The following is a 72,089-nucleotide window of genomic DNA, read 5'->3' as shown; positions in this document are numbered from 1 at the left end:
TATTTTATGTTTAGTTACTGCATGCTTAAAGTAAATGTGAGCATATGAACGAGGTTATTCTATTTTTCATTTTTACCATGGATATTATTACCTGTTAGAATCGTTGTTTTTTTGTTTAATCTCGGATGGCTTCACTAGTAGGAAATCGTAGTTGTTTTAAGTTTGCCCTTAAATAGTAAAAATGAGACGAGCCTCGCAAAAAAAAAATGCACAAGCCGCGGGGCCCTCCAAATGTATATAGTAGATACTTAGATTCCGGGACGGGCCGTTTAGCAAATTCCACGGCCCTACCCCAAAAATAATAATGCGCTAGTTGCTTTAGGCGCGCCTTTAATAATGTTATCTCCCTAAACTCGGGTGCACATTTATGTGACCCAAATCCAAATCTCAACAAAAATCGAAATGTGTCTCTAATCACGGGTACATTGACTGTGACGTGGTCTGAGATGCATTTCCATGACGTTGCAAATTCATTTTTAAAATAATAAATGGGACGAGCCTCGACAAACAAAAAATGCAAATTGCGGGGCCCTCAGTAATTACTTGTTTTAAATTACTTAGAATTCAGGAGGGCCGTTTAGCGAATTTCACGGCCTTCCCTAAATAATAACACGATAGTCTCTTTAGGCGCGTGTTTAATAATCTATTTTCTTAAACTTGGGTGTGCATTTCATGTGACCCAAATCCAAATCTCAAAACATCAAATAAAATGCGTTCCGGATTGTGGGTGCATTTCATGTGACGCAATCCAAAGACGTGTTTTAAGCGATGTTCACATTCTTTTGAAATAACAATAATAAAGCGGTAAAAAGTTAAAATTGGCACATTGGTTCATAATTGTATTTAAAATCAGATAAATAAGCCGAATATAACAGTTGAGCGACCGTGCTAGAACCACGGAACTCGGGAATGCCTAACACCTTCTCCCGGGTTAACAGAATTCCTTATCCGGATTTCTGGTATGCAGACTGTAATATAGAGTCATTCTTTTCCTCGATTCGGGATTAAAATTGGTGACTTGGGACACCCTAAATCTCCCAAGTGGCGACTCTGAAATAAATAAACCAATCCCGTTTCGATTGTCCTTTAATTGGAAAAACTCCCCTTGCGCCCCCTCGGGTGCGGAAAAAGGAGGTGTGACAGCCATTGTTCACGCGTTGAAGATTTGGAGGCATTATTTATATAGTGTGTCTTGTGAGGTGTTTACTGATCATCATTGCTTTCAGCACTTGCTCAAGTAGATGGATCTCAATTTGAGGCAGCGGAGATGGTTGGAGCTGCTAAAGAATTATGATATTACTATCTTGTACCATCAGAGGAAGGCCAATGTGGTGACCGATGCTTTGAGTAGGATGGCGGTAAGTATGGGGAGTTTGGCATATTCTTATTGGGGAGAGACCTCTTGCAGTTGATGTTCAGGCCTTGGCCAATCAGTTCGTGAGGTTGGATATTTCGGAGCCTAGTCGGGTATTGGCTTGTGTGATTTCTCGGTCTTCCTTATTTGATCGCATCAGAGAGCGCCAGTATAATAATCCTCATCTTCTTGTCCTTAAGGACAGAGTTCAGCATGACGATGCTAGAGATGTGACTATTGGTGAAGATGGGGTATTGAGGATGCAGGGCCGGATATGTGTGCCCAATATATATAGGCTTTGGGAGTTGATTCTAGAGGAGGCTCATAGCTCGCGGTATTCCATTCATCCGGGTGTCGCAAAGATGTATCAGGATTTGAGACAACACTATTGGTGGAGGAGAATGAAGAAGGATATTGTGGGATTTGTAGCTCGGTGTTTAAACTGTTAGCAGGTGAAATATGAGCATCAGAGACCGGGTGGCTTGCTTCAGTAGATAGCTATTCCAGAGTGGAAGTGGGATCGGATCACCATGGACTTCGTAGTTGGGCTCCCACGGACTTTGAAGAAGTTCGATGCTATTTGGGTGATTGTGGATCGGTTGACCAAGTCCGCATACTTCATTCTTGTATGTACTACCTATTCTTTAGAGCGGTTAGCAGAGATTTATATCCGAGAGATTGTTCGCTTGCATGGTGTCCCAGTTTCCATTATTTCAGATAGAGGTACTTAGTTTACTTCAAAGTTTTGGAGGGTCGTGCAGCGAGAGTTGGGTACTCAGGTTGAGTTGAGCATAGCTTTTCACCCTCAGACGGACGGGCAGTTCGAGCGCACTATTAGATATTGGAAGACATATTGCGCGCTTGTGTCATTGATTTTGGAGGGTCATGGGATCAGTTTCTACCGCTTGTGGAGTTTGCTTACAACAACAATTATCAGTAGAGTATTCAAATGGCTCCATATGAGGCTTTATATGGGAGAAGGTGTAGATCTCTAGTTGGTTGGTTTGAGCCGGGTGAGGCTAGGCTCTTGGGTACAAACTTGGTGCATGATGCTTTAGACAAGGTGAAGGTAATTCAGGAGCGGCTTCGTACAGCGCAGTCCAGACAAAAGAGTTATGCTGACAGGAAGGTCCGTGATGTATCTTACATGGTTGGGGAGAAGGTTCTACTAAAGGTTTCACCCATGAAGGGTGTTATGAGATTTGGGAAGAAGGGTAAATTGAGTCCTCGGTTCATTGGGCCTTTTGAGGTGCTTCAGAGGATTGGGGAGGTGGCTTATGAGCTTGTTTTGCCACCCAGCTTGTCGAGTGTGTATCCGGTATTTCATGTTTCTATGCTCCGGAAGTATATTGACGATTCGTCTCATGTTTTGGACTTTAGCACAGTTCAGTTAGATGGCAACTTGACCTATGATGTGGAGCCAGTAGCTATTTTGGAGTGGCAGGTTCGAAAGTTGAGATCAAAGGATATAGCTTTAGTGAAAGTGTAGTGGAGAGGTCGGCCCGTGGAGGAGGCTACCTGGGAGACCGAGCAGGAGATGCGGAGCAGATATCCTCACCTATTTGAGGCTTCAGTTATGTTTCTTGACTCGTTCGAGGATGAACGTTTGTTTAAGAGGTGGAGGATATAACGATCCGGCCGGTCATTTCATGAGTTACCACTCTGCTTCCCCCATTTCTGCTTCTTTATGTGTTGTTCAGCTTCATTACATCGTATCGTATCGGTTGGTTCGGGTTTGGAGTTGTTTTGGAGTGTTATGAGACACTTAATCTCTTAAGTTGGCCATTAGGTTGGAAAAGTCAACCAAAAGTTGACTTGTGAGTAAACGATCTCGGAACTTGGTTTTTATGGTACGGATAGCTCCGTGAGGTGATTTGGGACTTAGGAGCGTGATCAGAATGTAATTTGGAGGTCCGTGGTAGATTTAGACTTGAATTGGCGAAATTGGAATTTTGGAATTTTCCGGTTGGTAGTGAAAATTTTGATATCGGGGTCGGAATGGAATTTCGAAAATTGGAGTAGATCCGTTTTATCATGTGTGACGTGTGTGCAAAATTTCAGGTCATTCGCATGAGGTTTGATAGACTTTTTGATCATTTGCGGGATGCGGAAGTTTTGGGAACCTTAGGCTTGAATCTGATGGTGTTTTGATGATTCGATGTTGTTTTAAGTGTTCCGAAGATTGCTATAAGTTTGAATAGTGGTATATGACTTATTCGTACTTTTGGTTGAGGTCCGGGAGCCTCAGGGTGATTTCGGATGGTTATCGGGAAGTTGGAAGTTAGAGTTTGCAGCTGAAGCTGCTGGGTTCCTATCATAACCACACCTGCGGATTGGGGACCGTAGGTACGAGATCGCAGAAGTGGGAGATCAGCCGCAGATGCGGTCATATGAGAGAAAGCCAAAAGTCGCAGGTTGCGGGAGGTGTAATGCACATGCGAGACCGTAGGTGTGGGTGGATGAGCGCAGGTGCGGTCCGAGGACTTTAAGTGGAAACCGCATATGCGGTTGGATAGACCGCAGAAGTGGGAAAATGACCGCATGTGCGGAATCCCTGGGTCAGAAAGTATATAAGTTCCCTTTCGCGAAATTTGGGTTGTTTTCCACCATTTTTATCCAGAGTTAAAGCTTTTTGGAGGGTTTTGAAGAGGGAATCAAAGGGTTTCCATTGATGTGAGTTTCTTGAATCTAAAACTCGATTCTATGTTGATTTTCAGTTGTTTAAGTATGAAATTTATGAGATTAAGGGTGAAAATTTTGGGAAGTTAGGGCTTGAAATTGGAGAGGTAAAATTGAGGATTTGAGGGACCAATTGAGGTCTGATTTTGATGTTCTTGGTATGTATGGACTCATGGAAAGATAAGGATTCTATTGATGTAATTTTTATCGAATTCCGAGACGTGGGCCCGGGGGTCGGGTTTGACCAATTTCGGTATTTTTGATGTAATTTGACTATTTTCGCATTAGCTTCGTTCCCTTAGCATATATTGATGTTATGATACTGATTTTGGATAGATTTGACGCAAGTTAAGGCCGAGTCGAGAGGCAAGGGCGTCGCGGTGTAGTATTTCACCCGGTTTGAGGTAAGTAACGATTGTAAATCTAGACCTGAGGGTATGAAACCCCAGAATTTCGTACTGTTTTGATAAATGAGGTGGCGCACATGCTAGGTGACGGGTGTGTGGGCGTGCACCCATAGGGATTGTGACTTGGTCCGTCCCGTGGCGACTGTATAGTTGCATATTTTGATATATTGTATATGATATCCATGTGTTTTAGAAATTGGTTGTTAACTAGGGCTGAATGCCATGTTTGGAGCCTTTATGTCGAACTGTTTAGACCCTTAGGGGTATTTTACTACTTTCCTCACACTGTTTTGATTTGAAAGCATATCCTCAGTCATATTTTACCTGTTACTGTTTAATCCGATTTCATTACCCTACTTCTTAATACATGAAAACTGTTTGGGCTGAGATTCCCTGATTTTTACTGATATGCCCGAGTGACCATGAGGTTAATGACTGAGAGAGGTTGAGGACCCAATGGTGAGGATTATTTATATGTTATGGATTGGGCTGCACGCCACAACGATATTTATATATATATGGATCGGGCTGCACGCCGCAACGATATACATATGGATCGGGCTGCATGCCGCGGCAATATGTGTTGGATCGGGCTGCACGCCGCAACGATATACATATGGATCGGGCTGCATGCCGCGGCAATATGTGTTGGATCGGGCTGCGCACCGTAGCGATATGACATTTGGGCTGTAGGAGCCCCTACGGAGTCTGTACACTCCTAGTGAGCATAGTCAACTATATATTATGGATCGGGATGCATGCTACAACGGTTATTATTATTATTTTGATATATCTATTGAGCCGGAGTGCTGAGTGTGAGTACGAATTGACGAGAGCTGAGTCACGAGTGACTGAGAGGCTTGCCCGAGAGGCTATATTTATGAGTGATACTTTGCCCGAGGGGTTTATTTGTGAGATTTCCTGTTTTCACTCTTCTTTTATACTGAGCCTCTATTGAAAAATGTTGAATAAATGCTTTAAAGGATTTTAATTGAAACTGAAGTTTTTACGAGATAGTTGACTATTGAAATGCAGATTTTGACTTGATATTTCTGTTGAGATTTTCTTGATAAGTATGCATATGATTTTAAATGCTCGTCACTGCACTCAGACTTTATTTACTTTAGTTACTTACTGAGTTGGCGTACTCACGTTACTCCCTGCGCCTTGTGTGCAGATCCAGGTGCCCGAGCATCAGAGTGAGAGCTTCTAGCACTCCCAGAGTCTTATCCGGAGATCGCAAGGTAGCTGCACGACGTTCACAGCCCTGCCTTTCTCCTTCCTATTCTAGTACTTCGTATTTGCAGACTTATTATGTATTAATTAGATAGTGTTGAGTGTATTTAGTGGCTCATGACTAGCGACACCAGATTTGGGTTGTGTTGATGTATTTTCGTCCTTATTAGCGTATTTCTTTAATATTTTATAAATGAAAGCTTTGAGACTTAATCTGTTTAGAAAAGTGAACTTATAAATGATCTCCGTATTGTTCGTGCTGTTTTTGGCTGGCCTAGCACTGTGATAGGCGCCATCACGACCGGAGTATTTGGATCGTGACAATTTTCACCATCCGTTCTTCTCCATGCAAATATAATTTTTAATATATTTTGTAAAGAATGTTCGTGTATTTCAATCATTTTAGCTGTTTTCTATTAAAATATATCAATTACTTATTATCAATTTTAACATTTTTATCCAAGCATATAATTTTTTAGTTATAAATTTGGTTTCAATACTTAATGATAAGCTACTTTTAATTAGTTAAGTGGAATAGGCTATAGTATTCCTGTACTTGTCAAAAGCCTAGGCCAAAATAGGCCCTAGTAATGAAGTAAGAAGTGAAAAATAGTAGAATAACGTCTAACCATTTATTTCTAATAAATTGAGAAAAAGGACAAAAATAGCTACATTTCCCACAGAAAGTGAAAATATGTAAATCTAATGCCACGTTTAAAAGAACAAATCCTTGTTAGGTTGACATTTAGTCGTCTTATGGTTCAGCAGTCCGCAGACAGCCATTTAATTTGCAAGCCAAAAATTAATTGTGGTCCAATAATGCAACTGTCATTAGACCTTAAATTGCACGCGTCAAAGATTTATATTTTCTATACTTAAAAAGATTTATATTTTCTCTAATCCCTTTTAAATATCATTTAATATTTTGGTACAGTTACAAAGAAAATTATTTATTAGTATTAACCAAATAGATTGTTTAATTGAATTACCCGTTATTTCTCCTCAAAATGAATAATAACTATTGATAAACTAACAAATAATATATACTCATGTATTGGAGTTGGGACAACAATAACAATATACACGACATATTTCATAAGTGGAGTCCGCGAAGGGTGAGGTGTATGCAGACCTTACCTCTACCTTATGTGGGGTAGAGAGGCTGATTTGATAGACCCTCGACTTAAGAAAAGCGTTCCCAAAATAAGTTTAAAAAATACAAGAATAAAAAAATTAAGATGAGAAGAAAATAAAAGTATTGACGGCAAAAATAGTAAAGATAACTAAAGTAAATGAAACAACAGTAATAATAATAATAATAATAATAATAATAATAATAATAATAATAATAATAATAGTAAGATCGAGCAAATAAGGTGCTCTAAACTAGAACTATGTTTTTCACATGAAGGATAAAAAATGCTTGACTATCTACTGACCGTTTATTCTAATCCTTCACTTTATGCTTTCCTATCTTGGATCATGTTCGAAGAAATGTTTCTAATGACACTTAGTTTAAACCAAGTTCGTTGGGACTTTGGCATTTAAGCAAGACCAGAGGGAGCATTTTAGATCAATTAATTCATTTTCTATTTTGTTTACAATGGTTTGTGCCATCTCTCTTTTGAACCAAATGTCCAGTCTTTTATTAATCTTTTTCTTAATAAAAAAAGGAGAATTGCTGTACCGCACCTACCAAGGACACTTGTTATTTGTTAATCAATATTCAATACTATGTTTTTTGGTTCATTGCACTAGAATCAAAAGCTTTTTAAAAGAATTGACTTTAGTGCTTCAGGTAAAAACACAAGGAAAAATGTTTATTAAATAATATCAATATGTTGCGTAGCCAAATGAATTAATATATGTTCATTTCAGAGGAATAAAGATGCATAATAAATGCAATTCGGTAATTGTCAGCGATCTTACAAAAATTAGAACTTAATATTAACCTTAGCTTTTTGCCATACGCGTGGCAATGTACTGACCTTTTACTTTTTTTTTTTTTTTATATACACATCATTACAACTAATTTATCGTGTGCTCATAACAATTTTAACTTATTTATTTATTTATTGGTAGGTACATGTTACTATACGAGGATATATATTGAATAACTTCATTTATAGATGATTTGATTAGAAAAAAATGCACAAATATTATTGTTGTTATACAATAAACAAAGAAGTAATGTTAATTATTAAGTGTGTTATTTAAAAAAAGCTTATTTTACCACATTTTTTTATGATTGTAACATATATAACAAATATATTACTCGTTCCATTTTATTTTAAGTCTTAATTGATTGAGTATGAAGTTAAGAATGTAATCTTTTTAGTCCGTGGTATTAAACTGAACGTATGTACAACATCTCAAAAATATTCTTGGAATTTTGTGATCTTATATATGTCATGTCATTCCTATTTGAATATCATTAAGGCTAAAATAAAAATGTTAAATTTAAATTTACTAAATATATAACATAATATTTTAATAGACTAAAAAAAGGAAAATGTAAAAAGTAAAAGAAGGGAGTATTTGTTATTACATAATATTATATTTTACATAAAATAATGAATAAATTCTAATATAATTTATATGTGTACAATCACATTTATGTGGCATACTTTGCTTTTTGTTTGTTCCAAAAAAATTAAATTTTTTATATTTAAAAATAATTTAATTTTAAACATGTCATTTTATATTTAATGATATAACCTTAAGTTTTAAAAAAAACTCTCTTCTTTTTTTTAAATTTCGTGTTTGATTAAACAGCGCCACATGAATTGGAGAGAGAGTATTATAAGTTTTTTAAAAGGATGTTTATTATACTCTAATTTAATAATTTTTGTTGAGATTATTTTAATTAATACAGCCAATCAATGGAACGTTAGTGTTGCCTTTGTCGGTCTTTAGTTCACAAAATTTACCCAACTGTTCCACACTAAAAATCACCTCGTGGGAAGGTGCGTACAGTCGTACAAATTTGAACACATTTATACAGTCAAATAATTGACGAAAGATGCAATAAGCCCTGACACTTCACGTTCTGTAGGGTTTCCTGAGCTAAAAAAAAAGTACAATTCAATTTCAGGATATGGCCGAATCTCAGCCGATCGGAGCTCCGATAGCTGTCGCCGGAGATACGATGCTCGCTACTGTTAATAATACTCCGATTCCGGTGACTATGGAGGTAAGCACTTCAGCGACGATCGGCTCGGAGAAGCGGAAGCGAGGACGGCCGCCACGTGGACAAGCAGGGAAGCCTCCGCCGCCGAAGATTCAGCGAGTGGAGGAGGATGAAGAAGAAGATGTTTGCTTTATATGTTTCGATGGTGGTTCACTCGTGTTATGCGATCGCAAGTGAGTTAATCGTGTTGTTTTTTCCTTCTTTTTTGTGCACAAATTAGGTTTTCATTTTGCCTTCATTTCCAAATTGAGCAAAGTTGATATAGAGGATTTACCTAGCTGATCTCAATTAGTTTCTTATTGAGGCGCAGTTGATTGATTTCCAATGACTTTAAGTTATTTTTTTGTAATATCAGTGAATTTTAGGTTACTTTTCAGGTTACCTACCATTTTTATCAGATTATCAATTAATGCTGATTGACAGATTTACTTGTAATTATCTAATAAGTGATGACCTAATTGTGTAAATAGTTTTTTGCACTGTGAACTTAAACTCTTTTCCAATGAATTTAGGTTATATACATGGGCACCGGGAAGGGTAAAGAATCAGTGAACTTTAACCTGCGATAGCAGGTTACTTTGCAGATTATTTACCGTTTTATCAGATTATCAATTAATGTTGATCAAGAGATTTACCTGTAATTACCTAATAAGTAACCTGATTGTGCAAAAAATTTACACCGTCAGTGTATAGAACTTAAACTCGTTTCCAACTTCTAGCTTTTCGTACATACTGGATGCTAGTGTACTGTAATTTCTGATAAAAGTGATACTCCCTCCGCTATTAGTACTTCATAAATGGTAATTTATATATCCTTATCTTTTCCAAAATGTATTCTTAATGGTTAGGGGTTGTCCGAAGGCATACCATCCAGCTTGTATTAAGCGGGACGAGGAATTTTTCAGCTCCAACGCTAAATGGTTCTGTGGTACGTTTCCCCTTCTTCATGAACTCAAAAGAACCTACTATTTACTTTATGCTGCTGGTTATTAGCTTTTTTTCTATTTTGGCTTTTAGTTTATTCACGGGAGTTTTCGTCAATAGAGCGGAATGAATACAGAGAATTCATTTAGCTGTCCCTACTAGTTTGGGATTGAATTCTAGCTGTTTCTGTTGCGGGATTTTCGCTTCAATAGAGCAGAACAGATTTGGAGACTTCATACAATCAACTCCAACTAGTTTAGGATTGAGATGCAGTTGTTGTTGTTTATACGATTTTCTCCCAACGTTATCTTACACCGCATTTCTGAATTGTAACTTAGATTTGCATTTATTAGGTTAGTCCATGCTAATCTGCCTTCTCATTCAAGGTCAGGAATTTGCAGACCCAAGATATAACATGAAAAGAAAAATTAGAAAGTGGACACCAATTTGGAGTGGCATATGATTGGTAGATATTGAACTAGTAATAAACAGAGGGAATAGTAAATAGTTGACTAGATTGCATGAAGACTTATGATCTTGCATGACAGTAATTCATGTTGTTACGTTTATGCCCATAAAAAAAATCTGGAATAGGCCTTGTATAGATGTTGCAGCCAGTCTTAACTATTAGGTAACCCACTTCATCACCTGGTGCTTCAGCTTGATTCTTGTGCACAATAATTTGTTACTCCAGCTTTTTTAAATAGGAAAAAGTATGTTAATTTAAACATCAAAATATTCGTTCATTTTTCTATATGATGCATGAGATCAACTCTTTGTTCCTGTTCAACATTGTCCTACCAAAATCATGGACTATAAGCTTTTTGATTTAAAAAAGAGAGGATTCATGAGCTGGAAGTCTTCAAGATTTTGTAGTTGCTTGAAGTTATCTATGTCATTATTTCTATTCTGTTACTGATCACATTACCAGTTCTAGAAGGTTTGTGTGTTATAACATCACGAAAATTTCTGTCTTCAGGTTGGCATATTTGTAGTGTGTGTCAAAAGGCTTCCCACTATTTGTGCTATACTTGTACATATTCATTGTGCAAGGGATGTATAAAAAATGCTGATTACTTCTGCGTTCGACGAAACAAAGGCTTTTGCTCAATGTGCATGCGAACTATCATGCTGATTGAGAATAACGACCAAGGAAACAACGGAACGGTAAATCATATGCCCCATAATATTGACAGATTTTTTATTTTGCATGTAATAATTTCATTGCGATTCCACATATTTTGAGTAAGTTACTTCCAAGCATGGTTAGTCCGTCGGTTTATGAAAAGGAAAGAACAGTTGTAATCTTTGGGAACTGGATCTGGTTATCAGTTTAAATTACTAATTTTGCTCTCTTTTATTTTTCTTGTCATGTCTTGCATAAAGAAAGAAATCATTTAATTTGATTCTTTATGTAAAGTTTTGTTACTATCTAGTTTCATTTTCTTTATTTCAGCAAACAAAAAAAATGTTTGGCTTGGTTTTGACATTGGATGTGATTTAAATTTCTATAATACCAAAAACCTGTTCAGGTTCAAGTAGATTTTGATGACAAAGGCAGCTGGGAGTATCTATTCAAGTTGTATTGGGTATACTTGAAAGAAAAGCTCTCACTAACACTAAGTGAACTTGCTCAAGCTAAAAATCCCTGGAAGGAATCAGATAGGATACATGGGGAACTGCAATATAGTCATCATGTTACAAATGGTAAGATATTAATTGTACTAGCAACTTTATTAAAAGTTTACTCACCATGACCTAATTAGAACCTTTGTTGTGCTTATCCAGTTAAAGAACAGGGATCTACCATGGCTCAGTGCCAAATGAAGGAGAAACAAGAGGCACATGGAACTAATAGATTGGAGAAGCTAGGAAATCGAGCTACGGTTGATCAGGCATTTAAAGAACAAGGATCTATAATGGCTCAGTGCGAAATGAGTGAGAAAACAGACACTCATGGGACTAATATATTGGAGAAACTAGGAGATCGAGCTACTGTTGATCAGGCTGTGGATGGGTCTGGATCTGAAACTTCAATTGCAAGTCTCTCAACAGCAAACTCAGCATCCACTAACATCAGTGAAACGGATGAAGTGTGGCATTACCGTGACCCTACTGGTAAAACGCAAGGATCATTTTCAATGATACAGTTGAGGAAATGGAGTAAATTGGGGCTTTTCCCACTTGATATGAGGATATGGACAAATGATGAGTATGATGACTCAGTACTATTGACTGATGCACTAAATGGGCTGCTCCATAAAGCCCCTCCGGTTCATGGAAAGACATCAAGCCGGTCTCAGGAGCTTGGAGCTGCCTCTGCTGACAGAAATGTTTCTGAACGGTGTGGACGTTCTACTGGAACAGGGAGAGAATGTAGAGAAATGGAGGTACCTTGCCACCGTGCAAGTAAAGACTTAAATGGCAATGCTGAGAATGCGAGGATAGATGGGTTGTCTGCTCCATTTCCAAAATTTTTGGACTTGATGAATGGAAGTAATCCTTATTCAGACAAACTCCAACTGTGTAGCCCAGTCCCTTCGTCCCGTCATGGGGAGGTGCATGTAGCTCTTCCAAGTAAGGAAAGAGGTCATGAAAATGTGGAGCTTCACTCTGCCAGAGGTCAAGTAATTCAGGATTCCTGTGGAAGCACAATGTGCCAGATTACTGAGAGTTACAACCGTAAAGCCCAATCTAACAACCAGAGTTATGTAGGACAGTCTTCTGGACAGAATTGGGGCTCATCAACCAGTTGTAGAAGTTCAATTAACTTGGACACTGGCTTTGCTTCAGGTACCAATTCAAAAGAGTCATTTGAACAGAAAGGTAACGTGAATCTTTCAGATCGACCAAGTCCTACTGCAAATACAAGCTATGACGATATTGAAGCTCAGGCTGCTGAAAAGCTGCTTTCTTTGAGTTCAGGTGTTCCTCTTCGTGCTTCAGATATACATGATTGGTCTACTTCTACTCCTAAGTCCTATGGTGAAGCTAAAGCTGGACGGGCAGCTGAAAACAAAGCATCTGCTCCTTCTAAGCTGTCTGTGCAGGATTCAGGCCCTAGCTGGAGCAGTGGTTCTAGTCTAGCTGATGAATGTGATGGAAATACTCCAACTGCAGAACCATCTGCTGAAGAATGGGATTCCGGTCTTGTTTCCGTTTCTTCGCTAAAGCCAGCTGAAGCAGTGAGTGATCATGTTGCCACGCCCACTCCTGTCGCAGATCAACTTAATTATACCTCCCCATCTCTCCAGGTGTCAAACTTATCCAATTGGCAGGCAGCTGTTAATGAGCCTATTGAGTTCAGCACTTTGGCTGAAGAGTCGGTATCAGATCTATTGGCTGAAGTTGATGCAATGGAATCTCAAACTCAAAGCGGTATGGGTTCGCCTACTTCAGCAATGAGGTTTAGTGAGCAGATGATACCAGGTTACAAAAACTTTATTCTAGCTCTGTTTGAGGACCTGAGTCCTACGCCTGATCCTGCAAAAAGTGATGGCTTGAGCTCAAATGGAGATATAAAGTTGCCTTGTCAATCACCTGTGACAGATGAGCTAGTTGGGGCATCTCAAGCTGATGCCTTTGACCCTTTAAAGAGGTCTGATGGGAATTCATCTAATGAGCAGCGAAACAGAAACTAAGTAAGCTAATGTCTCAAGCCGATGCTTTTGACCCTTTAAAAGAGGTCAGTCAGCAAGCTGTGAGGGAGAAACTAAGTCAGCTGATGTTTACTTTACCCAAGAGGAAGCTGGGTCCAATAGGCTGCACCTTGTATGAGTCAAAAACACTAAATTTCTCAGCATTCTTAGGAGTATAGAATTGGAAGCTATGAGCACAGACTGTGTCCGTTCAGGGATACAAATTTGGGGCTGATCAGTTCGGGGATTTTCAAATGTTGGTTGGGGTACCAGCATGGAAGCTGCACAAGAAGTTCATAATTTTTGTTGTACTTTACCGGGAATCAAGTGTGGGACGTATATGGGGGAGAGTTCTGGTGCCTCGAGAAATTGGGCTCTTCAAAGAGGGGACATGGGATTTGGTAGGATTGGTTATTGTGGAGCAGGCACCCGCTGACTGGTAGTGGAGATACTCTTAGCCTACTCTGCGAAGGACAGTGATTTTGTAAATTTTATTAGTTGCAAGGAGGACGCTTCATTGTAACAGGATAAATTGTATTTAACTGAAAAATTATCAGCTAAAAAAATGGCAAAATGCGATTTTTCCCCTTAGAATCGTTATTTTAACTTTCGTTGAAATGAGGTGCTGAAAAATCTATATACATTGTAATAGGTTAATTCTGAACCAGAAGAGGTATCTGTAGATGCGAAACTGCAGTAATGATTTTGTACTCCTGCATTTATATGTACATATCGCTTATATGAGTTTGCTTGTCCCAAGACTGAATAAAGGAGGAGAGTGGAGGTTGTTTTAGGTCGACAACGGGCGTAAAACTAATCAATTTATGATGAATTTTCACTCTACAAAACTAATCAATTTATGATGAATTTTCACTCTACAAGTTTGCTTGTCCCAAGACTGAATAAAGGAGGAGAGTGGAGGTTGTTGTAGGTCGACAACGGGCGTAAAACTAATCAATTTATGATGAATTTTCACTCTACAAAACTAATCAATTTATGATAAATTTTCACTCTACAAAACTAGAATTCGAATGTGTTCACCTAGGCACTTGTTACGTTGGACATAGTGATGAAAAATGGCTAAGGGGTTTCATTGGGAATGAGAGCAAGCACAGTTGATGTTGTTACCACATTTAGAAGTACTAACATATTATGAGATAATTATCAATCAAATTAAAAATTTAAGCACTCTTTCAATATGTTTTCTTTGTCATTAATTTAAAATATGATATAAGTCAAATTAACATTATCAACTTTCATATTCAATCACACTAGTATATAAAATGAAATGAAGGAATTACATGAAACCAAACTTTTTTCTTTTTATCTTAGTATCGGTATCTCAAAACTATTACTATCTGAGTAATCTGAATTTAGGTTCTCCATTTTTTCCACTCCCATTGCTACATAAGACCAAACTTAATACTGATGGCCAATATTTAGAATAGTTCTGCAGCTCATGCCCTAGTCCGCTAAAATGACTTTATGTTTGGGAAAATTTAAAATTGTTACCGTAAATATATTCCTAATAGTTTTCGATTTTTCAGTTTTTTAAAATGAGTACTTTTTGTCAATCTTAAATTTTTAACAAAACTGCAATAGATATTGAAAACAAAACAAAGTAGTAGAAACAACAACAACAACAACCCAGTAAAATCCCACAAGTGGGGTCAGGGGAGGGTAATGTGTACGCAGACCTTACCCCTACCCCGAAGGGGTAGAGAGACTGTTTCCGAAAGACCCTCGGCTCAAGATAATAAAAAGACAAAAGGGGAGAATATTAGAATCACCACGGGGATCATAGGAAAAATAGGAACATAAAATGCAGAAGAAAAATGCACAGCAAAAACGATGGCTAGTAAATGTATCCTGCGTCGAAAATAGAAAATAGTAAGATGCGACATTGCCCCTAGCTATCTTAGACAGAAACCTACACTACTAGGCTGACAAAGGTACAAAGTAAGGCAAATTAACGCAAGACTCAACTACCTCCAAGCCTACAACTGTAATACTCGACCTCCACAACTTCCTATCAAGTGTCATGTCCTCGGAAATCTGAAGCCTCGCCATATCCTGCCTGATCATCTCTCCCCAGTACTTCTTAGGCCGCCCTCTCCCTCTTCTCGTACCTTCCACAACCAGGCGCTCACACCTCCTTACTGGAGCATCTGGGCTTCTCCTCTGTACATGCCCGAACCATCTGAGCCTCGCTTCTCGCATCTTGTCATCAATGGGAGCCACATACACCTTCTCCTGAATATCATCATTCCTAATCTTATCCATCCTGGTGTGCCCACACATCCACCTCAACATCCTCATTTCTGCTACTTTTATCTTTTGGATATGTGAGTTCTTAACAGGTTAACACTCAACCCCGTACATCATGACCGGTCTAACCACCGCTTTATAGAACTTACCTTTGAGTATCATTGGCACTCTCTTGTCACACAAGACTCCAGATGCTAACCTCCACTTCATCCATCCTACCCCAATACGGTGTGTGATATCCTCGTCGATCTCCCCTCTCCCGTGGATAACCGAACCAAGGTACTTGAAGTTGCCTCTACTTGGGATAACCTGTGACTCAAGCCTCACATCCAGGTCCACTTCTCCCGGCTCAGCGCTGAACTTACACTCGAGGTATTCCGTCTTCGTTCTGCTTAGCTTGAAACCTTTAGACTCAAGAGTCTGTCTCCAAACTTCCAATCTCTCGTTAACACCGGCTCGTGACTCATTAATCAGAACTATAATCGGCAAATAACATGCACCATGACACCTCCCCTTGAATATGGTTTGTTATCGCATCCATCACCAAGGCGAATAAGAACGGATTGAACGCAGAGCCTTGATGTAACCCCATTTCACCTGGAAAATGCTCAAAGTAGTAGAAACTGCCCTTGAAAAACTGTAACAAATTTTATATAGACCAAAAATAACAGAAACTGCACCTTCACATGTGAACTCTAATTAAATCTTTCCTTAAACCTGATAATAAGTTGGTTAAATATTTGATAGAGACACAAAGTACTCCCTTTTGAAGAAATTTAAAAGACCAATCACCAAAGCTCTATTATTGTTGAGAAATGTATATTTTTAACTACTCTCAATATTAATAATGATTAAAATACATATTTTTTTGTATAATATATATATGAGTTTTGCTAACCTACTACTTAGTTATAATAGGTTAGCATTGTATATATATATTTGAGTTCTCTAAAATACCCTTAATATATGCCACTGTTTTTCATTAATAATGGGGACACTTTCGACTTTGCACAAAGAAGCCTCCTCTCCTCCCCCCCCCCCTCCCAATCTAGCAATCTCCCGTCATCATCATCAAGCTCCGAACCTATCGTTTCAGCAAACCCTTCTTCTTCAATCTTTAGATTTTTGTTCTTTACATATCCTATAATTATTAATGTTTGGCCTTTGTGAGCACCTAATTTTTGACAATATTTAATTTTTTTTGTCATTTCTTCTATTTTTAGGGGATCTTAACGTACAAATTTTTAGCTTTGTTATACTTTTATTATAGGTTAAAAATACAAATTTTAGAAGGTGAATTATTACTATTAATATTATTTTATTTTTATTCTTATTTTTAAATAATAATAAAAAAATCCGAAAATATTAATTTTTTTTAAATTTTCGGGAGAGATTTAAAAAAATAAGAAAAAGGGAAGTATGGAATTAAAAAAAAAGAAGTAAAAGTAGGTGGAATTCTCTTTTAAAAAAGTAAAATACCTTGTTTAAAAAAAATACCTCAAAAACAGGAGCTAAATCACACCAAAAATCAAATCCAAAAGCTTCAAACTCAATTTAAAAGATAGCCCAAAATACTAGCCCGAAGAGGTCGAAGTCGAGTTCGGTTCGAAAGGTTTCCGCTCGTTGCCTCTGATTGTGGTTCATTTGCACATTAAATTTGATGGTTGTTTGCTCCATATGTATTGAATAAGATCTTCATCTATAAAAGGTTCATTCTTTTCTTAACCAATGTTTCCATTATTTTTCTTTCACCGTATTTCCTTTTGATTTGTATATTATATTTTGGTTATCTACCAACTTGAAAGATATGAACAAAAAAAATGAAGGAAGAGCATCAAGAAATAGAATTCGTGAAAGACAGAATGAGTTTCTTCAATGAGATTGTAGTTCATAGGGAAAGATAGGAAAATGTATTCAAAATGGAGAGAGAACGATGTAATAGCTTGGATCCAAATTAAAGGATGTTAAGTCAATAGCAAATTTGATACCGACATGGGTGATTAGGTCCATAATAACTCAAATCATATATTTCTTCAATAATAATTCCATATTCATAAATCATGACCTTGCAATAATCTCAAAGTAGTTTTAGGAAGAAACATAATCATGAATATTTGTAGTTTGCTTTAAATTGAATACAATCCTTTTAGAATAATCGAGGCGCGCCATGCCAAATAAAATCTCAAAACTCATGGCCCTCATTTAATTAATTTTAATCCTTAGAAATCGAGGCGTACCATTAAGTTGAATTTTTCATGGCCCTCGCAAACTTGAAAGTGCGTAGTTGCTTTAGGCGCGCTATTTTTTTTAAAAAAAAAATTAATTTCCTAAACTCGGGTGTGCATTTTATGTGACCCAAATCCAAATCTCAACAACGTTAGATAAAATGTGTCGTGAACTGCGGGTGCATTTCATGTGACGTGGTTCAATACGTGTTTTATATGACGTTGAATTTTTCCAAATTTTTTTTTAATTAAAAGCGGCTAATAAGTTAAAAATATTAATTAAAAGCGGCTAATAAGTTAAAAATATACCATAGGTTGAAACATGTTTTAAAAATCAGATAATAGGTCAATTGTAATAGTTTAAGCGACCGTGCTAGAACCACGGAATCCGAGAATACCTAACACCTTCTCCCGGGTTAACAGAATTCCCTACTCAGAATTTCTGGTTCGCAGACTTCAAAAGGAAAGTCGAAATTTCCTCGATTTGGAATTTAAAATAAATCGGTGACTTTGGACACCAAATAAACTATCCCAAGTGGCGACTCTAAATTGAATAATTAATCCCATTTCGAATAATGTCACTTAAATTGGAAAAACTCTCTTATATACCTTCGGGTGTGTAAAAAGGAGGTGTGACAGCTCTAGCGACTCTGTTGGGGATCCAAACCCAGAACTTCGGTTCAGGGTTCAAGAATTCGAGCTTAGAATAACTGTTATAGTTGGCTTGTTTTATCTGATTTTTACATGTTGAGCCTAATGTGCTAAATGCCGCTTTTACCGCTTTGATATTGTTTGGACTGTATATAAATTGCTACGAAACCCTCCTCTCTCTGAGTCTTCTAAATCATCTGGGAAGTGTGCACTTCGTGTGACTTCTTTTCTGTTAGAGTCTTATCCCAATTTTAGAACGAGGTTCGGACAAGTTGCAAAGCCGGTGAAGCTTCTGTATTCCCGGTATGCTTCCCCCCTCAGCTCGAGCTGTCCGCTCGGGTAAGCCAGGTCTAGAACAATAAACCCAGGTTTTTAAACCTAGTATAACAAGCCTCATGCCGGATCCCTAGTAGGAACGTTTGTTTGCATCATGTGCATTTGACCTTGGAGACTCAACACAGGGGTTGGGTCTGTCTAGGACAGGTGTACCCAAATAAAAAAGACCATCCTGATGCATCTTACGTGCTACTTGCGCATCTGTTTATTTCGGCTTGCATGTTGACCGGCTTCTAGAACAGAGGAAGAAAATCAAAAAAAAAAATAATAATAATAATAATAATATAGGAGTGAGAGGTAGGTATTTAGAAAATTCTGAAACTCTGCCGAAATTCTGGAAAAAAAAAAGAAGTCTCCAAATGAGCCAAAGTTTTCAACTGCCATGTTCTGTCAAAACTGGCAAACTACGCGGGTCTGATTCTCACCGGATGTGAGATACGTAGGCAAACCTCATCGGTTCCGGCCCATAATTTTCAAAAAAAAAATCCAAAAATATTTTCCTTTACTTCCTCTCTAAAAAAGTCTTTTTTTTAAACCCCAATTTTCAAAAAATCCAAAAAGAAATATTTTCCATTACTTGCTTCTTTAGAAACTAATTGTTTTTTTTAAAACAAATATATACAAAAATATTTTCTTTTACTGCTTCTTTAGACCCTAATTGTTTTTAAAAAATATATATATATACAAAAATATTTTCTTTTAATTTCTTCCAAAAATCCAAAAATATTTTCATTCTTCTTTCAAAATTGAAAAGAAAATTCAAAATTCAAAAATATTTCATTTTTTTAGAAGCATTTCTTTCATAAATTCAAAATAAAATTCCCAAAATATTTTTCTTTCTTCTTTAGAAGTTTTTTTTTCTATCGAAATTCCAAAAAAAAAACAGTAAAAGTCTAAATTAAAAAAAATCTTTCTTCTTTCGAAATTCCCAAAAAAAAAAATTGAAATCAAAAATATTTTCTTTCTTCTTTATAAGTCTTTATTGCGGAAATTAAAATATTCCAAAAAAAAAGAGTTAGTTTATTTACTTTATTTTTTGTCTTCCCGAACTACGCTAGTTTGATTCTCACCGGATGTGGGATATGTAGGCAACCCCCATCGGGTCCAACTTCATTTTTGTAAAAATAGTCCAAAAAGAACAAAAAATTTTGTTTTGATTGTAAATAAGAAGGTGATGTTATTCTTGTCTAAAATAGTTGAATGTCCCCAAAAGGGCGCCGGAAGGCCGTTTTTGCAAGAACAACCACCTTTAGTAGTTTTTTTTAAGTTTTTGGCCGTTTAGCAAACACAACCTTAAAATTTTCTTTCCCGAAGTGCTGAAAGGCCGTATTTGCAAAGCCGGATTTTTTATGAAATTTAAAAAAAAAAATAGTGATAACCTTTTCTTGAGTCAAAATGAGTCATAACCTTTTAAATTAAATCACCCTAATAAATGTGCAGGATGAGCACAGATGAAAACAAACCCTTCGCAGCTCTTGAAGAGATCCCCTTACAGCTCCACATGTGGTGGAATGACCTAGGAAAAGGTAGCCGAGGAACTGTGATAAAAGTTTTGGGTGGTCTTGTCGGACTTTTTAACATCAAGCCAAGATTGGACGTGATTGAAGCCTTGATACCTTTTTGGGATCCGACTCGCAATGTGTTTCGCTTTTCTGATTTTGAGCTCACACCCACGCTAGAGGAAATTGCGGGTTACGTTGGCCTTAGCGAAAACCTTAGAAGTTGGTACCCTGTGTCACCGAGACCAGTATCGCCTCACAAGTTTCTGGATATGTTGAGTATTAGCCGGGATATTCAGGATGAGAATTTATCTGGAGGGTTTTGCACTTTCCAGTTCCTGTACCAACGCTATGGCAATCCCCAAGGTTTCGAAGCACCGAATACTGGTCTGACCCATGCCAGAAATAAAGATAAATGGGAGGCAAGGCGGGGTTTGGTTTTTATAGTAGCATTCTTGGGTGTTATAATATGTCCGCGAAAAGACGGCAACATAGAATTGGGCCTCGTGGGAATGGTTGATGTCGCAATCAAGAAAGCTAATGGCACATTAGTTCCCCTGATCTTATCTGAGATTTACCGAGCTTTGACCATCTGTCGAGAAGGGGGAAAATTCTTCCAAGGCTGCAACTTACTACTACAATTGTGGATACTGGAACATCTCTGCCACCGTGTCGGGTATATGAACAACGGCATGACCAGTTTGGATTGCATCAAAGAATTTGAAAGGCGAGTGGCGGGGGTTGAATTTCCAGAGGGTACCGAAGCTTGGTTTGCCCACTTGAGTTCTTTAACTTCGGATAAAATTGAGTGGACGTTTGGATGGCTCCCTGCCACCGAAGTCATATGCATGTCAGCTAAAGTGTGCTACTTTCTCCTAATGGGCATCCGGAGCATCCAGTCATATACTCCTCACAGGGTTTTGCGCCAACTAGGAAGATTTCAAACCGTCCCCCATGACGAAGATTTGAGTGTACATGTCGTCGAATTGGGCCCAAAGGCTGTATTTCCAGAAGGAAGAGTTCGCCAAGTTTGGAATGAGTGCAGATTTCTCGAACCCAAGACTATGGTGCGGGATCTAGCTAGAGGTGAGGTGGACCCCAATTATATGGTTTGGTTTGGCAAAAGATTTCAAATTCCTCGAGAGCCCGAGAGACCTGCTAAGAGACCTCATGTCCAATAATTCACTAACGACTCGCAGGAGCGGTGGGGTTGGTTGGCAAAAGAAGAAAGCTATAGGGCTAAGATAAGTAAATTAGAGGGACAAATCAGGGACCTCAAATTTGGCCACAGTATCCAAGCTGTCGCAGATGAAGGGGAAAAGAAAAAGCTAACTCAGGAAAACGAAGCTCTCAAAGCTCAAATCCATAAAATGAGAATAGCTGCTAGAAACCCGGAAAGAAGCCGGGCAGATGAAAGGCTTATAAGCGGTCTGAGAAAGAAAGTACTTGAGTGTCAAGATGACCTAGAAAAATCTGAGGCTAGTCTAGCAAAAGTCCGAGCACAATTGGCAGAGAATGAAAAAGGGCGGGCAGAGTTTGTGCGACAAATGAAAAGAAAATATGAGGGGACAATCGCCAATTTAAAGAGAAAGCTAATCACCCTTGAAAATGAGGCGGACAAATAGGCCAGGAATTTTAAAGCCGATAGGGAACATTGTTATGCTTTGATGGCCCAAATGGACGAAGATATGCAACAATTGCGGAATCAAAATCATCATGACACTCAAGTGTTGGAAGCTCGGAATCAGCAAATCGGGCGTTTACTTCAGGAAAAGGGTATTGTCCGAGAGAGGGTTAGAGCCATTTCCGACTACATCGTCATGAAATGCCACGCATGTGAGGATATGACTCAGACCACTTTCATCGCTGCTGTAATGACATTTGTCCGCCAGAGATTGAGTGATTTGGAGCGGCTTCAAGGGGATCTCGCATGTAGGCCCGTGAGACCGAATGATGTCCCACGGGCCCCAAGAGTCGAAGCATTGATGTATTCATGATTTTTCACTTATTGAGTCTGTATTTTGGAAATTATTTTTTAGTCTATTGGTAGTTTTAAAATTCCAAGAAAATGAGTAGTTTGAAGTCTTTTGTAATAGAAAGTTTAGGAGTTTTATTAATGAAAATTCCCAAAAAATTGTTTCTTTATTTTTCGCACTTGTTTTTCTTGAACTACGTAATGATCTGATTCACACGGCGTCGTGATACGTAGGCAATCCTCATCGGATCCGGTCACGATTTTTGTAGATAACTCAAATAAGAGAGGGATGTGAAAAAGAGAGCCAAAGAAAAACGAAAAGGAAAATGAAAAAAAGGGCAAGGAAAGAGAGGAAAGAAAAGAGTGGAAAATGGGAATAAGAGGAGAAGTACAAAAGCCAAAAGTGGAAAGAAAAAGAAAATTGGGAAAATAAGCAGAGCCGGGATGAAACATGCAGCCGTTGCAAAACATGTAGAAACACATTTAACTGTATAGGTGCATCACACCCCAACGTGCGATTTCCTATGTGTTAATTGCTTCAAACTAACTGGTTTGTTGTCTACTATTGTAAAGGTTCTATAGTAAGGTGGTTGGTTTTGTGGTAGTCTGGCTTCACATTCATACTTCACAAGGTCAAAAGGAAGCGTTGAAATGTCTTCGGAAATTCCTCTGCCAACAGTTCCTATTCCAGAGGATAGTCCGATCTCGGCCATCCCAACTTCTGAGTCAGCAACAGCTGAGGAAAATAGAATTCTGCATCTCCGCATGATGGAAATGTGGGACGCCTGGGCCAATAGAAAAGAACCGCCAAGTACGATCCCTGGATTCCCTGAGCTTTTTCCCAGGGCAAGTGGGACCTCCAACATCCCCATAAGTTATCCAAATACCCCACTGGGATATCCTACCATTTCAGCCCACTTTACTGGAACACCTTCTGAGTCTCGCCCCCAGGTGTTAGCTTCAAGTGCGGCTTCAAACATATTCACCGCGCCACCTTGTTCAGCTACGGCACAACCTGCTTTACCCAGGCCTAACTTTGATTCATCTTCCTTCACATTTCAAGCACCATCTTTCCCAGTGGAACCTCCTCAGTTTCCTACTTATACTTACCCTCAACTACCCCAATTTGAGTTCACTGTGGGGCAAGAAACGACCACCAAAACTCTTGAGCAAGAAGATATTGTGAGGAAGATGAGGAGTATGGAACAGAGTCTCAAAAGCATACAAGGCTTGAGTGGACAGAAAAGTGTATCCTATGCCGACTTATGCATGTTCCCTCATGTGCACCTACCATTGGGATTCAAAACCCCAAAATTTGAGAAGTACGATGGGCATGGTGATCCTATTGCTCATCTCAAGAGATATTGCAATCAACTGCGAGGAGCCGGTGGAAAGGAAGAACTACTCATGGCCTATTTCAGAGAAAATCTGGTAGGCATCGCATCTGAGTGGTACATGGACCAGGATATATCCCGCTGGTACATTTGGGATGATCTTGCTAGAGATTTCGTCAGGCAGTTCCAGTACAACATTGATATTGCTCCAGATAGGAACTCATTGACAAACTTGAAAAAGAAATACTCAGAAAGTTTCTGAGAGTACGCAGTTAAATGGCGTGAGCAGGCATCCAAGGTAAAGCCTCCGATGGATGAGGTTGAAATGGTCACAGTTTTCCTTCAAGCTCAGGAAGCTGATTACTTCCAAAATATGATGTCCGCAATGGGTAAACCATTCGCTGAAGCTATCAAGATTGGTGAAATGGTTGAAAATGGGCTGAAAACGGGTCGAATTCTAAGCCAATCCGCTATCAGAGCTACCTCCCAAGCCATTCAGGGTGGGTCTGGAGGAATAGTAAAGGGAAAGAAAAAGGAAGAAACATCCATGGCAGTGTCGGGTGCAAGGAGAAACTGTACTCCCAGATCCCTTTTCTCAGAAAGGACCCCGCAACACTATTACCCTCACCAAGACTTGGCCTATACTCCTCAGCCATACTCGGTCATGAATGCTCAGCCTTATGTCCGGCCACAACAACAAGCCAATAGAAATCAAGCTCCATTTCCTAGAAACCAACCTCCTTACCAAACCCACTACAACCCCCGTCCTCTACAAAATAATTTCCACCCTCATGAACCGCCCAAGAGGCCAAATTTCACACCAATTGGCGAAACCTACTCCAGCCTATTACCAAAGCTTGTTCAAATGGGTCTGCTACAGCCTGTTCCTCAAACCAGGCAAACCCAGCATCACCCGCTTACAGAGCCGGTACCCTATGCGCCTATCACTCAGGGGAAGAAGGGCATGACACGGATGATTGCTGGACTCTGAAGAGAGTCGTGGAGAACTTGATAGAACAAAGGAAGATAGTGCTGAGGGATGAAGATGTTCCCAATGTGACCAACAACCCACTGCCAGCCCACAACAACGGGCCAGTAATTGGAATGATTTGTGAGGATAAGGAATTTGACCCAGCATTGAAGGCCATCATTGTCATTGCTGACGAAGAAAAGAAACCAAAAGCTGCCCCGAAGCAAGATAAAGGGGAGAAAAAGAAAGAAACCACCCCTCCAAAGTCAGAGAAGAAAATTGAAGTTGAGACCGGGGCAACGCCTCCCAAAGATGTTGTTCTCTACGTCCCTCAAGGCCGTAAAGAAAAGCAGATGACATTGAGTCCTCACACGAGATTCGAGCTGAACAAAACAACCCAGATGTATGTGCCCAAGGGAGCTTATGTGATGCGGGGCCCAATTAAGCCATCGAGGCTGAATGAGCCTGTGGTTATTGGACGCGCGCCACAAAAGCCCATGAAAGATCCTACTGATGTGCCCTGGAACTACAACAAAACGGTGGTGACCTATAAGGGCAAAGAAATCCCAGGAGAAGTTCAAGAAAATAACCCTGTTGAAAAGTATTCCAATTTGGAAGAGGTGAACAACGCTACTAGAAAGCGCTTCCCACTTAAGAAGCCCGTGAGTGCCGAAGAAGCGGAGGCTTTCTTTCAAAACATGAAAATGGCAGATTATGAGGTGATTGACCAGCTTCGAAAATTTCCCGAACAAGTCTCCTTGTTGGCTTTGTTGATGAACTCCGCCGAACATCAGAAGGTGTTGATCAAGACCCTTAACGAAGCATATGTGCCTGTTGACACTTCTGTAGAGCAGTTGGAGAGAATGGCAGAAAGAGTTTTTGCAATCAACCAGATCACTTTCAGCAAAAATGATTTGCCCTTAGAAGGGGCCGCACATAACAAAGCCCTGCACCTAACAGTCAAATGCAAAGGGCACTACGTGAAAAGGGTTGTGTTGGACGGAGGCTCTGGAGTAGACATTTGCCCACTTTCAACTCTACAGCTCATGGAAACCGGGACCGAAATAATCTGACCCAACAATGTCTGCGTACGTGCCTTCGATGGCATCAAAAGGGACACAATTGGAGAGATCGATCTAATTCTGACCATCGGCCCAATAGACTTTGAAGTAACCTTCCAGGTTCTAGACATGGACACATCCTACAACTTTCTTTTGGGGAGGCCATGGATTCATGCAGCGGGGGCTGTACCCTCTACTCTTCATCAGATGGTGAAGTTCGAGCATGAGGATCAAGAGATCGTGGTCCACGGAGAAGATGTGCAATCAATTTATCGGGACTCATTAGTCCCATGTCTTGAAGCAAGAGAGGGGAGTGAGCACATAGTTTATCAGGATTTTGAAATTGTGGTTGCAGACCAGTACAAAGACGGAAACCCTTGCCCCCAACCCTTCCTTTCTAATGCATCAATCATGGTGGCCAAAGAAATGATCCGACATGGCTTCAAACTAGGGAAGGGACTTGGGAAATCATTGCAAGGGATAGTTGAACTTATCACCCTGCCCACCAGTGAAAAGTTCTTCGGGGTAGGCTTTCGACCCACTCCAGTTGATATAAGATGGGCAGATGATAGAAAGAATGATGGTTGGGTCTTGCCTCAGCCGGTTCCGCATATGTTTTGTCAAGCCAAAATACCAGAAGAAAGAAGAAGATGAGGCCTTTACTGCCGAAGAGATTGAAGAGATCTGTGGGGCAATGAGGAAGATACTATATGAAACCCACATGGTCTAGCCAGGGGAGGGCTCAAGCACCGCTGAGGTGCTGTATATGGGACCCAATGCCAAGCTGCAGAATTGGAAGGCTACGCCATTCCCAATCAGGCGGGAGTCCCGGTAGACCTGTCCTGCCACTTTTCTGTATCGCGAGTTATGTCAGGGTGTAATTCGGATGTTTTTCTTTAGTTTCTTATCTTTTAATTTCCAATGTAAACCCTGTTATCTTCAAATTCAAAGAAATGAAATCATATTTCATCGTCCATCCTTCTTTATTCTTTCTGATTTTGTTATTTTTTCTCTTTTTTCTTTCAGCTCTAATAATGTGGATTTAAATAACATGACATGCTTGCGGACTTCATGTCCAGATCCAAACACGTTGTCTAACTGCGAAATAATGAACCAAGAACCGGAATATGATGAAGAAGAGGCTTTTAAGGAAATAAATCGAGAATTGGAACAATTTGAGAATAAACCTAAGCCAAACTTAAATGAAACCGAGCCGGTTAATTTGGGTAGCTCTGAAGAAGTTAAAGAAACCAAGATAAGCATTCATACAGATGAAAGAACCAGAGACGCATTAATTCAAATTTTGTTTGAATTCAAAGATGTGTTTGCTTGGTCATACGATGACATGCCAGGATTAAGTGTTGATTTAGTGGTCCATAAGTTTCCAACCTACCCCGATTATTCCCCTATCCAGCAAAAACATAGGAAGTTCAAAATTGATATCAGTGACAAGATTAAAGAAGAGGTCACAAAACAGTTAAAGGCGGGAGTGATCCGAGTAGTCCGATACACCACATGGCTGGCTAATATAGTTCCTGTATCAAAGAAAGATGGGAAAATCCGGGTGTGCGTTGACTACCGATATCTGAACAAAGCAAGCCCCAAGGACAATTTCCCTTTGCCAAACATCCACATCCTTGTTGATAACTACGCCAAACATGAAATACAGTCTTTTGTGGATTGTTACGCAGGATACCACCAGGTGTTGATGGATGAAGAAGATGCAGAAAAGACAGCTTTTACCACACCTTGGGGCACTTACTATTATAGAGTCATGCCATTTGGTCTGAAAAATGCCGGGGCAACCTACATGAGGGTCATGACTGCCATTTTTCATGATATGATGCACCAAGAGATAGAGGTGTATGTGGACGATGTAATCATCAAATCCAAAACCCAGGACGACCACGTTCGGGACTTGAGAAAATTCTTTGAGCGGCTGCGCAAATATGATTTGAAGCTGAACCCAGCTAAATGTGCATTTGGGGTACCATCCGGCAAACTCTTGGGATTTATAGTCTGTAGGAGGGGCATCGAGTTAGATCCAACAAAGATAAAGTCTATTCGGGATTTGCCTCCTCCAAGAACCAAGAAAGATGTTATGAGTTTGTTGGGAAGATTGAATTACATCAGTCGTTTCATTGCTCAGTTGACCTCCACGTGTGAACCCATATTTAAGTTGTTAAAGAAAGATGCGTCAATCAAATGGACAGTTGAATGTCAAGAAATTTTTGATAAAATCAAGGAATATCTGTCAAATCCGCTAGTCTTGGTCCCACCTGAGCCAGGGAGGCCTCTGTTCTTGTACCTGACCGTCTTGGAAAATTCTTTTGGTTGTGTCCTCGGGCAACATGACGTGACCGGAAAGAAGGAGCAGGCCATTTACTATCTGAGCAAGAAGTTTACTAGTTATGAAGCCAAGTACACTTTATTGGAAAGAACTTGATGTGCTTTGACATGGGTCGCTCAGAAGCTGAGGCATTATTTGCAAGCTTACACCACCTACCTCATAACCAGGTTGGATCCTTTAAAGTACATATTTCAGAAACCAATGCCCACTGGGAGATTAGCAAAGTGGCAGATCTTGCTCACGGAGTTTGACATAGTCTATGTCACTCGCTCGGCAATGAAAGCCCAGGCATTAGCGGATCATTTAGCTGAGAACCCGATTGATGATGAGTACCAACCTTTGAGAACTTACTTCCCAGATGAAGAAGTAAATTCAGTTGAGGCAATATCTGAAGACACTCATCCTTGGAAAATGTTCTTTGATGGGGCGGTAAACGCAAAAGGTGTTGGAATTGGGGTAATTTTGATCTCACCCACTGGTTAGCACTATCCAGCCACAGCTCGGCTTCAGTTCTTCTGTACAAACAACACCGCCGAGTATGAAGCTTGCATTATGGGTATAAACATGGCAATCGACCAAAATGTCGAAGAGTTATTGATCATGGGAGACTCAGATCTGATTATCCGATAAGCCCAAGGAGAATGGGAAACCCGAGATGTTAAGCTTATCCCTTACAAGAAGTATGTGGAAGACCTCAGCAAGCGATTCAAGTCAATAGAGTTCAGGTACATTCCTCGTTATCACAACGAATTAGCCGACGCACTTGCTACTTTGGCCTCAATGCTGCCGTATCCAAGCAATGCTCACATAGATCCCTTGGAAATTCAAATCCGGGAAAGACATGGTTATTGTAATACAATTGAAGCAGCACCAAATACCCAACCATGGTACCATGACATCAAAAAGTTCTGAAAACTCAAGAATACCCCGAGCAAGCCAGTGGAGACCAAAAGAGAACCATTAGACGGCACGCGAGTGGTTTAATTTTTTAGTGGGGATGTCTTGTACAAGAGAACTCCGGAACTCAATTTGTTAAGATATGTTGACACAGAAGAGGCTGGAAGAATCATGCATGAGGTACACGCGGGAGTATGCGGGCCCCACATGAATGGGTATGTTTTAGCAAAGAAAATCCTTCGAGCGGGTTATTACTGGATGACCATGGAAAAGGACTGTTTTAGTTTCGTTCGGAAGTGTCATCAGTGTCAGGTGCACGGTGATTTGATTCATGCACCTCCCACAAAACTGCATCCCATGTCTGTACCTTAGCCATTTGTTGCCTGGGGCATGGACGTCATTGGGCCAATCGAGCCAAAAGCCTCAAATGGACACAGATTCATACTAGTTGCCATTGACTGCTTTACAAAATGGGTTGAAGCAATCACTCTCAAGTCTGTCTCCAAGAAAGCTGTGGTAGATTTCGTGCACTCCAATCTTATCTGCCGTTTTGGCATTCCTGCAACTATTATCACAGACAATGCTGCAAACTTGAATAGTCATTTGATGGGGGAGATATGTGAGCAATTCAAGATAATGCATAGGAACTCTACTCCTTATCGGCCTAAAGGCAATGGTGCTGTTGAAGCAGCAAACAAAAACATCAAAAAGATTTTGATAAAGATGATTCAAAGTTCCAGGCAGTGGCATGAAAAGTTGTCGTTTGCATTGTTGGGATATCGCACTACTGTGCACACATCAATTGGAGCCACCCCGTATCTTTTGGTTTATGGCACGGAAGCCGTAATACCCACCGAGGTTGAAATCCCCACTCTCCGATCATTGTTGAAGCCGAAATTGAAGACAGTGAGTGGGTTAAAGCCCGTTTGGAACAATTAACCTTGATCGATGAAAAGCGAATGGTTGCGGTCTGCCACGGGCAGTTGTACCAACAAAGAATGGCTCGTGCCTATAAAAAGAAAGTGCGGCCTAGAAGTTTTGAAGTGAGGCAACTCGTTTTAAGGCGTATTCTTCCCCATCACCAGGAAGCAAAAGGAAAATTCGCTCCTAATTGGAAGGGCCCATACGTCATCAGAAAGATATTGCCGAGAGGAGCATTGTATCTGGGCGATATCGAAGGAAATGATCCTGAAGCAGCTGTAAATGCGGATGCAGTCAAAAGGTACTATGTTTAGTCTTTCTGTACATTGTCCGATTGGGAGAACGAAGGCTTTTATTCTCGCTACCCAAACACTATCTACCCTTTGTAAACCCATTTGTGCCGGTTACTCTTCTTTGATTGCCCTCTTTAGAACTTGAAAGTGTTATTGAAAAAAAAAATGAAAAAAAAAGAAGAAGATGTTTTCCTGAACTACATTCGACTTGATTCCGAAAGGATACATAGGCAGCCTCTCTATGGGGTTCAGTCACACCAAAATAAAAATCCAAATTCCCTCAAAAGTGAAACTGGGGCAAATGTTGTAATGGTCCTGCGATAATCCCGCTTGAATGGTTCCAAAGTTGTAATTCGATCCAAATAATTTTTACCCAAATCCTTTCAAGTCCTTCCGATCAATCGGTGAGAATGTTCAAGGATCAGAGAATACAGCTACTTGGATCCGATGCAATAAAAATGAGATAAATAAAATGAGAGAGTCTTATTGGTGAAAATCCACAAGGGCACCATAAGGCGATGGTGAGCAGAAAAATTGAAAATGAGAGAGCCTGGTTAGTGAAAACTCGTAAAGAGTACTATCAGGCGACGGTAAGAAGAGAAATGAGAGAGGTCGATTGGCGAAAACCCGCAAACGGCGCCATCGATCGAAAAGAAGACACCCCCACCACTGAAAGAGTCCTGGCCAGGTTTCTCGATTTGGAGATGTGGTTTACAATGAGTTGGATAGTTGTGCATATCGGGTATCCAGTCCAAGAAGCATGTCATGTCTATTGAAGTTTGCATGCACCCCAGATAAGTCCTTCTTTCCCCCAAAAGGGACGCTTCTCCTTAAATTCATTTTTTCTTGTCCTTTCTTTACTTTTTCTTGAATCCCTTTCGGTCTAACTCTGTTCCGAAACTAATACAAAGAAAAGGTGGCAAGATTGGTTTTACAGGGTTTTGTTTAATAAATCCAAGTCCAAAGAAAAGTACCCAGCCTCAGTGGGTGCATCAAGTCGATCCCAACTGGCCATGATAGCCGATGCTCTGAAATCAGAGTTATTGAAAATGAAAAGAAATCCAAAGTCAAAAGCCCCTAGAAGCAGATTAAAATGAAAGGGCCAAAGCCCTATACGGGTGAGCTGTCATGATAAATTTTGAAAAGTTGAGTTCCTCAGTTTTAGGAGAGAGACCAATCTTTAAGAAAAGCCAGCAAGCGGCAGAGGTTCTCGCCAAAAGAGTTGGGCCGAGATCAAGTGATCAAAAACAATGAAGGCCACAAAACCGACCACCGTTTCAAACTAACAATTGTTCTTTATTTGAAAATTGAAACAGGTGCAATCCAAAGCAACAGTGCAAGAAGCAGGTGTAACCAAAATGGAAAAAGAAATGTGCAAGCGCTAGAAATAGCTTAGCAACAATAATCAACCCAAAAAGAAAGTCTCCTCCAAATTCTTTCCTGCATTTTTTTTTTACTAAAAAATGAATTGAAAGAAAATAGATAAGAAGAAAATTAAAAAAAAAGGTAGTTTAGAAGCCCCAAAATCAATCTTTTACCTTTTTGCCAACATTAGGGCTCCAATCCCTGAGTTAAGATTTTAGACATATGGCCTTCGTTCCCTAGTCGCATTTTGCCAACATTAGAGCTCCAATCCCTGAGTTGAGATTTTTAGACATAGGGCCTCCGTTCCCTAGTCGCATTTTGCCAACATTAGGGCTCCAATCCCTGAGTTGAGATTTTTAGACATAGGGCCTCCGTTCCCTAGTCGCATTTTGCCAACATTAGGGCTCCAATCCCTGAGTTGAGATTTTTAGACATAGGGCCTCCATTCTCTAGTCGCCTTTTGCCAACATTAGGGCCCCAATCCCTAAGTTGAGATTTTAGACATAGGGCCTCCATTCCCTAGTCGTCTTTATTGCCAGCATTAGGGCTCCAATCCCTGAGTTGAGATTTTTTAGACATAGGGCCTCCATTCCCTAGTTGCCTTTTGCCAACATTAGGGCTCCAATCCCTAAGTTGAGATTTTTTAGACATAGGGCCTCCATCCCCTAGTCGCCTTTCGCCAACGTTAGGGCTCTAATCCCTAAGTTGAGATGTTAGACATAGGGCCTCCATTCCCTAGTCGTCTCTATTGCCAATATTAGGGCTCCAATCCCCGAGTTGAGATTTTTAGACATAGGGCCTCCATTCCCTAGTCGTCTTTTACCAACATTAGGGCTCCAATTCCTGAGTTGAGATTTTTAGACATAGGGACTCCATTCCCTAGTCGTATTTTTTGCCAACATTAGGGCTCAAATCCCTAAGTTGAGATTTTTAGACATAGGGCCTCCATTCCCTAGTCGCCTTTTTGCCGACATTAGGGCTCCAATCCCTAAGTTGAGATTTTTAGACATTGGGCCTCCATTCCTTAGTCTCCTTTTGTTAACATTAGGGCCCCAATCCCTGAGTTGAGATTTTTAGACATAGGGCCTCCATTCCCTAGTCGCCTTTTGCCAACTTTAGGGCTCCAATCCCTAGTTGAGATTTTAGACATAGGGCCTCCATTCCCTAGTCGCATTTCTTTTCTAACATTAGGGCTCCAATCCCTGAGTTGAGATTTTTAGACATAGGGCCTCCATTCCCTAGTCGCCTTTTTGCCAACATAGGGTATCCACTCCCTAGTCGAGGTTATTTTAGATATAGGGGTCCATTCCCTAATATCTTCATCCTAAAGACACGCAATCCTTATTTTACCGCTTTCAAAACAAAAAAAAAGTTTAGATTTTAGTTACAAATAACTTACGAAATTTTCCTAATGAAAACTGGAGCAGAAAAATTTCGTTTGTTTGTTTGTTTTGGTGTCTGAGCAGGTTTGGCCTCGAGGCACAAGGTCTGAGACAACCAAAAGAATGAGTCTCAATCCAAAATAAAGAAAAGAAGAAAAGGAGCAAAAAGAAATGAACTCAAAGTGTTGATGTGGAGAAAGATGCGGACTGTTCAAGATATGCTTGAAGTCACAAGCTTCGCATGTCCCGCCTTGATCCGAAAAGCTGAAGAAGAATGAACCAGCAGTTGCAGCTAACGAGCATCAAGATTCAGATCAGAGTCTGCAGGAAGAACCAGTCAAGATCAAGGACAAGTTTCACAAGACTCATAGATAGGAATCTTGTAACTCATAGCTGATAGGCTTGTTTAGTTTTTCTTTGATTTTTGATATAATAACAGGATCGCAGACCGGAGCCTCGACGAAACCTAACTCGACTCCTCAACTCATCATTCCATCATTTTTCTTGAACTACACGCGACCTGATTCCCTTATAACCCGGGATAAGTATGCTGTCCAAAACCAAGACTCGGTTGCACCCTTTCTCTTTTCTCTTATCCTTATTTCTTCTCTTTTGAATAAAGATATGTTCAAAAATTAGTCACATGGCTCACCTTATCTTTGCTTGAAAACTCTTCATGTTTCCAAGCAAAGAGGGCAGCTGTGAGCACCTAATTTTTGACAATATTTAATTTTTTTTGTCACTTCTTCTATGTAAATATTTTAGGGGGTTTTAACATACAAATTTTTAGCTTTGTTATACTTTTTATTATAGGTTAAAAATACAAAATTTTAGAAGGTGAATTATTACTATTAATATTATTTTATTTTTATTCTTATTTTTAAATAATAATAAAAAATCCGAAAAATATTATTTTTTTTAAAATTTTCGGGAGAGATTTAAAAAAATAAGAAAAGGGGAAGTATGAAATTAAAAAAAAAAGTAAAAGTAGATGAAATTCTCATTTAAAAAAGTAAAAGAAAGTGAAAAATTTAAAAAATAAAAGTAAAGTTTTGTGGAAATTTTTAAAAATAAAAAGTAAAAGAAAGTTAGAATTAAAAAATAATATAAAGGTAGTTGAAAATTTAAAAAAATTTAAATTAAAATAAAGTAGACATTTTTTAAAGAAAAGTAAAAGAAAGTGGATTATTTTTTTAAGAAAAGTAAAATAAGTGGAATTCTCTTTTAAAAAGGTAAAAAAAGTGGGATTTTAAATAAGATAAAAGTAATTAAAGTTCTAATTTAAAAAATAAAAGTAAAGAAAGGTGGTAATTCTTTTTATAAAAAAAGAAAAGCAAAATGTAAGTGGGATTTCTTTTAAATAAAAAAATAAAAAAATTTAAAAAAATCTGAATTTTTTTTAAAATTCTCCTATAAATAGAAGAGAAATATTTGAAGAAAATAAGAGAAGAGAAGAGAAGAGGGAAGAATATTGAGAGAAAACAAATTTTCTTCTTCTATGCTAACGAGAATTTCTACTAGTTTTATTCTTTCTACCTATTTCTTTCAACAAAAAAAAAACATATAGTCATTCATTACCTTGTTTAAAAAATAAATACCTCAAAAACAGGAGCTAAATCACACCAAAAATCAAATCCAAAAGCTTCAAACTCAATTTAAAAGATAGCCCAAAATACTAGCCCGAAGAGGTCAAAGTCGAGTTCGGTTCGAAAGGTTTCCGCTCGTTGCCTCTGATTGTGGTTCATTTGCACATTAAATTTGATGGTTGTTTGCTCCATATGTATTGAATAAGATCTTCATCTATAAAAGGTTCATTCTTTTCTTAACCAATGTTTCCATTATTTTTCTTTCACCGTATTTCCTTTTGATTTGTATATTATATTTTGGTTATCTACCAACTTGAAAGATATGAACAAAAAAAATGAAGGAAGAGCATCAAGAAATAGAATTCGTGAAAGACAGAATGAGTTTCTTCAATGAGATTGTACTTCATAGGGAAAGATAGGAAAATGTATTCAAAATGGAGAGAGAACGATGTAATAGCTTGGATCCAAATTAAAGGATGTTAAGTCAATAGCAAATTTGATACCGACATGGGTGATTAGGTCCATAATAACTCAAATCATATATTTCTTCAATAATAATTCCATATTCATAAATCATGACCTTGCAATAATCTCAAAGTAGTTTTAGGAAGAAACATAATCATGAATATTTGTAGTTTGCTTTAAATTGAATACAATCCTTTTAGAATAATCGAGGCGCGCCATGCCAAATAAAATCTCAAAACTCATGGCCCTCATTTAATTAATTTTAATCCTTAGAAATCGAGGCGTGCCATTTAGTTGAATTTTTCATGGCCCTCGCAAACTTGAAAGTGCGTAGTTGTTTTAGGCGCGCTATTTTTTTTAAAAATAAATTAATTTCCTAAACTCGGGTGTGCATTTTATGTGACCCAAATCCAAATCTCAACAACGTTAGATAAAATGTGTCGTGGACCGCGGGTACATTTCATGTGACGTGGTACAATACGTGTTTTAAATGACGTTGAATTTTTCCAATTTTTTTTTAATTAAAAGCGGCTAATAAGTTAAAAATATACCATAGGTTGAAACATATTTTAAAAATCAGATAATAGGTCAATTGTAATAGTTTAAGCGACCGTGCTAGAACCACGGAATTCGGGAATGCCTAACACCTTCTCCCGGGTTAACAGAATTCCCTACTCAAAATTTCTGGTTCGCAGACTTCAAAAGGAAAGTCGAAATTTCCTCGATTTGGGATTTAAAATAAATTAGTGACCTGGTACACCAAATAAACTATCCCAAGTGGCGACTCTGAATTGAATAATTAATCTCATTTTGAATAATGTCACTTAAATTGAAAAAACTTTCTTATATACCTTCGGGTGTGTAAAAAGGAGGTGTGACAGCTCTGGCGACTGAAACCATGGTCACGTAAGAATTGTTAGGTGAGAACAAGTTGAAAAAAATTCAAGAAAAAGATGAAACCCAATTGAAAAAGAACATGAGAAGAAAATATATAGGTGCCTGCGATTAAGAAAGAAAACACAGCCAACTCCATCATTTTTGGACACGTCCTCATTCGATGCACTAGAAATACTCTTCCCCTCAATCGGTTAAATATATTTCTATGAACGGCTCATTGTTTTTATGCCCAATTAATTTATTTCAATGACTTAATACTAGGCAAACTCCAAATATAGTACTCCCTATCATTAGTTTATTTCATTAAATTGATAGAATGAGAATAAATTGTTCTTCTAAAATGGAGTGGGAACTGCATCAAAGAATTAGCTGTGTCGAGTGTGAATTGCAAGAAGAAATGAGATATTTTGGTGAAAGACAAAAATATCCATACATTTAATGTGCTGACATGAAATAATAAGGATATTTTAGAGAACTCAAATATGTATACAATACTCAGGGGCTACCCTTCCATAAAGCAAGTAAAACAATAGCTTTAGACCCATATTTTTGAGGGCCCCATTTTTTATTACACCTATTAAATTATGTATAATTTTTAAAATAAGTTCTGTAAAGTGAAAAAGTTTGATTTCTTTACCAAGAAAATTGCACTTGAAATGAATATCGAGTCCGAATTTTGTAAGAAACGTGTGATATATAGGAAGTAATAATTTGATGTGATTGTTGATAATGAAATCTCAAAATCTTTCGAACAATACTTTAGAGTTGATTACTTTTATACATAATAGACAAGTCTATTTTTTCACTTCAAAATAGATTTGAACAATTTGCAACATATGAAAATATTTTTGGGTTTCTATTTGGCCGTAAAAACTAAAGATCACTAGATATTGAAAATTTGAAAAAAATATATTGCCTTAATCTTGTATGTTCGTTAAAGCATAATATTCAATTCGTATTTAATGGTTTGGATTTATTTTTGATAAAAATATTAAGGAATATAGTACAATTAGAAGATAACAATTTAAAATCTACACTTAATAAAATAAAAAAGATATAATTCTTTTTCAAATGCTTAAATTTCTTATGGAATAATGTTAATAACTCATGTTACCGTTGCTTCAGCGGAAAGAAGTTTTCAAAATTAAAATTAATGAAATCTTACCTAAGATGTCACAAGAAAGGTTACATGGATTAGTTATATTATCAATTGAGAAATATTTATTAGGAGTTATTGATTATAGGAAAATTATTAACAACTTTATATCTAAGAAAAGCTAAAAAAAATAGACTTTAAATAATTAATTAAAATAATTAAAAATTAAGGTCCCTCATAAAGTTTGGCGTTGGCCACAAAATTCGTTGGGCCGCCCCTAATAATACTAACTTACTACAACTATATAATAGGTTAGCAAAACCCTATATATATATATATATATATATATATATATATATATATATATATATATATATATACTTTTTGACTAACAAATATAATTAGTTTCGGTCAATCAAGCCAATTTTATATTTTGCTATTGCTGTTTCTCGTTCTAATCCTACTAGAAATATGAGTCCAAAACTTTTTTGATGTTTTTTTGGACAAACAATATTTTTATACTGCTTAAAAAAAGTTACATAAATGAGTAAAACGCAGTACTATACTGCGAACTACGTTAACAGAAATCAGTCCGTTAAAGTAAAATGCAGTACTATACTACGTTTTACTTTAATCTTTTTTTTTTGTAATTCGCAGTACCGTACTGTGTTTTACATCAATTTTTTTTTGTAATTCGCAGTATAATACTGTATTTTATGAAGCTGTTCGCAGTATTATACTGTGTTTTACCTAAAACGCAGTATAATACTGCGAACAACTTTATAAAACGCAGCCCCTTCTTCTTCCTTGGACCACTGAACGCAGCCCCTTCTTGTTTAAAAATTTCGATTGTTCTGGTCCCCCCTCCCCCACCCCGCGACAAACTTAAAAAAAAATCGGCCCCACCCGTCACCTAAAGAGCAAGGAGTGTAGGTCCCACATACAAGACAAGCTTTGGATTCTTTCTTTCGGGTGCAAAAATTCGATTTCAATCAAATTCAAAAAACTTAAATCAAGGTATTTCGATTTTGTTTATGTCGAAACTCGTATAGTACATGCATATTTGTATTGTTTAATGTGTTTCCATGTTAATTTGTGTTATGTTTGTGTTTAAATTTGTATCTTATTTATACCCGGATTGATTTATTAGCTTTGGTACAAAAAATTATTAAAATTTGATAAATTATTTGTATTGTTAAAAAATTAATATTATTTATTTTGTTTGTTGTTCATATTTGTATTTTATGTTAGTTGTTTTTATATGTAATATTGACCTTTTAGCGTAGTAAAATATAGAGCCTTTTAGTGTAGTAAAATATAGAGCCTTTTAGCGTTGTAAAATATAGAGCCTTTTAGCGTAGTAAAATGTAGAGCCTTTTAGCGTAGAGTCTATGTAGTTTAAGTATGTAGTAACTCCAATTACACTTTACAAAATTAATTATTTAATTTATAACAATAAACTTACAAAAGTAACAAATTAATATATGTTGTAAAATTAACTCAAATATCGAGCCTGGAACCCATACATAATTATTCAGTCCAATTTTAAACATAATTAATTATTTAATTTATTAAGCTAACAGGCACAATTCTAAAAATGTTGAAATTAACACGCATAATAATTAAGGATAACTCGGTGCTACCGGGCCTCCAAATATCGAGCCTGGAACCCATACATAATTATTCAGTCCAATTTTAAACATAATTAATTATTTAATTTATTAAGCTAACAGGCACAATTCTAAAAATGTTGAAATTAACACGCATAATAATTAAGGATAACTCGGTGCTACCGGGCCTCAAATATCGAGCCTGGAACCCGTACATAATTATTCAGTCCAATTTTAAACATTAATTAATTATTTAATTTATTAAGCTAACAGTAGGGTTGTGCACGGATCGGATCGGATCGGATTTAGCATATTTCAGATTCGAATTTCGGATTCTAGAAAATGCAATCCGAATCCGATCCGAATTATATCGGATCGGATTGGATTTTAAAGTTTGGATCGGATCGGATATCGGATCGTATTATTATGCCTCAAAGTTAAACTAATATGTATATTTTCTTTGTAAAAGATGCAATACATTAAGAAAAATTCATGTTTATGCAATTATGAGAGTACTATGGTGCCAATATAGCTAAATCTAGCAATTGTAAAGGTAATAACTTGGAGGTTGATGTAAATTAAAGTTTAGTATTTATACATGTCCTAATAATTTCGGATTTCGGATTGGATTAGATTAAAATATACCAATCCGAAATCCGATCCGAAATCCGAAATTTTAATAAACATAATCCGAAATCCGATCCAATCTGTAATCCGAAATTCAAATTGAATAGATCGGTTCGGATTTTGGATATCCGATCCGAATGAACAGCCCTAGCTAACAGGCACAATTCTAAAAATGTTGAAATTAACACGCATAATAATTAAGGATAACTCGGTGCTACCGGGCCTCAAATATCGAGCCTGAAACCCATACATAATTATTCAGTCCAATTTTAAACATAATTAATTATTTAATTTATTAAGCTAACAAGCACAATTCTAAAAATGTTGAAATTAACACGCATAATAATTAAGGATAACTCGGTGCTACCGGGCCTCAAATATCGAGCCTGGAACCCATACATAATTATTCAGTCCAATTTTAAACATAATTAATTATTTAATTTATTAAGCTAACAGGCACAATTCTAAAAATGTTGAAATTAACACGCATAATAATTAAGGATAACTCGGTGCTACCGGGCCTCAAATATCGAGCCTGGAACCCGTACATAATTATTCAGTCCAATTTTAAACATAATTAATTATTTAATTTATTAAGCTAACACACACAATTAATTTTGTTTAAATTATAGTAGACGACATGGACTTTCCTCCGCCTGCGCATCCCGGACCTGCCGAGGATCAGCTACTAGTGTTGCAGGGCGACCATAGGTCCTCATTTGTATGGGAGGGACAACTATCGATGCAGCTTCTCCGCCCCAGGAGGCCACTATTCATATGTATGCGTCATGGTACCGCCGTCACACCCGACTGATTATCGGGAACCCCATTCATGTACTTGGCGAGCGCTATAGACCATACGCCGGGAGACACGAGGCACTGTATATTTTTTGGCTTATTAATATCGTATAATTGTGATATAGAGTTATTTAATTAATATTTTAAATATTTCACAGGCCATTGGCCATCATCACCTCTACCAGTTGGGACAGGAGATGCAACAGCATACCGACATCCCTGCAGTCGTTGACTATGGCCGGCGGGTGGCACAGTTGGCTCGTCGGACCCTGTTTCAGGCGAGGGATGCCGCGAGGTTGGACCACGAGGCTCAGTATGTGGCGCCAGAGGACTACCATCGGGGTAGGGGTGTCCCACGAGGCAGGGGTAGGTCACGAGGGAGGGGTGCCCTACGGGGTCGCGAGGGACGGCGATGAGGTGGTCCCCAACAAGGGGGAGTTGAGGCACCTGTCGACCCACATGTTGAGGGACATGATGAGGACTTTGAAGTTTTGGCGCTTGGAGATGATCAACCGGGTTATATACCTCGGGAAGATGAGCCTTCCAGCAGCATGCCTTCGTACAACCTTCAGCTATCTCTGCCAACATCGCAGGTCACCCCGTCAGGAGCATTGTCGATCACGGGTACATTCGACGGGGATGTATACCAGTACTTTGCATGCCCATCTACCGCAGCTGAGGATCGGCCCACCCGGGACGTGGATGGCGGGCGCATGTTGAGTTATGCCTCATCCCCGGCGGTTGATGCGGATCTACCACAGACGCAGGTATGTTTGTATTACTTTAAAATTTCAATTTGTTTTCTTTTCCTTAATGAGCTGCCATTAATTAATTTTTAAGGTTTTTATGAAGGCTTTGTCCCAGCCCATCTTTGAGGCCACTACATGCTTTGACGAGGACACCACGGATGCATATATTCAGGAAGCCGACGAGACCACGGTGGGTATATATTTTTTGACTTAACACGTACAATACAAATATACTTTGTCACCTGCTAAGTTTAGTACTTGTTTTGTAGGTTGTTGACGACCCGACGGCCTATTCTTCTGATCATGCCAGCTGTTGTGTTGATGATGCTGCACATCCTCACATAAAGAGGCGGCTTGATGTTGATGATCCAGATAGTGTACCCGGGCGACAGGGGATGCGACTCAGGCCAGCAGCAGCACTGAAGCACACAGGCTGCAGGACTCACTGATTTACTTAGGTTTTTAGTTTGTGTAAATAGTGCATTATGTAAATAATGATAACAATTATCTTTTAACAACAATTTTATTTTAATTGCGTTTGAACAACAGTTTTACTTAAACAGTACACAAGAAACACAAACATTGCAAACATAACACAAAAACAAACAGTAGAACTAAAACCATCACTGCACAAAGGATAACTAAAACCAACTTTTTTCACATGGTTTTCATCTTTTTCAGAACGACAAGACAACTCCATAAAACGCAGTACTATACCACGCTTTATGTATTAAATTTTTCTGCAATAAACCAGCTTTTTTCACATGGTTTTCATCTTTTTCAGAACGACAAGACAACTCCATAAAACGCAGTACTATACCACGCTTTATGTATTAAATTTTTCGCCTATAAATAACAGCATCATTGCAGCTATTTTGTGTGCTCAAAAATTAGTAAAAGCAAATATTTCATTAAAAGTAAGGTTTTTTTTTATTAAAAGCAAATATTTCATTAAATGGCTCAACCTCTTCGTCCACCAAAGTGCAACTGTGGAAAAGAATGCTCGATGCAAAATTGTTGGGACGGTGGTGAAAAGAATCTCTAAGAGTTTCATCATCCTCGATGTTAAACTCAGAATAATAAGCAAACCCATGCGGAGTCACTGAATACAAAAATCTACCGGTTATTTTAAGGTTAACCGAACGCCACCTCTCATTCATTTTTTTACGTAACAACGATACCAATTTATCGTACTCCATAGTAAGCGGCAATTTAACATGACATTGTGGAGGTGAGCTATACCTCACAAAGTTATTCTCCAATACAACCTCACCCCCCAATATAGTGAAACCCTTATTTTTGCCACTTCGGACATTGTAAAAAAATGATTGATAAGAAGAAGAGAGAAGTATGAACGTAAGTTTGAAGATTGAATGAATTTTCATAAAATTGAAACGCCTTTAAATAAGGCAAGTCCGAATGTAAAACGCAGTACAATACTACGTTTTATGTATTGAATTATTGTTATGTCAGTTCATTATTGGTGGGCCAAAAACCAGAGTAAAACGCAGTATAATACTGCGAACAGCTTTATAAAATGCAGTATTATACTGCGAATTACAAAAAAATAAAATAAAAAAAAAGTAAAACGCAGTATGGTACTGCGTTTTACTTTAACGGACTAATTTTCGTTAACATAGTTTGCAGTATAGTACTGCGTTTTACTCATTTATGTAATTTTTTTAAGCAGTATAAAAGTGATTTTTGTCCCAAAAAAAAAAAAACATCAAACGCGTTTTGGACTCCTAGAAATATATAGTCACTAATAACGTACGTCGTTTACTTTGGCCATTCGCCGGTTCCTTCCAAATTCAACAATATACAATATGACCGCCCAAACTAATGAACGAGAATTGACAAATTAGGAAACAAAACGGTGAAACATCAAATTACGAAACTTGAAAAACTGAAAAATTGATTCAATCATCTTCGATCAAATTCAAAAAACTTCACAATTTCACTAATCACTGACGAGCTTTGTTCAAAATCATGTCGCCTTCGATATTGACGCCAACACACAAATATGCGGCCGGAGCTTTATTCGGGCTGAGCCTTCACCAGGCCCAGATTCACCAAACTTGTCCATTGGGCTTTCCGCCCGACGATTCTTTATCGGAGGAACGTAGTAGCAATGGCAGCAGTAGCGATTCCGTCTCCGACGACCCTCACCTTTGGGTCCACGAATCTTCCGCTCTCCTTCGGCCCATTTTCAAGTTACTCATTCCTTCTGCTTGCTAATTTTTTTTAATCATTTCATTTCAATGTTTATTTGCCAGATAATAAATATGAAAATTTGATATGGATTTAAGTTAGAGTTTAAATTTTATTACTAATGGCGTAAAAATTATTTACAGAATCAGGTCACTTAATAGGTACTTGAAGGTAACTCTATTTAATAGCATTGATTGATAACCTAGAGTAAATGATAAGTAACTTGATATAACAAGTTAAATTATTGTAGTATAATGAACTTTTTACACTATCACTGCAATTTAACATGTTATAATAGTTACTTATCATTTATGCTAGGTTACTGTGCAATGCTAGTTATCTTCAATGACTTGATCGATTGATGTTATATAACGGTTTTTGACTGGATAGAGAATTTAAAGGTTAATTGTGACTAATTTATAATTTTATTGGTGGAAGAAATATTGAGAAGTTAGTTCCATAAAGAAAATAACATATAAAAAGGCAGCTTGGAGCACTAAGCTTCCGCTATGCACAGGTCTGGGAAGGGTTGGATCATATTGGATCTAATGTACGCAGTCTTACCTTGCATTTTTAGAAGAGACTGTTTGCTTGAATTTTTGACCACTTATGTTGCTCGGACTCTCCGAAAATGTTGCCGGGTGCGTGTCGGATCCTCCAAAAATAATGTATTTTTGGAGGATCCAACACGGGTGCGACATCATTTTGGAGAGTCCGCGCAACATAGGTGACCACCTGGCTTCAGAGCGGCAAATTTTATTGTTGCGCCAAGGCTCCTCTCAAAGTTTAAAGTTTGAATAGCATAATTATATTTAGTTTTTGAATGGTGTAAAAAATTTGGGGCGTCTTAAAAAGGAAAAAGTATCATATAAAATTGGGGCAAAATGAGTATTTACTGCTGACTAACTAATGAAAGCATACCATACTTTGAATATGAAGCGTTTGCTATATTCTTGGGGTTAATTTCTGCCACCTGCTCTTTTTTCGAAAATTTTAAGCCAGCAATCGACCACTAATGCTAGTGCACAATGTCTTATTTGTAAATTACTAATTTGGGCTGCGTGTTGAATTTATTGTGAATAGATTTCTAGAGATTGACGAAAAGGCATGGTCAGGACTAGAGGAAACTGCTGCGTCTACACCACCAAAGCATCATGTTGGAGCGGTTAGTTTTCTTGTCTCTTCAAGTTGTAGAAGAGTACTACAGTTATGTTCATGTCCAGGACAAGTTTCTACATTTATTAGAAAATGGCATTAAATTAAGGTCTGCTGTAGTTTTTAGAGAGAGATCTGTTAATTACCACTGTTGCTTATTCAAATGGAAAGGGAACCACATTGCTTTTTTATATCAGCAGCTGATACTAATTAGGTAGTTAAAGTTATTATCTTTATTGTTACTTTCTTGACGACATGATTACTGATATTACATCAGTTTCTAAGGTTACTGTCTGAAGAAAGTAGTGATGATTCTTCAGAAGCAGCAGACATGGAACTTGCTTTGGCAAATGGGGTAGATGCTATGGTGTCAAGCATGGAGAGAACTTCTGATAATGAGTCTGAGAAGGAGAAGAGGCGTGAATATAAGCATGAATGTCGGGAGAAGTTATCGATTGCTGATGTGAAGTCCACATCTGACGTGGAAAAAACGAATGTTAAAAATTACCAAGAGAAAAGCCAGAAACCATCTAGCATTGCTGGTGCTCATTTGGAGGCTGTTAGTGGCTCCGATGAAAAACCTGTCGAAGAGGTATCAATGCTTGGGTACTCTAGGAAAGTGACCATTCTCTATGAGCTTCTTTCAGCTTGTCTCGCACAAGTACCTGAAGATGGTAAGCAATCTACTCGAAGAAGGAATGGTTATGATGCTCGACATCGTGTGGCTTTACGGTTGCTAACGACTTGGCTTAATGTCAAATGGATCAAAATGGTACATTCATTTAAATGATGCATAAATTTCCATTATGTGCTTCGTTTCTTTCTGTGCTATCTCTTCTAAAGTGACTGATATATTAATTGCATATCCTATTAGGAACATGCTAGATTTATAGCAGAAAGAATCTTTCTAGACTTTTTGTATATCACTCTGCAATAATGAAGTTGTTTGAATGCCTGCTCTCCTGAGGAAGAGATGTGGAGAGCATTCCATTAGCTGCCCAAATGTGGAGAGCTCTAAGCAGTAATATGAGCTTGAGAAATTAAAATCATCATCAAATTATACTCCTTAATTATTTATTTCTGATTATATCAAATAAACAACAAATTTTAGAGGAAAGTTAAAATGTGAATGCTACATCATAAAATAAGTGAATGAATAAATCTTGAATTCCTTTTGTAAACAAAAGAAAATCCTTTTAGACACTTTCTTATATTTTTAAAATTAGTATTACAAACTTTATTATAAGAAATTAGAGATAGCAGGTAAGAGATGGATAATGATCAAGTTATTACAATAAAGGGCACATTTGTGTAATTTTTATGTGCTCTAATGCATGTATTTGCATGTATTTTTAATACGAATCCAGAAGTTCTTATTTCATTATGCCATAGAATTCTTGAGGATCTTCTACTACCTTGATATGGCTATAAAAATAATTCCAAAATGGCGATGAGGTCCTTCTTTTAGCAAGATACTACAGACATAACATTTTATGTAAGTGCGATAATTCGATGGGGGGAATGTGCATGGCTGGTTATATGTTTTTGTTTTCCTTTAAAAGGACGAGAGTCTGAATCTTATTGTGCTTTTGGTTCTTTACTTTGATGTCAACAATTTTTTTGAAGAGAATGTAGATGCATTAGTTTAAAATACTTTCTTCTGATTTTAACAAGCAGTTCTTCTTCATTAAAATTAGGGTAGCACCTATTTCATATGAGAGAACACGTTGAAGTGGTGTAGAATTTACGTTTGTCCCAAGTTGCTATTTATTTTAGGCATGAACATCCATATACTTCACAGATATCAAAAGAATTTATGTGCTGCAGGAAGCCATTGAGACCATGGTTGCTTGTTCAGCGATGGCTTTGCTGAAAGAGGAAGAATCGAAGGAGGAAAGCCAATCTCCTGATAGTTCATGGGCTAAGTGGAAACGAGGAGGTATTATAGGTGCTGCTGCATTGACTGGTGGAACTTTAATGGCAATTACTGGTGGTATGACATTGCAGTTTTACTTAATTTTTAGCAGCTCCAGTTATAATCTAACGAACCTCCAAGGAAACAGAATTCTCTGTTCTTTCAGTTTGTTTGATTCATAGAGAGGTTCTACTATGTTCAATGAACAACTGTCTTAGAGAACAAAATTTGTTTTATTATCAATCAGGTTTGGCTGCTCCAGCAATAGCTGCTGGCTTTGGTGCTTTAGCCCCTACCTTGGGGACTCTTATTCCTGTGATTGGAGCAAGTGGGTTCGCTGCTGTTGCTACTGCTGCAGGAAGTGTTGCGGGATCTGTTGCAGTTGCGGCATCATTTGGAGGTTAACACATGTTTTGCAGGATATGTGTGTGTGTATAAGTTTTTAACATTCTTTGGTTGAATCTCCTTTTTATGGCATGATAATGGAGACAGATAATGCAAGGCTAACCCATAAAATTGAGACTGGCGTTGGAGTGTGAACATCTTTAAGTGGATTCTACGGTTATTTAATGTTGTACTGATACTTTTGATTACCCAGCTGCTGGAGCTGGACTTACAGGAACTAAAATGGCCAGGAGAATTGGAGATGTCGATGAATTTGAGTTCAAGGCTATAGGGGAAAACCACAACCAGGGGGTAAGTCAATGAGCTCTCTTTTTTCATACTTGATATTGTCTTCTTAGCATGTATTGTTCCACTGGGTATGTAGGCGTGCTGTTTTATTGTTTCTTTCTATCCTTTCATCTTTATTCTCATAATTACCACGAATTATATTTTCACTTATGGACCATAAATGCTCCTTGTTATTTGTTCTTACTCTGCATATCATCCTCTCAGCGTCTGGCAGTTCAGATCTTGATCTCGGGTCTTGTTTTTGAGGAGGAAGATTTTTTAAGACCTTGGGAAGGTCAATATGATAATTCTGAGAGGTAAAACGTCATTCTTTATTTTTTTTTTCTCAGTTTATTTTTGTATTGGTGAAATACTACCAAGTTAACAATGAACTTTATTTAACATTTCTTACCTGTGTTTATAAGAACAACCCAATCATTTCCCATATCTTTAGTACAAGGAGTATAATGCGAAAAGAATAAATTGTCTTTACATTTCACAATTTTGTCAGGTATATATTGCAGTGGGAATCTAAGAATCTTATTGCTGTAAGCACTGCGATTCAGGACTGGCTGACGTCAAGTAAATAATTTTATACTTTACTTTCAGGTGATGTAATACACTGACCATATACAATTGTATTATTAGTGTGTGATATAGACAACATGACTAAATTACAGGAATTGCATTGGAGTTGATGAAGCAAGGCGCTATGATGACTGTACTACACACTCTTTTAACAGCATTGGCTTGGCCTGCAGCTTTACTTACTATTACTGATTTTATAGACAGCACATGGTCAATTGCTGTGGACAGGTTTCTGTTTATCTGCTTATTTTTCATTGCACGTTCTTTTCTGTTGTGGGATGTGGATCAGGAAGGAGGAAGTTTTGGAGTTGTTTTCCTTTCATTTTCTCTGCAATCATAAGGTTCATCTGTAATAAGGGAAGGTGGTAAATTAATTGTAAGGATGAGAAAATCCAAAGAAAGAATCCAAACTGTTTTCCCGTATTTGCATTTTAAGTTTTGTATCACTAGCATTTCTAGTCTCTCCTTTCTTTCCCTTCTCCAATGGTGCTGATTATGCTCCAGAATCCTATTGCTTAAATCATCGAGCAGTTATACTAAACCATTTTGTGTCGAAAGCGGAGTATCATATTTCTTTGATTGGAAAAAAAAACTCTGAATTTGCATTTGCAGATCTGATAAAGCAGGAGTACTCCTGGCAGAAGTGTTGAAAAAAGGATTACAAGGGCACAGGTATACAAGCTTTAAATATAATTTGGAGAAAATTCCAATTGATTGTCCTGAAAGTTTGGGTTTACGTGTAAGACAATTCCATTATTGGTTGTCCATGAATGTTTCAGGCCTGTGACACTTGTAGGATTTTCACTAGGGGCAAGAGTTATTTTTAAATGTCTCCAGATTCTGGCTGAGACTGAAAATAATTGTAAGTGTTCGTTTTTATTTTACTTTTTAGATTGATCATTTGCTTTCTTAGACAACAACTAATTCGAGCTGAGATGTAGTAATTTGATTTACCGATTGTTGAGTTGCTTCCTGTGATCCTGAAGTACTTTCTAAATTTTGGCAGCTGGACTAGTGGAAAGGGTTGTTCTTCTTGGGGCACCCATTGCAATTAAAGATATGAACTGGGAAGCAGCTAGAAAGGTTTTCATTGTCGTGCTTTTCTTGATTTTAACTACTTTTAATTAATAAATCTTGGGCCTCCCCCTTCCCTCCCATCTTTTTCTTTATATTTTCTTTCCTTACTAGTGTCTCTGAGCCGAGGGTCTCCCGGAAACAGCCTCTCTATCCCTTCGGGGTAGGGGTAAGGTCTACGTACATTCTACCCTTCCCAAACTTCACTAGTGGGATTCTACTGAGTGGTTGTTGTTGTTGTTTTGTTTCCTTACTAGTATAGGGCTTCAACCTCATTACATGCGAAGCTCTCTGTTCTTGTTTTGCAGGTGGTAGCTGGTAGATTTGTGAATGCTTACTCTACAAACGATTGGATGCTTGGAGTTGCCTTTCGTGCCAGGTATGCATTATCCGCTAGCATAGTACTGATGTTGAAAATGTTAACTGCTGCAGCTGCAACATATTTCACCTGTCTACACGAAACCCCGTATCTGCTTTCAATGTATTTGACGGTTTCAGGGATTCCCCTATATCTGCTTTCATGTTTGATGTGTCGTTTTCGCTTCTCTTTATTGTGACTTCTGTAATTTCTTCTACAGTCTCCTTACTCAAGGCTTGGCTGGTATTCAACCAGTTGAGGTTCCTGGTGTTGAAAATGTAAGTTTTTATGTTCCCAATTTCTGTTTTCTATATTCCAGTTGTCTCCATTTAGTTGAAGTACAATTTCTTTGGTGCCTCATTGCTTTTAACAGGTTGATGTAACTGAATTCATCGAGGGCCATTCGTCGTATCTATGGGCTACCCAGGAGATCTTAGAACTACTTGAACTGGATACGTATTTTCCGGTTTTTGGTCAGCGTAGTCCTCGTTTGTTTGCACTTAATCGAGCTCTGAATTTTAATCATTCAGATCTCAGATATTAAGTGCGTTTGTTTTTAAAGTCTGAATCTTAATTAAGATCTATAATAAAAATTTAATTTCATTAAGATGTTATCATCCACATTCATTATTAATTGTCACCAATACCTATCATTATCAACTATCATCATGCCACCTACTACCACCATACTCAATCATAGCCGCCATTATTTACAACCACCACCCACCATCCCTACTACCCTACCATCATCATTCTTAACCACAACCACAAACTCATCCACCTCAACTACGACAACTAACCACCCTATCACCATCAACAACCATAGCCGGGACCGCCCACCATTATAAACTACCACCACCTTCCTCAATCACAGCCACAACCGCCACCACCATCCACCATTATTAATTATAACCACTAGGGGTGTACATGGACCAGGTTGGTTCGGTTTTTATCAAAACCAAACCAAATCAAACTAACTATATCGGTTTGGATTGGTTCGGTTTTGTCAGGTTTTTCGGGTTTTTTTGTTACATGAATATTATTTCAATCTTACCTTGTTAAAATTATAGATAAAGCTTTGATAAGTGAATATATGTTTAGTAAATATGGAAAAAAATTGACAAACATATGATCTATTAAAATATTCTAATGGGTACTTTTTTTAGTAATACATAATAGTTATTTTCGTAGTCGATTAACAATAATTTTTTGTTAATTTACGCTCTCAAGGTTAATACATGAGAGGATCCCAAATATTTCTATATTTTCTAAAGAAAATTCACTATAAAGTCTTAAAAATATAAATAAAATTTATATATTTATATGTCGGTTTGGTTCGGGTTTTTTACTCAATACCAAACCAAATCAAACTAAACCTAGTCGGGTTTTTTAATCAGTTTGGTTTGGTTTTTCGGTTCGGTTTGAACACCCCTAATAACCACCCACCACTACCATCCTCAACCATAATTCCTATCACTATCAATCACCACTAGCTACTACTTAGGACAATCGCTACCAACCAAAATCGCCACCAACCACCGCGCGGCATTCCCAAGCACCATTATTAGCCATCACCACCACTAACTACCATATTTTTAATATATATATTATTGATAGAATATTAGATTAATTAGCATTTTTTATTTGAATTTTGTGTTTATTAATTTTCAAATAAAGATAAATTTTATACATTTAAAACAATCTCAATCATTTAGTATTCAAATCTTGATACACATTTTAATATTTAAATATGTATTCACATTCAAATATCTTAATCTTACTGCATATTTTGATATAAAGATGTGTATTCAGATTTAGACGTGTTAATCTTAAAAAAAAAACAAATGAGGCCTTTGGCATTCTTGCCACTCTTGCTATGAGTGCATAGGTAAACCGCTTCAGCATGTGAATAAGATTCTGACACATGAATCTGTAACTTTATAAATTTGATGAGAAGCAGGCCGTCAGATTCGAAACGCGCTAGTCAGTTTGGATTTATAATCTCTTTAATTTGGGATGATTGCCAATCTTGCTTGAATAAATTTGACCCTATATTTTTAGCAGTATTTAGATCCTATATTTTTAGAAGTAGGAAGTAGTGACCCTCCCGGCCCACACCAGCACATCAACTACTTTGGTTATTGGCTGCTATTACAGTAGTGTTTTCTAAAGCAAAAGGATAGTCGTCATCCCTCAGTAATTGATACTATATTATAATTTTAATCTTGACGATATTCGACTAAATAAATCTACCAACAAGAAGTAGAATCACAGCTAATGGTTACGTTACACTTGTATATGTTACAACTAAAATCTGTTGAATTTGCAAAAAATTCTTAATTAATCGTATGATATTAATAGTTGAATGTACGTAATCAGTTAAGATAATAAAAGAATATTCAGAATTATAGTTATGTTAGACCCTTCAACATTTTTAATGACATTAGGTTTCTGCATAAACAAGAGCACCAAGGAATGTGATAATCCACTAAAGCCAACGTAGGGCCCGTTTGGCCAAAAAAAAAGTTCACTTTTTTCATAGTCAGTGTTTGGCCATGAAAATTATCAACTTGTATATTTGAGATATCGAATTTCACCGTTGATCAAAAACTCCATTGATGAGCTCTAGAAGCTCCGCATGACCTGAGGAGGAAGATTTAATTTACAAGTATGAGAGAATGAAAGTTATTTATTTCTAATATCTAACAGTATATGTATATATGCACACACATACGTGGGTACCACTCCACTAACTAATTCTAATTACCTTGACAGCTAGGCCATAGTTAACTACCAACTAACTATGATTAACAAAATAAGCTAGCTAAACTCTACAAAACATACGGAGAGGGAAAACTAAATATACATAGTTATCTCAATTCAATACCCCCCCCCCCCCCCCAAAGTTGGAGGTGAGGTTTTCACACCCAACATGCTCAATATCGTAGAGTGCTTGACACCAATAAGAGCTTTAGTAAGGACATCTGCTAACAGAGCACCAGTATCAATATGATGAAGAGAAATCAATCTTTCTTGGAGCTTATCTCGCACAAAATGGCAATCAACCTCGACATGCTTTGTTCGTTCATGAAAAACAAGATTACGAGCTATGTGTAAAGCAGATTGACTATCACAAAACACTGAAACATGCTTAGGATAGGAAATAGTGAGTTCATCAAATAGTCTGCATAACCAAGTTAGTTCACCAATAATTTTCCTCAAGGATCTGTATTCTGCTGAAGATAGGGACACTGTTTCTTGTTTCTTGGACTTCTAACAAATTGGATTATTGCCCAGCAGGACTATGTAGCCAGTAACTGACCTTCTAGAATCTGGACAAGCAGCCCAGTCTGAGTCATAATAACCCTTCAGGCTGCAACCATAGTCATTAGATAGAAAGATTCCTAGAGTTGGATCACTCTTCAGGTACCTAAGCAAGCGAAAAGCTGCTTTCAAATGTGGCTTCCTGGGGTCTTGCATGAATTGGCTGAGGTGCTGTACACTGAAGGCTATGTCCAGTCTGGTATTGGTGAGGAAATTTAATTTTCCTACCAATTTTCTGTAATAAGTAGGGTTTGGCAATGCTTCTCCTTCCTGGTCTCTTAGTTTTTCATTTGAATCAAGAGGAGTAGACAGGATGCTATAAGAAAGACAATCATATTCTTTGAGTAAGTCTAGTGCAAACTTCCTTTGAGATATTATCTCCCCATCACTTGTGTAAAGAACCTCCAAACCAAGAAAATAGTGTAGCTTCCCTAGGTCTTTTATCTTAAATTGATCATGTAAAAAGCATTTGACTTGAGTAATTTCTAAGATGTATGTCCCAATGATGATAACATCATCTACATATACTACTATATAGATGGTAGAATATTCTGTTTTCTTTTAGAAAAGTGAGTAGTCAATGAGAGAACACACATAACCCCTTGAGCAAAGGGCCTCAGTCAACTTAGAGTACCATTGTCTGATTTGCCTATTTGAGGCCATATAAGGATTTGTTCAACTTACAAACTAAACCTTTCAATCCTGGTGGTATTTGCATATAGACTTCCTCATGCATGTCTCCATGAAGGAATGCATTGTTCACATCCAACTAAAAGATATGCCACTGCTTCTTCAATGCTTTACCTATGAGAACTCTCACTATTGTCATTTTCACTACAGGACTGAAGGTTCTGTGTAATCTATGCCAGGCTGCTGGGTATACTCTTTTACTACCAACCTAGTGTTGAACCTCTCTATTGTTCTATCAGCTTTGTGTTTAATCTTGTATACCCACCTACAGCCAATTACATGTTTCCCACTTAGTAAGGGCATTATATCCCAGGTATGATTAACATGTAGGGCTTCAAACTCCTGTGTTATTGCTGCTTGCCAGGCAGGATTAAGAGCAACTTCCTCATTTGAAGATGGTTCAGAATCATTGAAAATATTCATAACAAGCAACTGACTATTATGGATTAAAGAATTAGTAGGAACATGACTATGTAAGGAGAATAAGGCATCAAGGGAAGTTGGAGTGGTTGACGGATCAATAGACAAAGGAATAAAAGTTGGCTTCAATTGAGGTATAGAATAGATGTAATCCTGCAAGTGTGCAGGTAATTTGTGTTCTCTACCAGACCTTCTAGGCTCTAGGACAAGAAACTCACTTTGTGAAGTGGGATCAAAAGGATTCTGTGGGAGGATTTCAGTAGAGTGAGAGTGTAACTCCGGAAAAATAGGAGCAAAGTGATCAGGTGGAGAGTGATAAGATAAAGAGTGATCATGTCCTGCTTCAGAGTTGTCTGGGCTTGGTGGATTGCCTGTTGTAGGTTGAGATATAGTAGTGTGTAGATCAGAAATGAAATGTGGTAGAGTTGGAAAAGAAGAACCTTAACATGTGACACAACAAATGGAAACACATTTTCATGGAAGGTTACATCTCTGGATATGTGAATCTTCCTGGTCTGCAAGTTCAGTACTTTGTATCCTTTAGTTTCAAAAGGATATCCAATAAAGACACGAGGCATAGTTCTTGGATAAAATTTGTCCCTATGTATCTTTGGTATAGTGGGGAAACATAGACACCCAAAGCTTCTCAAATGGGAGTAATTTGGTTTCCTTTTGTATAGGAGTTCAAAGGGACATTTGTTCTTGAGGTATGTGGTAGGTAGTCTGTTAATAAGGTATGTAGCTGTCAGGATATATTCACCCCAGTACCTTATATGTAACTTTGATTGAAATAAAAGTGCTCTGGCTGTCTTAGAAGGTATCTATATTTTCTCTCAACTACACCATTTTGTTGTGGTGTGTATGGACAAGTTCTCTGATGAATAATGCCTTGGGTCTGAAAGAAAGAGTTTGCTTCTGTACTGGTGAACTCTAAATCATTATATGATCTTACTGATTTAATGGTCAAGTGAAACTGAGTTTTGACAAAAGATATGAAGGCTTTAAGTATCTGGAGGGAATTGCTTTTACTAGACAAAATGTGAGTCCATGTAGACCTGCTATGATCATCTATAATGGTTAAGAAGTACTTGTAATTGTCATGTATGGGGACATGATAGAGTCCCCACAGATCAACATGTAAGAGGTCAAAAATTTATTTAGTGTTACTGGCTTTTTTAGGAAAGGGCAGTCTAGTCTGTTTGGCCATGGGGCATATAGAACACAAGAAGGGTTGTTTATTAGAAAAAGCAACAGGTATAGTGGTGATATTTCTCATCTTTGCAAAAGGAACATAGCCTAATCTATTGTTCCACAACACATTAACATCATTCTTATGAGATAAGGAATAATCACAATCATGTGTTTTATTGCAAATGAAATTATTTACACTTCAAAAGGAATGATTCTGTGAAGGACTGTGATTATAGACACTAGATGGAGTTTGCAAACTATGTACATCAAAAACATGACATGAAATAGGAAAAGGAGACACAGATGCAGAACCAGTACTAACACTCTTCAAACAGAGGGAGCACAAGAGATACAGACCATCCCTGATTTTTCCAATCTCCAGAGGCCTCTTCATTGAAGGGGCCTGCATCAGACAATATGTGTCAGTAAAGGCTATCAAGGATTTAAGTTGTGCAGTCAAAGAGGATATAGAAATGAGATTAAACTTGAAAGAGGGAACAAACATGACTTTGCGTAGAGTAATTTAGGGAGCAAGATACACACTACCAATCTCTGTTACCTTAACTCTATAGCCATTTGGGAGTGTGACTAGCAAGGGATAGGGTAAAATCCTAATATCAACTAATGAAGTCTTATTAAAGGTCATATGATTTGAAGCTCCTGAGTGTAAAATCCACGTGTCAGTCCAAGTTCTGAAATATTTACAAGATAACTTTCCAAAATCAATAGAGGATGTACAAGTTACTATACCTGCAAAGTTCATAGTTCCTGCAGTAAGGTTTACTGATCCAACTCCATGGTTTGTGTTCTAAGAACTTTCTCCTCCACTGCTGGTATTGAAGTGCTGAAGTATTTTAATCAATTGGCTATATTGTACCTTAGACAGGTTTAGATTCTGATTCTCATCCTTGGATCCAAACTCCTCAGTCTTGGCAGAGATCTCATCAGACAGGTTGGAGTGTGCATTGGCCACAACTCTTTTGTTCTTATTGTACTTGATGTTTTGATTGTTGCTTGAAGTCTGGGGATAACCATGAAGTTTGAAACTCTTATCTTTAGTCTGTCCTAGACATTTGCAGTAGTCACAAAAGGGCCTTGACCTATTGGTATTTGGCAAATTGGAATTGGGAGTGTAATTAGTCCTGAAGTTATTGTTCCTGAAATTGTTGGCATTTCCTGAAGCATTAACATGGAGGGAAATTGACTCTGCAACCATATGATTTGAAGGTCTCATTTCACAATGCTTTTCATCCTGGATGAGCAAACAAAAGGCTTGTGCCATTGAAGGAAGAGGGTTCATCATGAGAATGCTACCCCTCATTGTTGTGTACACTTCATTGAGCTCCAAAAGGAATCGAATTAACCTCCTATCCTGCTCAACCTTGTGCATACCTTCCTTAGCACCACAGGTACACTGGCGGCTGTATTGAGTTTTTGCACTCAAAGTACTCAACTCTTCCCAGAGTTTCTTCAATTGAGCGTAGTAGCATGTGATGTCTAGGACTCCCTGAGATAGGTCATTGATCTCCTTTTGGATTTGATACAATCTCGCACCATTAGTTTGCTCTTATCGATCCTCCAATTCCCTCCATAATTTAACAACATCACCTGCATATTCTACACTATCCGCTATCTCGTTTGAGAATAAATTTAGAATTCACGAGGTCATCATGTCATCACACCGTTTCCACTGTCGGAACTTGGGAAATTGGGATCAGGACGCTTACACTCTCCACTAATGAAATCAATTTTATTTTTAACAGAAAGGCCATACAAAACTGCACGCCTCCAAGTTCTATATCCAATTCCACCGAAAGCCACACTAACTAGCATAGCTCCAGGATTATCCGACGGGTGTAGGTAGAGAGGATCACCAGGATCTAGAGCAAAATTGACAGTAGTTTCGACATTTTCGACATTTGCGGTATTATCAGTCGCATCGATTTGATCGACAACAACCATATTGAAAAATTCAAGAGATACATAATAGAAAAATAAGATGAGAATTTAGGAAAGTAAAATTGAAGATAAGGCGAAGCTCACACTGCGCGGATCGATTGAGAATTAGGGCAAATCAAAGAACACTGCTCAGATCGTTTGAGCTAGGAGATACTAGAGACGATTGAATCGGAGATTCCTATGCTCTGACACCATGTCAACTTGTGGATTTGAGATATCGAGTTTCATCGTTGATCAGAGACTCCATTGATGAGCTCTAGAAGCTTCGCATGAGCTGAAGAAGAAGAAGATTTGATTTACAAGTATGGGAGAATGAAAGCTATTTATTTCTGATATCTAATAGTGTATATATATACGTGGGTACCACTCCACAAACTAATTCTAACTACTTTGATAGCTAGGCCACAGTTAACTACCAACTAACTATGATTAACAAACTAAGCTAGCTAAACTCTACAAAAGATACAAAGAAGGAAAAATAAATATATATAATTATCTTAATTCAATAAAAATTTCACATTTCACTTGAAGATAAATTTTAAAATTTTTCGAAAGATTAAAAAACTCTAAAAAGCTATTTTTCAAAATGCTAGAAGATAGATACACCTCAATTCCAAATTAATTTGGCTGGTTACACGGGATCTTCTATCCATTCTACTCTAAATAAGCACATTCCATATTACAAAAAATTTGAACCACAACAAAAGTATAACCACAGGATATAACCCACTATTAGCCCAGTCTATTAGCAACAATAGTCCATATTTAGCCTTCTTTGTGGGATTCTTTATTTTTCTCTTAAAACCTAAACTCAGAGCTAAACGATCAATCATTTAATTCAACCCAAAAATCATCACAAACTGAAAAGAAATTAGCCAAGAACGTACATTCAATTTAAAGTACGAAAAAAGAGGTCAGGTTCTTTCTTAAAACCTAAACTTAGGGCTAAGCGATCAATAATTTAATTCAACTCAAAAACTATCACAAAATGATAAGAAATTAGCCAAGAACGTACATACATTTTAAAGTACGAACACATAAAATGGATTCTTTCTTAAAATCGAAACTCAAAGTAATTAACTCAAAATTCATCATAAACTGAAAAGAAATTAATCAAGAAACGTAGATTCAATTTAAAGAAGAACATGAAAAACATAACCTTTCGTAAATAAATTACTGAATTAGTGGTGGCAAAATAGATAAAGAAAATAATTATCTATCTATATCTATATTATATTAAAAGGAGAGCAGTATGCATTGTGGTTAAGCCAAGTGGCAAGCTAAAATGAAGCCACTTGACAATTTTAGGACAACATTAATAATTAGAAATTATATATAGAAACATAATTAATGGAAGTAGTTTAATGAATCTTATACATAATCTAAATAGATCTTAGACAAATCTAATCTATATATCTATAATTAAGTTTATATGTATATTTGTATCTATATCTATATCTATATTTATATTTATATATTGATCTAGTAATAGATTTTTTTCTATATTAGCTAGAAATATGGAGGTGAAAAATTAATTAAAAACTATAATAGGAAAAAATAAAAATATATAAAGACGTAAATTGAGATAACCTATAACTATTTATACTTCGGAGTAAGTTAAAATATAGAATAAAACTAAAATTTACTTAAGATATTAAGGATTTATTGAGTTTAAAAATTAAAAAGATCTTACATAAAGTATACAAATTATTTATAAGGTAAGAGAAAAATTAAATAATCAACAAAAGATATTTTAATAACAAGAATAATAAATTCATATTAATACTGATAAATCGTGCAAACGAATATTTTATACGTAAATATTACAACAACATTTAGATTTAATGTGTTCGAACAATAAAGAAATTTTTTTTTCTATAATTATATTTGAATTAAGTTCAGTATGTTTAAATTTGAAAGCATAACATAATTTTTAAAAATATGGTCCAATTAAGAAAATAGAATGATAAAAATTATTTGAATTTGAGATGAGAAAGTTTTTAAATTTTTATCTATATTATATTAGAATGAGTGTGGTAAAAATAAATACCAAATTAAAACATGATAATAAAAGTTCACATGACAGTGTAATAGTATTAGGTATTGAATAATATAAAATCAAAAATAACGAATAAATAGAGAAAAAAATAAAAATTCAGATTTTTTATCATACGAAAAAGGGTAAAACTTATTTAAATTTCAGATGAGAAAACTTTTTATATTATACTAAGAAAAGTCATAATATAAGTCCACATAACTCAAGTTTAATAGTTAAAATCAAAAACTAAAAAAATTGAACAATAAAAATAAATTTGAAATAATGTAAGGACATTAATAAATCATAAGTTTCGAAAATAAAATAAAATAAATATACAATACTTAAAAATATTATTAAATTTTAAATAATTTAAAATTTTCGAGCAATGTTTTTAAAACAAAATCAATATTTATTTCATAATTAAAAAAATTATATATTTATCTTATATTATTAAAGAAAAGTAGTTGATAATGATATTAAATAAATTTGCAAGTTAATAAAAAGCCACAAAAATGTAATAAGACTATATATTAGATTAAAAAAATAGCAAAATTATGTTAAATTATTAGAAATTTTGTCACGACCCTGGTTCACCCTCCGTGAACCATCGTGCTGGCACCTAGTCTCTACGACTAGGTAAGCCTAAATTGCGGAAGATAACCAAAACTTGCGGAAGTAAATAATTTAAAAACAGAAATAAGGCAATAACAATATTTAAATGTGTCGCTCGGCATACACCATATATAAATCTCAAAACCAATATCCAAATCCAAGACCCGAAAATCCACGAATCACAAGCTAATAAAAAGGAAATACTACATAGCTCTAACTCCGGAATTTGTCTAATAGGAACAGAAAGTACAGAAGGGCTAAATACTAAAAAAGGCAGGAATAGAAAGGAACTCCTCGGTCTGCGGATGCGGCAAATGTACCTCGAAGTCTCTAAGTAGCCACCTCCCTCAAGGATGGTAGGCCTGAGTAGAAGTACCTGGATCTGCACATGAAAAACATGCGCAGAAGAGGCATGAGTACACCACAACGGTACTCAGTAAGTGTCAAGCCTAACCTCGGTTGGGTAGTGACGAGGAAGATCAGGGCCCTACTGAGATTAAATAAATAAAGAGAATATGAGACATGACAGTATAAGATAAACAGTACAGTTGAAAATCTACAGTAAGAATCTACACAGGGTAATAAGGAGTACAATAACGGAAACAGAAATAATGGCAAACACCAGGAAGTACCACTCATAAAAGGATGATAACCGGGGATCTCTCACTATCCCGAGGATCACTTAGTACCCTCAATATATGTCAGGGATCTTTTGGTATCCCGAGGATCTCTCGGTATCCTCAATGTATGCTAGGGATCTCTTGGTATCCTTAATATATGCAGGGATCTCTTGGTATCCCGAGGATATCTTGGTATCCTAAATAAATGCTAGGGATCTCTTGGTATCCCGAGGATCTCTTGGTATCCTCAATAAATGCTAGGGATCTCTTGGTATCCCGTACCTCAGTCCAGATCATAAATACGTACAGGGGATCTCCCGGGATGCCGTCCCGTAGTCCCAAATTAAAAACACATAGATATAACACAAGAATACACAATTAAATGCAAAATTTCGTACCAAGTAACAGTTAATTCTAGCCTAACATTCTTCACGTAATGCAATTAAGGAAGTTTAAGCAAATAGGCAATTAAATCAACTAACAATGCTTTTCTAAACTATAACAGGCTAAACTCGCAAGTGGAATAAAGCAGGAAAAAGGAACTCAATTGAAATACTTAAAGTAAAATCGTATTTTTCAACTATTAGCTCAAGTACGTACTCATTACCTCACGTACAAGGCATTTCAATTACCAAATATATCATATCCTAAGGGGAAGGTCCCCCACACAAGGTTAGACAAACCACTTACCTCGAACCGGCTCAAAATCAACCCAACACCACGTCTTTGCCACGAGTACTCGACTCCAAATGACCCAAATTTATTCAATTCAATTGCATAATGTAAATAACACTTCAAGTAACTGATTCTACAATTAAATTCTAAGCTAATACGCGAAATTATGTAAAATAACCATAACGCCCCTCGGGCCCACATCTCGGAATCAGGTGAAATTTATATTTTCGGAATCCTCATACTCTCATGAGTCTATGCATAACAAGAACACTAAAATCGGAGTTCAATTGACCCCTCAAATACCCCTTTTTCTTTCTCTTAAACTCAAGCCCTAATTACCTATTCCTCCCAAATTTTCCACCACTAATCAGATATTTAATCACATAAAAATGAGTTATGAAGTAAAAAATGTTACCTCCAAGTGATTCCCCTTGAATCCCTCTTCAACCCTCTTCAAAAAGCTTCAAAATCGCCTAACAATGGAGGAAACTAGGCTAAAATTTGCGAAACAACCTTTTTTAAACATTCTGCCCAGATATTTTAATTCCTTCTTTGCGAACGCGGTCAAGGCCTCGCGTTCGCGAAGCACATGAAGTCGTTGACCAAAAGTCCTCTTATGCGAACACGACAATGCTCTTGCGAACGCGATACTTCTGCTGACCAATCCTTCGCGAACGCGTTACACCTCTCTCGAACGCGAAGAGCAATTCCACCTTGAACCCAACTGCCTTCTACGCGAACGCGATACCCTTCCCGCGAACACGATGCTCAAACATCACCACCCTTTGCGAATGCGGAGACTTCCTCATGAACGCGAAGGCAAAATTCCATCAACCCCCTACTGACTCTTTGTGAACGTGAGGGTCAACTCGCGAACGCGAAGGGTAAAATCCCTCTGCAACAGCTGAGCAAAAACCTGCAACTTTTTAACAACTTGAAATGATCCGTTGAGCATCCAAAACACACCCGAGGCCCCCGGGACCTCAACAAAAGGCATCAATATATCCTAAAACCTTATTAAAACTTGTACCAATCTACAAAACACTTCAAACAAAATCAAAACAACCAAAACACATCGGATTCAAGCCTAAGTTTCAAAAATCTTCCGAATTCCTCTTTTGATCAAAAACCCAACCAAACCACCTCCGAATGACATGAAATTTTGCACACATATCCCAAATGACATAACGGAACTACTGCAACTATCAGAATTCTATTCCGACTCTCAAATCAAAATCTCACTATCGAACCGGAAACTTCCAAAATTCAACTTTCGGCATTTCAAGCCTAAATTAGCTACGGACCTCCAAAACTTAATCCAAACACGCTCCCAACCCCAAAATCACCCAACGGAGCTAACGGAACCATCGGATTTCCATTCCTAGGCCATCTTCACACTGCTCCAACTACGGTCAACTTTCCAACACTTAAGCTCTCACTTAGGGACTAAGTGTCCCAAACCTCTCCGAAACTTAAAACCGAACATCCCGGCAAATCAAAATAGCATAAATAAACTCGGGGAAAGCAATTAATAGGGATCAGGGCATAATTCTTAAGATGACCAGCCGGGTCGTCACATTCTCCTACACTTAAATATTCGTTCATCCTCGAACGAGCATAAAGACATACCTGAAGTAGTGAAAAGATGAGGGTAACGACTGTGCATATCCTGCTCAGTCTCTCAGGTCGTCTCCTCAACCGGCTGACCCCGCCATTGGACCTTCACTGATGCAAGGTTCTTTGACCTCAGCTTTCTAACCTGCCTATCCAATATTGCCACTGGCTCATCAACATAGGATAGATCCTTGTCCAATTAGACTGAACTGAAATCCAACACGTGCCACAGATCACCGTGATACCTTCGGAGCATCAAAACATGGAATACCGGATGAACTCCGGCCAAGCTGGGAGGTAAGGCAAGCTCATAAGCAACCTCTCCAACACGCCTCAATATCTCAAAAGGGCCAATAAACTTCGGACTCAACTTCCCTTTCTTCCGAAATCTTATAACGCCCTTCACAGGAGATACCCGAAGTAGAACCCACTCTCCAACCATATAGGAAACATCACGAACCTTCCGGTCCGTGTAACTCTTCTATCTGGACTGGGCTGTGCGAAGTCTATCCTGAATCACCTTAACTTTTCCAAAGCATCCTGAACTAAGTCTGTGCCCAATAACCTAACCTCACCCGGCTCAAACCAACCTACTGGGGATCTACACTGCCTACCATATAAAGCCTCATACGGTGCCATCTGAATATTGGACTGATAGTTGTTATTGTAAGCAAACTCCGCCAATGGCAAGAACTGATCCCAAGACCCTCCAAACTCAATCACACACGTACGAAGCATATCTTCTAGAATTTGAATAGTGCGCTCGCACTGTCCGTCCGTCTGAGGGTGAAATGTTGTACTCAACTCCACCCGAGTACCCAACTCATGCTGAACGGCCCTCCAGAACTGTGATGTGAACTGAGTACCTCTATCTGAAATGATGGTAATCGGAATACCATGCAGACGAACAATCTCCCAGATATAAATCTCCGCCAGCCGCTTCGAAGAATAAGTAGTACACACAGGAATAAAATGAGTAGATTTGGTCAGCCGATCCACAATCACCCAAATAGCATCAAACTTCTTCAAAGTCTGTGGGAGCCCAACTACAAAGTCCATGGTGATCCGTTCCCACTTCCACTCCAGAATCTCTATCCGCTGAAGCAATCCACCTAGTCTCTGGTGCTCATACTTCACCTGCTGACAGTTGAGACACCGAGCTACGAATCAATATCTCTATCAGGTGGCATGCCTGGAAGATCAGTTGGAAACACATCGGGAAAATCCCGTACTACTAGAACTGAATCAACTGAAGGGGTATCAATACTGACATCTCTCACATAAGCTAAATATGCGTTACACCCCTTCTCAACCATATGCTAAGCTTTAAGAAAAGAAATAACTCTACTGAGAGTGTAAGCTAAATTACCTCTCCACTCAACATGCGGTATACCTAGCATAGCCAGCGTCACGATTTTGGCGTGACTATCAAGAATAGCATAATGGGGTGACAACCAGTCCATGCCCAAGATAATGTCAAAATCAACCATGCTAAGTAATAATAGATTGGCTCTAGTCTCAAAACCACTAAGAGCAACCAAACACGACCGATAAACGCGGTCCACAATAAGAGAATCTCCCACAGGAGTAGAAACATAAATAGGGGAACTCAAAAATCCCGAGATACACCCAATGTGGAGCAAAATAAGAAGAGACATAAGAATAAATAGAGCCTGGATCAAATAAAACCAATGCATCTCTGCGGCAAACCAGTATAATACCTGTGATGATAGAATTGGAGGCAACAACCTCGGTACGGGCAGAAAGGGCATAGTATCTGGACTGACCTCCCCCTCTAAGGCGACCTCTACCTCCCCAACCTCCACCTCTAGCTGATTGAGCAGGTGAGGTAGCAACTGGAGCTGTAATCATAGCCTGAGAACTCTGTGCGGCACGCTGTGGCTGAGAAGTCTGTAGAGGTGCACTTCTCCCAAGTCTAGGGCAATCCCTCACCATATGGCATGTGTCACCACACTCAAAACAAGCTCTGGGAGGACGTGGTGGCTGTGACTGGCTAGGGCCAGGTCTATTGGACTGATCTCTGAAAACACCCTACGCAGGAGGCGCGCTAGAAACCGGAGGTGTATACTAAGGCTCCTAAGGTCTAGGAGGAGCTGGAATACCACTGGCTACTGGAAGAGCTGAATGAACAAGGCGACTCATATAACCCCTATCATGATGACCTGCAGCTAGGGTACGGGCACTAGAATAATGGCCCGACTCTCGAGACCTCTTGGCCTCCCTCTCCTCTTTCTCCCTAGCATGCATACCCTCAATCCTCCTAGCAATGCTCACCACCTACTGATAAGTCCATCTCCAACTCACGAGCCATGCTAGATCTGATGCTGGGAATAAGGCCCTCAATAAACCGGTGAACCCTCTCGCGGACAGTAGCAACCAAGGCTGGTGCATGCCCAGCCAAACTGGTGTAACAGACAGCATACTCTGAAATAGTCATAGCACCCTAGCGCAAATGGTCAAACTCTACGCGCGATGCGTCTCTGAGGCTCTGAGGAACATACTCCCTCTGGAACAGATCTGAAAACTGAGCCCAAGTCAGTGAAGCAGCCTCATTTGGACTGTCTAACTCATAGGTGCGCCACCACTCATAAGCGGCTCCTTGAAGCTGAAAGGTAGTGAAAGAAACCCCGCTCGATCCTGAGATACCCATGGTACGGAGAATGCGGTAACACTCATCCAGGTATCCTAGAGCATCCTCTGATGCTAGACCACTGAATACAGGAGGCTTGTACTTCTTGAACCTCTCAAGCCTCAACTGCTCATCCTCGGAAGCAGCTGCCCTATCCTCGGGCTGAGATGGCATTGCAGGCGGTACATGAATAATCTCAGGGACCTACTCAACATGCACTCACTGCTCAGGAGTGCGGGCAGCGAGAGTCTGTGCTCCTTCCCTGGCCTGAGATATAGCTGCAGCAAGGGGAAACAACCCTGCCTGAGCCAAAGTGGTGTACATGCTCATGAACTATGCCAAAGACTCATGAAGAGCTGAAGTAGTAGTAGCAGTAGGCATGTCAGGTGCTTGGACTCCGGCTGGATCCGCTGGTGGTACCTCGGCGGCAGCTCGCACAGGTGCTCTAGCTGCACCACGCGCACGTCCTCGGCCTCTACCCTGGCCTCGGCCTTTGGCGGCTGTAGTAGGGGGCGCAAGTGCCTGATCATCTCGGGTAGCATGTGTCCTTACCATCTGTGAGAGAATAGAAGATAAAAGTTTAGAATTGTGATGTCAAAATACCACACGACAAGGAAATCAAATGAAGTGAAAATTTTCCTAACAATTATATAACCTCTCATAGATAAATACAGACGTCTCCGTACCAATCAATGAGACTCTAATAAACCGGCTTGTGATCCATGACTCCTATGAACCTAGGGCTCTGATACCATCTTGTCACGACCCCGGTTCGCCCTCCGTGAACCATCGTAAGCCTAAATTGCGGAAGATAATCAAAACTTGCGAAAGTAAACAATTTTAAAATATAAATAAGGCAATAACAGTGTTTAAATATGCCGCTCGGCATACACCATATATAAATCTCAAAACCAATATCCAAATCTAAGACCCGGAAACCCACGAATCACAAGCTAAGAAAAAGGAAATACTACATAGCTCTAACTCTGGAATTTGTCTAATAAGAACAAAAAGTACAGAAGGGCTAATTAGTAAAAAAGGCCGGAATAGAAAGGGACTCCTCGGTCTGCGGATGCGGAAAATGTACCTCGAAGTCTCTAAGTAGTCACCTCCCTCAAGGATGGTAGGCCTGAGTAGAAGTACCTGGATCTACACATGAAAAATATGCGTAGAAGAGGCATGAGTACACCACAACGGTACTCAGTAAGTGCCAAGCCTAACCTCGATTGGGTAGTGACGAGGAAGGTCAGAGCCATACTAAGATTAAATAAATATAGAGAATATGAGACATGACAGTATAAGATAAGCAGTACAGTTGAAAATCTAGAGTAAGAATCTACACAGGGTAATAAGGAGTACAATAACGAAAACAAAAATAATGGCAAACACCAAGAAGTACCATTCATAACAAGGATGATAACCGGGGATCTCTCAGTATCCCCAGGATCTCTTAGTACCCTCAATATATTCCAGGGATCTCTTGGTATCCCGAAGATCTCTCGGTATCCTCAATGTATGCTAGGGATCTCTTGGTATCCCGAGGATCTCTTGGTATCCTCAATATATGCTAGGGATCTCTTGGTATCCCGAGGATCTCTTGGTATCCTCAATAAATGCTAGGGATCTCTTGGTATCCCGCACCTCAGTCCAAATCATAAATACGTACATGGGATCTCCCGAGATGCCATCCCGTAGTCCCAAATTAAAAATACATAGAAGCAACACAAGAATACATAATTAAATGCCAAATTTCGTACCAAGTAACAGTTAATTCTATCCTAACATATTTCACATAATGCAATTAAGGCAGTTTAAGCAAATAGGCAATTAAATCAACTAAACATGCTTTTCTAAACTATAACAGGCTAAACTCGCAAGTGGAATAAAGTGGGAAAAAGGAACTCAATTGAAATACTTAAAGTAAAACCGGATTTTTCAACAATTAGCTCAAGTACGCACTCATCACCTCACGTACAAAGCATTTCAATTACCAAATATATCATATCCTAAGGGGAAGGTCCCCCACACAAGGTTAGACAAGCTACTTACCTCGAACCAGCTCAAAATCAACTCAGCACCACATCTTTGCCACGAGTACTCGACTCCAAATGACCAAAATCTATTCAATTCAATTGTATAATGTAAATAACACGTCAAGTAACTGATTATACAATAAAATTCTAAGCTAATACGCAAAATTATGTAAAATAACCAAAATGCCCCTCGGGCCCACGTCTCGTAATCGGGTGAAATTTATATTTTCAGAATCTTCATACTCTCACGAGTCTTTGCATAATAAGAACACTAAAATCGGAGTTCAATTGACTTCTCAAATACCCCTTTTTGTTTCTCTTAAACTTAAGCCCTAATTACCTATTCCTCCCAAATTTTCCACCACTAATCAGGTATTTAATCACATAAAAATGAGTTATGAAGTGAAAAATATTACCTCCAAGTGATTCCTCTTGAATCCCTCTTCAACCCTCTTCAAAAAGCTTCAAAATCGCCTAACAATGGAGGAAACTAGGCTAAAATTCGCGAAATAACCTTTTTTAAACATTTGCCTAGGTATTTTTATTCCTTCTTCGCGAACGCGGTCAAGGCCTCGCGTTCGCGAAGCACATAAAGTCGTTGACCAAAGTCCTCTTATACGAACGCGACAATGCTCTCGCGAACGCGATGCTTCCGCCGACCAACCCTTCGCGAATGCGTTACACCTCTCACGAACGCGAAGAGCAATTCCACCTCGAACCCAACTGACCATTTCATTCTATGCAAATGCGATACCCTTCCCACGAGCACGATGCTCAAACATCACCACCCTTTGCGAACGCGGAGACTTCCTCGCGAACGCGAAGGCAAAATTCCATCAACCCTCTACTGACTCTTCGCGAACGCGAGGGTCCACTCGCAAATGCGAAGGGTAAAATCCCTCTGCAACAGCTGAACAAAAACCTGCAACGTTTTAACAACTCGAAATGATCCATTGAGCATCCGAAATACATCCGAGGCCCCAGGACCTCAACTAAATGCATCAACATATCCTAAAACCTTATTCAATCTTTTACCAATCTACAAAACACTTCAAACAATATCAAAACAACCAAAACACATCGGATTCAACCCTAAGTTTCAAAAATATTCCGAATTCCGCTTTTGATAAAAAAACCCAACCAAACCACCTCCGAATGACCTGAAATTTTGCACACACATCCCAAATGACATAACGGAACTATTGCAACTCTCGAAATTCTATTCCGACCCTCGGATCAAAATCTCACTATCGAACCAGAAATTTCTAAAATTCAACTTTCGCCATTTCAAGCCTAAATTAGCTACGGACCTCCAAAACACAATCCGAACACGCTCCTAACCCCAAAATCACCCAATGGAGCTAATAGAGCAATTGGATTTCCATTCCGAGGCCGTCTTTATACTGTTCCGACTACAGTCAACTTTCCAACACTTAAGCTCTCACTTAGGGACTAAGTGTTCCAAAACTCTCCGAAGCTTAAAATCGAACATCCCGGCACATCAAAATAGTAGAAATAAACTTGGGAAAAGTAGTTAATAGGGGATCGGGTCGTTAATTCTTAAGACGACCGGCCGGGTCGTCACAAATTTACTAATAGAAATTAAAAGTAAAGGCTATTTGAATTTGAGATTAAAATTGTTCTTAAAACTATGATGTGAATGCTCAAATTATGGATAATACCACGAAATTGAAGTCTTACTTATGAAAAATAAAATAATAATAAAAAATAAAATTTTTAAATGACAAAATAAATTTCTAATATAGGTAATTTTACAAAAATTAAATTTGTATCTTAAAACTAAAAAAGAAAGAAAATTTATGTAAAGAAATAAAATGACAGTGAAAATATTATTACAACATTTAGATATAACATGTTCAACCAATTAAGAAATATTTTTTTATGATTAATATCTGAATCGAGTGCAGTTTGTTTGAGTTTAAATGCGTAGCATAAATTTTTAAAAATGCGGTCCATTTTAGAAAATAGAATGATAAGAATTATTTGAATTTGAGATGAGATTATTTTTTTGTTTTTTAAAATATTACGTAAAGAACTAAAATGACAATAAAAATATTACTACAATACTTAGAAATAATGTGTTCAAAAAATTAAGAATTTTGTTTCTATGATGAAATAAAATTTTAAAAATACAAAATAAATTTCTAATATTGGTAATCTTAATAATGAAAATTAAAAGTTAAATTGTATGTTATAGCTAAAAAAGGAAGAAAATTTAGCTGCATCTAATACAAAATTAATTATAAGAGAATTCAATACATTTGGAACATGATAATCTGTCACGACCCGGATTTTCCACCATCGGGTGTCGTGATGGCGCCTACTATCGGAGCTAGGCAACCAAAATGTTTAAAACACCTTTCCTGCTTTCTTTCAACAATATAATAAGCGAGACAAAATCTAAGCGGAAGACTTTAAATTTAAAACAACTGAAAATCAAAAGTGCGGAAGTTTGAACCAAAATGCTACCCAGAGTTTGGTGTCACTAGCTCACGGACTACTATAGAATGCTACAAACAATGTCTGAAAGGGAAATACATCATGTTTGTCTGATACAAGATAAACAAACGAAAAACATGGAAAGGGACTTCGGCCTGCGAACGCCAGCTAGGCTACCTCGAGAGTCCCTGGACTGAAGATAGCTCCCAAAAGTCCTACTGCTGCGGTCCGAAAGCTGCTCCCTGATCTGTGCACAAAAATGCACAGAGTGCAGCATCAGCACAACCGACCCCATGTGCTGGTAAGTGCCTAGCCTAACCCCGTCGAAGTAGTGACGAGGCTAGACAGGACCTACCATAATTAACCTGTACAGATATATACAACAAGTGCAAGAAAACAATAACAAGATAATACAAAGTAAAGCTGGGAGGGGACATGCTATCGGGGAGTAACAGATAAAAATGAAATATCGGAAATAAACAGAAGAAACTCCGGTTTATATATATATATATATATAATATCATATATAAGTGGACGGCGTGCCACACAATCCCATAATATCATATATAAGTGGACGGCGTGCCACACGATCCCATAATATCATATATAAGTGGACGGCATGCCACACGATCCCATAATATCATATATAAGTGGACGGTGTGCCGTGCCACACGATCCCATAATATCATATATAAGTGGACGACGTGCCACACGATCCCAATTCATCTTTACCACAGTGCACAATATGTCACCGGCAACGAAGGCCAACAACAAGGTGGACAGCGTGCCACACGATCCCATAATATAGTATATAATATTTGACTTCATATAGTAGACCCCTTCAGGGGAGGATAACAACTCAATACCTTTAACCCGACAAGGGTACAGCTAACAGTCCAAAATATCCCGACAAGGGAGAGTATATATCAGTCTACACATCCCGGCAAGGGAGTACTCACAACACATTCTCTTTTTAAATCACTTCTTCCTCAACTAACACATTCATGTTCGAGCTAACGCTCCAAAAGTACACCAATCACAATTCTACCTCAATCGTTCACATTATATGAAACTCATCAAATAAACAAGGAGATTGTGTCACGTTATTCGAATTAAAAGCAATTAAGACTCACGGTCATGCTAGACTCCGGTGCATAGATAACCGTCACCATGCCTATACACCGTACTCCACATTAGCAAGTAGCAAATAACATCCTAATCCTATTCCCTCAAGCCAAAGTTAGAACAAACACTTACCTCGATGCCTTGAACACCACTCAAGTCTCAATTATAGCTTTACCTCTTGATTCCACCACCAATCCGCTCGAATCTAGTCATAAGTTACTCAATCACATTAATAATTACTAAATGGATCAATCCCAATGCATGAAAATTATTTTTACAAGGTTTTTCCCAAAAAGGTCAAAAATACCCCAGGACCCACGTGGTCGAAACTCGAGGTTCGGACCAGAACCCAGTTACCTATTCCCCCATGAATCCAAATATATGATTTGTTTTGAAATCAACCCCAAATTGAGGTCCAACTTCTCCATTTGTAGAAAACCTAGGTTCTACCCAAAACACTCAATTTCACCCATGAAAATCTTTGATTTGAATTTGAAATCATGTTAAAGATGTCAAGGAATAAAGAAATTAAGTTAGAAATCACTTACCAATCGTTTTGGAGAAGAAAAGTTGTTTGAAAAATCGCCTCTTAGGTTTTGGGTTTTTGAAAAGTGGAAAAATGACTGAAAATCCCGAATTTATACATTTTTGCTGGGGGCTGGCGCGGATCACACAGAAATGCACCGCGGCCACGCCGAGGGAGGGAAGAAGTGGGCTTCCTCTGAACCCACCCAGCGCGGACCACACTGATTTGGTGCGCGGCCGCGCTGGTCGACCTAGCTACCCTCTCTGAACCCTACCACGTGGACCGCACAGAAAAGTGTCGCGGCCGCGTGGCTACCTGCGCGGAAATGCCCGCGGTCGCGCCGGACCTGCAACACCTGAACCTGCACTTTTTTAAGTTTAAGACCTCCCGGGCCCCACTCAAAACTCACCCGAGACCTCGAGGCTCCAAACCAAACATGCACACAACCTTAAAACATCTTACGGACTTACTCGTGCGATCAAATCGCCAAAATAACATCATATACATAGGATCAAGCCTCAAACACACATGATTTTCTTTCAACTTTCATAAAAACTTAAATTCCCCATTTTAAGTCCGAAACACGTCATATGACGTCCGTTTTTAGCCAAACTTTACAGATAGTGCTTAAAACATATTTAAGACTCATACCACGCGTCAGATCCAAAATACGAGCCCGATACCACAGTTTTCTGATCAATTTTCTTCTTCATTTCCCTTAATTACTTTCAGAAAACAATTTCACACAAAAATTTATTTCTGGGGCTTGGGACCTCAGAATTTGATTCTGGGTACACGCCCAAGTCCCATATTTTTCTACAGACCCTCCAGGATCATCGAATCACAGGTCCGGGCCCGTTTTACCCAAAATGTTGACCGAAGTCAATATTATGCATATTAATATCAAAATTCATCAATTTTTTCACAAAATTCGCATATTCTAACATAAGAACTTTCTGGCTACGCGTCCGAACTGCGCACGCAAATCGAGGCAACTAAAAGCAAGGTTTTCAGGGCCTCGAAAGCACGGACCAAAGAAACAACCATTCATCCTCGAACGGACCAAAGAAAGAAGTACCTGAGTCGGGAGATAAATGAGGATAACGGCTCCGCATATCGGACTCGGGCACCCAGGTCGATGCCTCAGGAGGGTGACCTCTCCACTGAACACGCACCGAAGGAAAACTTTTCGACCTCAACTGTCAAACCTGCAGGTCTAGAATAGCCACCGGCTCCTCCTCATATGACAAACCCTTGTCCAATTGGACAGTGCTAAAATCTAACACGTGGGATGGGTCGCTGTGATACCTCCGAAGCATGGATACATGTAAAACTGGATGCACGGCTAACAAGCTAGGCGACAAAGCAAGTCTAAAGGCCACCTTCCCACACGCTT

At 38.2% G+C, this 72,089-nt stretch overlaps 4 protein-coding genes across 6 annotated transcripts; all 4 read left to right on the top strand.

Moving 5' to 3' along the window:
• The first annotated feature begins 8,687 nt into the window (after positions 1-8,687).
• LOC104210030 (zinc finger CCCH domain-containing protein 44) lies at positions 8,688-14,172 on the top strand. The gene is made up of 5 exons (XM_009758827.2): positions 8,688-9,039; positions 9,715-9,794; positions 10,770-10,957; positions 11,323-11,497; positions 11,579-14,172. Exons 1-5 carry the CDS (start codon positions 8,774-8,776, stop codon positions 13,429-13,431), a joined length of 2,562 nt encoding a protein of 853 aa, XP_009757129.1. The 5' UTR covers positions 8,688-8,773; the 3' UTR covers positions 13,432-14,172.
• Positions 14,173-24,026: 9,854 nt separating this feature from the next.
• On the top strand, positions 24,027-25,759 carry LOC138878593 (uncharacterized). Its single transcript, XM_070158285.1, has 2 exons — positions 24,027-24,291; positions 24,597-25,759. Exons 1-2 carry the CDS (start codon positions 24,027-24,029, stop codon positions 25,757-25,759), a joined length of 1,428 nt encoding a protein of 475 aa, XP_070014386.1.
• A 2,614-nt stretch (positions 25,760-28,373) lies between these two features.
• On the top strand, positions 28,374-29,009 carry LOC138878592 (uncharacterized). Its single transcript, XM_070158284.1, has 2 exons — positions 28,374-28,575; positions 28,729-29,009. Exons 1-2 carry the CDS (start codon positions 28,374-28,376, stop codon positions 29,007-29,009), a joined length of 483 nt encoding a protein of 160 aa, XP_070014385.1.
• A 13,569-nt stretch (positions 29,010-42,578) lies between these two features.
• Positions 42,579-49,365, top strand: LOC104210045 (uncharacterized). 3 transcript variants are annotated; one of them, XM_009758843.2, is made up of 15 exons: positions 42,579-42,996; positions 44,078-44,159; positions 44,427-44,921; positions 45,977-46,142; positions 46,312-46,464; positions 46,663-46,760; positions 46,962-47,053; positions 47,248-47,318; positions 47,417-47,552; positions 47,937-47,996; positions 48,104-48,186; positions 48,331-48,407; positions 48,707-48,777; positions 48,977-49,034; positions 49,130-49,365. In XM_009758843.2, exons 1-15 carry the CDS (start codon positions 42,773-42,775, stop codon positions 49,298-49,300), a joined length of 2,037 nt encoding a protein of 678 aa, XP_009757145.1. In that variant the 5' UTR covers positions 42,579-42,772; the 3' UTR covers positions 49,301-49,365. The 3 variants fall into 3 exon arrangements, with proteins under 3 accessions (XP_009757145.1, XP_009757146.1, XP_009757147.1); XM_009758844.2 differs by having other exon boundaries at positions 42,869-42,996; positions 44,470-44,921; XM_009758845.2 differs by having other exon boundaries at positions 42,934-42,996; positions 44,435-44,921.
• The last annotated feature ends 22,724 nt before the right edge of the window (positions 49,366-72,089 follow it).

The sequence above is a fragment of the Nicotiana sylvestris genome, chromosome 9 (assembly GCF_000393655.2).
Source record: "Nicotiana sylvestris chromosome 9, ASM39365v2, whole genome shotgun sequence".
NCBI classification, from domain to species: domain Eukaryota; kingdom Viridiplantae; phylum Streptophyta; class Magnoliopsida; order Solanales; family Solanaceae; genus Nicotiana; species Nicotiana sylvestris.
Note: the sequence above shows the minus strand (reverse complement) of the source record. Positions and strands in the feature narration are given on the sequence as shown.

What these genes read in the sequence shown, in the direction of transcription:
- LOC104210030 (XM_009758827.2), top strand. Translation starts at nt 8,774, where the DNA reads ATGGCCGAATCTCAGCCGATCGGAGCTCCGATAGCTGTCGCCGGAGAT. An exon ending in CTCGTGTTATGCGATCGCAA is followed by an intron (nt 9,040 to 9,714) that starts GTGAGTTAATCG and finishes CTTAATGGTTAG; the next exon opens with GGGTTGTCCGAAGGCATACC. An exon ending in CAACGCTAAATGGTTCTGTG is followed by an intron (nt 9,795 to 10,769) that starts GTACGTTTCCCC and finishes TTCTGTCTTCAG; the next exon opens with GTTGGCATATTTGTAGTGTG.
- LOC138878593 (XM_070158285.1), top strand. Translation starts at nt 24,027, where the DNA reads ATGGATGAGGTTGAAATGGTCACAGTTTTCCTTCAAGCTCAGGAAGCT. An exon ending in GTCGGGTGCAAGGAGAAACT is followed by an intron (nt 24,292 to 24,596) that starts GTACTCCCAGAT and finishes GGTCTGCTACAG; the next exon opens with CCTGTTCCTCAAACCAGGCA.
- LOC138878592 (XM_070158284.1), top strand. Translation starts at nt 28,374, where the DNA reads ATGAAAGCCCAGGCATTAGCGGATCATTTAGCTGAGAACCCGATTGAT. An exon ending in AATTTTGATCTCACCCACTG is followed by an intron (nt 28,576 to 28,728) that starts GTTAGCACTATC and finishes TTATCCGATAAG; the next exon opens with CCCAAGGAGAATGGGAAACC.
- LOC104210045 (XM_009758843.2), top strand. Translation starts at nt 42,773, where the DNA reads ATGTCGCCTTCGATATTGACGCCAACACACAAATATGCGGCCGGAGCT. An exon ending in ATGTCAAATGGATCAAAATG is followed by an intron (nt 44,922 to 45,976) that starts GTACATTCATTT and finishes TATGTGCTGCAG; the next exon opens with GAAGCCATTGAGACCATGGT. An exon ending in GGCTGAGACTGAAAATAATT is followed by an intron (nt 48,187 to 48,330) that starts GTAAGTGTTCGT and finishes AAATTTTGGCAG; the next exon opens with CTGGACTAGTGGAAAGGGTT.